This window comes from Anomalospiza imberbis, chromosome Z (assembly GCF_031753505.1).
Source record: "Anomalospiza imberbis isolate Cuckoo-Finch-1a 21T00152 chromosome Z, ASM3175350v1, whole genome shotgun sequence".
NCBI classification, from domain to species: Eukaryota; Metazoa; Chordata; class Aves; order Passeriformes; family Viduidae; genus Anomalospiza; species Anomalospiza imberbis.
The window spans coordinates 10,225,330-10,295,980 of record NC_089721.1 but is presented as its reverse complement, the minus strand read 5'-3'; the positions used below and the strand labels follow the sequence as shown (position 1 = coordinate 10,295,980).

Genomic DNA, 70,651 nt, shown 5'->3' with positions numbered 1-70,651 from the left:
ATCAAAATAAGATATTTTGAATTGCCAACAGTAATGACATGCAGATAATAATAACCTAGGTTATGATAAGCAGAGAAGAGGTCTGATTTTAATCTTATGCTGGGCTTGAAGAACTGAAACACATCCAAGTATGGGAAAAGGTTTAATACACCACCATATTCCCTATATTAAAACTTCACAGTGCTTTCCATTTTGTATTTCTTGGGCAGGACTTAAATGTTCATCTAGTGCACTCAGCAAAACAGATATTTAACTGTAGGCATGTTAAACTGTGCTTGCAGAATATAAGCAGTGTAAAACATAAGGTGTACAGTCCAAAGAGCCAGCCAATGTGTGCAGATCTCTTTACATGAGGGAGAATTCTGCAGCTGTGTGCTGCAGACCATGCACAAAAGATTCCCCTTTAACACTACACAATTTCAGATAATGCAGGATTTAATGCAAAACCACAACTTTTTAGGGCTCAAACTCTCCCCCACAGAAAGTGTGTTTAGGCTGCATGTGTGTCTTGTCAGAGAGTTTAATGCAACTTGTCTGGAGCTGCCTGCTGGGGAACTGGTTGTGACAATAAAAACAAGCCCAGTGAGTCCGAGTACAGCTGATGGCAGTCATTTACCTGCCAGTCCATCTCCAAGAAGCAATCTTTTCTGGGGAAATAATGCAATTTTTGGCTTACTGAAATGAAATGGAGCACTAGCAGATGCATGATAGAGATAATCAATCACACAGTGGCTTACGCAATATGAATTTTCCACTTCCAGACTCCAGGAATTTCTAGGCTGAGGAAGAACAAAGGTGGCACTGACATGTTTTAATTCATGTCAAAACTCTCTCTTTCCCTTGAGTTATATGGAAACAATTCAATTCCTATTTCCAGCTTTCTTGGTTGTTTTAGATGGAATAGCTCTACCCAGCTAAAAAGAATTTAGGCTGGGGAATTTCAGCCTCTAGCTGAAGTGTTTCAAAGGTCCCATTCCCTGTTGTGGAAAAGAGATGATAGCATTTGTTGTTACTAATTTCTTGGCTGCACTGGGTGCAAGGCCATCTTTCACAGTGCTGTTAACTCATGTAAAATATAATGTGCATTTCTCAAGAACAAGAACTCTCCGTGACTAAGGAGAGTCATGACAGACCATTTTTCCATTTCAGCTTGTTCTTTGAAAATCTTTAAATATCACTAGCCAAGCAGTGTTTTACCTTGAATTTTGGCAACTTTTGTTTGTTTCTTTGCTTGGAGATGGGACATGGAGGCCTAAGTGCCCACAGAGACAGATATTTTGCACTCAGAACAGAAGCCAAGAATGATGGAAGTATATTAATTGTCCTCTGCATTGTCTTAGACAATAAAACAGAAATTCATAAAATTAATCAGGAAGTCAAAAAGGACTGGGTATCCAATTATGACTTGTTCACAGCTTGAAATTAAGGGAATTTCATAGACCATCTGTTGCCTAGATCATTCTCCTATATACTAAATCATGGGAAATTCAGCAGATAGCCTCAGAAATAGTTCCAGTTTTCTATCTGTGTTAGGATATCAATATGGCAGATGCATTTCACAAGCCCTAAATCATATTCATGTTCTGGCAGCAAAGCCAAAGATTCACTGACAAAATTTATGCACAAATGGCTGCAAAGAATGCCTTTGGCAAGTAGATTGCAACTAATCTCTATGTCATATTTGAGTGTAATTTTACTTTAGGAACATGTTTTTCCTTTAAATGTACTCTTCATGAAGTTCTCTGCTTTTAAAGATTTGAAGAAAATCCTAAATATTCCTCATCCTTGGCAGCTGACCATAAATAATTTTTTTTCTCCTAGTGAAAGAGTAAAGGTAATAAATTAATTACTTTATGACTTGCATAAACAGCTATTTTTAAATCACTGGAACTGTTGCATACAAGGCTGGCAGGACTTGCCTTATTTCACACCTAAGAACCTGATGAGCTTTTTTTTTGAGGTAATGCCAAATAGCACTTCATTATGACCACTGCTTGTATCTATTTTATTTAAAAATAGCTGTTTCTCTAATAAAGTTGTTCAAGATTTCAGTACATTGTCTGAAAAAGCCAAATTCCATCTGCACAGAGAGACTCTCACATGCAGTCCACTTTGCTGGATTCGTGTCTTCACTCAATTACAATCCACCATACTAAGTCTTTGGATTTTTTTAGGTTGATATGACTTATTTGCCATTGGCAGGTCTGTATTTAGTTCACCTTCAATTTTAACATGAATATGAAGTACTATCTAAAAAAAGCCAGAGATTTTAATCTCAGTGCAAAAATCAACATTATTCTTTTAGAGGGTACAACATGCTTGCACAATTCCAGTCCTCTCGTACTTGCCTCCCTTTCAAGGACTGAAAAGGGGCTGAAAGCAGAGCAACTTCTTCTCTCATACCAGGAATATTATAAAAAGTGCATTGGGTGATTGTCAGTCACGTCCTGCCTAACAACTGGAGGAGACAAAACAACCATAATAATACAAACAGGTTCTCCAGGAAGAGACAGTTCAAGAGGCAGAACCTATTTTTCTCATTAAGTATAGACCTTGTCCAGAATTAATCTAAAAAGCATAGCCTTGACCAAACCCCATAAATATGAAGCCCTTCTGCCCATTGGCAAGTCTTAACTTTCCATAACTCTTGGAATATGAAGGATATTTGTTTAGCTGTCAAGTTGGCCTTTATTTCCATGGTAACTCCACCATCACTGGCTCTAGCTGGACAGGGCATGTGTCTGTCTCATTGGAGGAGCTGCAGTATTTTGGTGGTGTCATGAAATGAATTTTCTATATCTGTAAGTTCCTAAGCCTCCTGAAATCAATGAATTCTGGGGGTGTGCTTGGTATTGTCCAAAACACAGGAAGAAAGCTTCAGATGACATCACTAATGACACTGAGGGTAGGAATACAGCACATCTGTGTGCTCATTTGACAGCTCTCATCCTGCCAGAGGCTCATTTTCTGCCACTAAACCAATAAATCTGCATTGGACGTGTAATTTGACAATGATAAAGATTAGAGAAACGAAAGGGTAGGAAGGCAATAGTAGAATGATTAAAGAAAAGTAACAGTTGGATTGGTGTAACTATCCCTCTCCAGATTTAAAGAACTGCAGGTTTGCATCTCAGGTTATTAGGAAAGTATTGTAGGGAAAAGAAACAGAGGGAACAAACGAGGAGGTAGAGAAATAAACATTGAGCCTTGGCCTTATCTGATGTACTGGAAAATCTATGATAACTAAGTTATGAAATTCAGTCAGAATTGAATGAGTCTCCATTAGTATAAACACAATAATATGGAAAAGAAAACCACTTAAACAAAACCATTATTAAACTGATTACTATAGTAAGTTGAGCTGTACATAATAAACTCATTATTTATGCTGCTGTATTAGTCAGCTATAGGTTTCCATAGTTACACATTCACCACTACAAATGATCAAAAGCCCCTAACACCTTGTGTTATGGTAAGTTCAAATTTGTGTCTTGTGCCTTGGCACTTTTTTAGGGTCTCCCAACTTTTGTAGCCTGTAAATACACAGGTCTGGGATCATGAAGAGGAATATGCTGCACAGATATTTTTTTTTAGTATCTTCTTTGGGTGGTCCAACACAGTTTTATATATGTTTAATTGAGGACAGTTCACTGCTGAAGGTCAAATCAAGTCCCTTGCGTCCTACCACTTGTACATAGTCATGTTTGTCATCACTCAGAGGTCAGTTGAAATGTGGGATCAGGATGTGAATCTAATTGAAATATTAATCTGAATTTCATTAGTTGGTATGAATTTATTTTCAAAACCTTCATTATTTAACAGGACAAGTTGGCGTTTTTTTAATATTTGTTATAGATTTTTGAATGCTTTGAGAGCTATTCCTTTAAATCTTCCAAAAATAACACCTTCAGGGATAACCTATGTGAGAATTTCATGCCAGATAAGAGCTGTTTTGAAAACTTACCAAGTATATAAACAGAAATATATAATGAAGACCCTGTAACCAACATGCATAAGACTGATGTCCTCCATGAATGAGCTACTTAAAGCTTATTTTTGTGCACTTAGCCCCCACAGCCTGGACCGCAGAATCCAGACTGCAGTTCCTGCTGCCGAGGTGACTTTGGAGTTCGACTCTACCAAGGGCCCCCAGGACCTCCTGGGCCCCCTGGGATGCCAGGTAAAGATGAAGTTTTATTCACGTTTATCATCAGTCTAATTGCAGGCCATAAATTGCAGTTTATTCTATGAAATATCAGAGAGTGATCCAAACATCAGCACTTGGGGACAGATTCAGGAACAAGTTTTTCTGTAATTTCAGAGTAGATATTTTCAGTTATATTCTAGGGTATTTTCAATTGAAAACCTATTTGTTAATAAAAATTCAGCTTTCACAAATTCATACTGAAAGTAATCTTATTACATCGCTAGGAAAAACTGGTCTCTCTTGAAACAGCATGAAGTTCCCAATAAACTTGGAAGAACTTGTTCCCTGGAGCTGATTATTGTGATCACCTTTGTATATCCAGCTGTGTTACTGTGTACTGTATTCAAGGGCTTTTCTTCATCTAGCATACTGCTAGCCAACATTTTACAGAAACAATATGCTTCTGTTCTCTCACAGAAATTCCTTCATTTTCTTCTTTCATCTTGTCTTTTATAATAAAAAATCCTCATTTTTTAACATAAAAAATGTCCACAGAAGAACAGCATATACAAGAAAAGTATACTTTGATCTGAAAATTGACATGGAAATAAAAGAGCCTAGAGAAGGGACAATGTTGCTTGCATGCTGATGTCAGTTTGTTACATCAGTTACCTGCAGGGATTTGGAAATCACCATTCCTAAAAGCAGAGGTACACCATAAATAAGCATGTCACTGAAAAAGAGACTTGTCTTCTTCAAAAACTTACATCTTCTGTAATCACAATAAAAATGCATTTCAGTGATCCATTACTTACTAATAAATTGTTGGATTCTTAGAAGCAGGATACAATTTTATATTAGAACCACATTTTCAAGGCTGCAATGGACATACTGGGGCATGGCCTAGTCCCAGCTTTGCCCTTCCCTCCTGTCTCAGTCCCACTTTCTGTCACTGCAGGATACCATAAACATACATCTGGCAGCAGCCTCCTGCACCCTGGGATTTCTGTCTCCTTCATTTGCTGGATTTCATGTTATTGTGCTTGTGTAAGAGGAGCAGCAGCAGTTGCTTTTCCCCTTGATTGAATCAGATGTTGCTTGCAGACTTCTGTTCTGAACTGCTAGAGCAGTTCTGGCTTCACATAAAGGATCATTCTTGTTATTTTTAAGAGCTGCAGATTCCTCTATCCAAACAAAAATGTGCATAATTTCTTCATTTGGTTTCCTTGTTTGAAGGGGTTTTTTTTCTTAATAGGAAAACTCTGAAGGATCACATCATCATCAGATTTGATCTCAAACAACACCATTCTTCTTGTAAATTTGTAACCAGAGAGAATAATCAAAGAACAAGCAGATTGGCAAAGAGCCTAATTTCAATTCAGGTTGAATTAAAACAATGATGACATTAATTAATCCCCTGAGCTGAAAGATCAGGCTTTTGCTGCAGGAGGCATAATAATTGCTCAGTGATTCTAGCCACCTTTAAAATACTGTCAGCTGCATAGACATTTGCGTAGTAATTTAGTCAGTCAACACCAGGAAGTAAGTAATACAGGAGATGCATGAGTATGTTTTGCAAAGAGTCTTTTTACTTATTTACTCATAGTAAGTCATCTCAAAAAATCTTAATTATAAAAATTTTGTCTCTCTTTAAAATAGGACTATGCAATCAAATTATCCATAGCCAGCACCCTGTGAATACAGTCCTATTTTTAGCACAGATTTTAACTACTTTAATGCTAAAGCCTTTCATCATTTGTGTGGATGTGTTTTAAAGATAGCAAAATCTTATTCAAAATAATCTTATCCCATCATGATTGACTTAATTTACTAGGAAATTGGTGTTTATACTGAAGAAAAAGCAAAACTGCTTCTGCAGGCTACCTAGTATGTGTCAATAGAAAGTGGCTTTTGCTTTCCTTGAGCCTTCTGTCTGCTGAGGTCTTCCTGCACATCTCCCCAACAAAGCAATGACTTGAGACACCACCAGTTTATACAGCAACATGAGAGTTAACTCCCAAAATCTATGTCCTTCTGGAAATCTGCTCACCAAAACCTCTACCATCAACCTGACCATACAGCAGTTTCTTATCCCTTACATCTCAGCCTGGGGTTTATGGCACTGAAGAGCACCTGTGTTGCAAGCTGGTGGAAGAGGATCCTGTCACACTTAGCTGTTAAAATATGATAAATTATTTAAATAAAACAGAAAGCTTTGTTTCCCTTCAGGAAATCATGGAAACAATGGAAATAATGGAGCAACTGGCCAGGAAGGAGCCAAAGGTGAGAAAGGAGACAAAGGAGATATTGGACCAAGAGGAGAGCGTGGCCATCATGGACCCAAAGGCGAGAAGGGTTACCCTGGGATTCCCCCAGAGCTACAGGTAGGTACAATATCTCTGGCTGATATTGGCTGCAGCAAATCTCAGATTATGGTTTTCTTCACTGAAAAAACAGCACCTTATTACTGTAAGATCCTTAAGCAGCAAACCCCCTTGTAAATTAATACTGTAACAGGCATATACAGCCCTTGTCCTTACTGAAAAAAGTGCTCTGCCAGATCTTTCTGGAGACGTAAAGCTTTAGTCAGAATCCAGCTGAAAAATAGGCAGGAAGAAACATATATGCTTTCCTTTGAGGGCTAAAAGCCAGAATCTGGGTTATTAAAGGAGAATAGCAGGGACTATCATTTTCCTACCAAGCTGTATCACATAAACAATTGCACTTCCCACAGCATATGGAAAGAGTAAAGGAGTCATGTTTCTCAGGGCTTTATGAGATTCTCAGAAGCACATGTATTCAGCTCCTCAAAATATAGGCTCAAAATTTTTGAGTGCAGTAAGAGTCCTCTAGTTTCAAAAAATACCCCTTAGTAGTTATCTGTATATTTATAAGTCTAGATACTTTAAATATGTTTGGGACCATGTAGGTTCTGCCTATGAATGAGTAACTCAAATGCCAGGTGAGCATTTAAATATGGGTTCAAGCCTGAGCTGTTGAACTGAACTCTTATATTGGCACAATCTCACAGCTTTTGCATTAAAGCTTCTTCAAATCCCAGGAATCTGGCAGATGGCAGAGAGTTTGTGATGTATATATAAATATATATATATGTATATATATAATATATATATCTATACACACACATACACACAGATACATATATATGCATATACACACAATATATGTATGTATAAGTATACATAATATATACTGAGAATATACTCAGAATATATAAAATATATACTCAGAATATATATAATATATACCCAGCTGAATATCTTATAAACAAACCTTTAATTACATTCAACATTTGTCCTTCTACAATTTTAAAATGAACTACCACTGTTTTTTTTTCTTACAAAAAGACAATAGTAGTATTGTAATTAAACTGAGTGATGAAAGAGGATGGACAACGAAAGCTTATATTGTAATACCTATTTCCAATACTTAAAATTCCATCACTTCTTTTATCAGATGTGTTTAAAAATGTTTACAGTATTTCTTATCACCATACTTAAGAATTTTAATGTCAGTGGTGGTATAGGAGAAAACACTTGTGAACACAATACTGTTTTATGTACAGGATTATTTTGAAAAACTTTGTGTATCCATGTTGACCTGCTACTTCACAGTGAGACCTAGGGAGAAAAAACATATTTTTCTGCTGTTCTGTTCAGCCCACAAAAAGTAGCTCAGGGTCAAAGAGACTGTGAAATGGAATCTAGACAAAAAGCAATAAATTCCATCAATCTGCCACTGCAGCTGCTTTCCTTTAACACATGATGAACTTTGATGTGATCCTGGCTGAGAAGCAAGATATTAACAATTTGCCATAATAGAAAATGCATCCATGCAGGGGTAAAGGAAAATCAGCCCAAGCTTTCAGCTCACATCTGGAGCTCCTTAAATTTCTGAACAGATGGCTAACGATTTCCGTGGTTGGATCCAGACTTCCATTTGATTGTCTGTTTTGGTTTTGTTCTGGTTTGGATCTGAAATCAAAAGGAGTTTGGGCTGGGTTTTTTTATTTTTTAAATACCAGCATAGCTGGAATCTCACAAAAAATGTAATTTTTGTGATTGGCAGTAACAGATGCAATTGAACACTTGTCATTTAAGAAGTTGAGATAGGAATAAAAAGCCAAGTCTCTATGTAACCTTTTGGCAACACAGTGCAGCAATTCTGATGCTACCCCATTTACTCACATAATGTGGGGTGGGGCGGGATGATAGACTTACAGAAAAGGTCACTTCCTTCCCTAACCAAGCCAGCTGGCAGGGTCATTCCTTGGTATCTTGCTGAGGGTAATTTAAATTGTCTGATGTGGGGGTTTTTGCACTGCTTCCTATGAAACATTTCTATGGCAAGAAGTGAAACATGAAGTTGAAGTACAGTTTTAATTTTCTTATTTTCCCCTCTTGGTCTCCACCACCCTCTGTTTTCAAGACCCAGGGCAACTGACAAGATAGAAAAAGCATTGAATATTGAGTCCCAGCTGCTGTACTCCCAGAGAACCTCTAATAAAAGTGCTTCATGTATCTCTAAGCAAGAAACACTAATCTTTATGAATTTTACTGAGCATTGTTTGTTTTCACACATACAGTTAAAAGCAATATCCAGTTTAAACATATTGGGGAATACCTAAAACTATATAAAACCCTTTTGTCAGAAACACCATCCATTTCAATACTATATTGCTGTTGCATCATTCTAGCAAGACTTAAAAGTAAATAAAATCTGAAATTAAGGTTCTGAACTGCAAACACTTGACCATATGCTTACTTTACAGTCATGAATAGTCCAATTGAATATAAGAACCCTAGACTTCTTCCAGTTTCATTCAATGGGAGTTTTGTTAACTGGAGTTTATTGGCCTTGGAGCAAGCCCTAGAAGAACATCTCTGTCAGGAACATAAGCAGACTGCAAATACAGAAAAAAAAATCTGTACCTGATTGCTGTACACAAGTGTTTATCGTGAATGACTGTCTGAACAAGAACTGGATTTTTGCAGGTTGCGTTTATGGCTTCAATGGCTACTCACTTCAGCAACCAGAACAGTGGGATCATCTTCAGTAGCGTTGAAACCAATGTTGGGAATTTTTTTGATGTCATGACCGGGAGATTTGGTGCTCCAGTGAATGGTGAGCATTTGCAAAACAAAATAATATAATTATTGGAGCTGTAGGAAGATGTGTGGTCAAAAAGGAGGAGGCACTATTTAACTGCCTTTGCACTTGTTCTGCATTGCTCTTGCTACCTACTTTCCAGAAAAATGAATTGAAAACTGAGCAAGCCAAGAGAGGTCTTGCCAGCCAGTGAGACTAAATCTGACACAAAGGCAGGAGGAAGAGGCATGGCCAGGGCTGGGTAGGGAACAGGACTTGCTTTGCTGTGGCTCTTTAGCCCTTCAGCCACTGTGATGACAGAACCACAGTCTTGAAGTTGTAGCAAGCAGCAGCAGCTTCACAGTTGCCTCCTCCACCTCCTGCCTCCTGTCAATCTCTTCATCCTCATCCTCCCCCATGCCAATTCAGCTGTGAGCTGACTTGCAACAGATGCGTGGCTGGAAATGAGTTCTTCATGGGTTATTTCTCAGCTGCATCAATCCCCTCTCTTATGCAGCTGTGATGCAGGAAAAACAACACCTGCCATACGCAGAATTAAAATTAATCAGATTTTTGAACACTATAAGCAGAAGAAAAATATCTGCTGACAACTGGAAGGCAGTTTTGTCCACAGCTGTTATGTTTTCTAAGCAAGAAGCACAAATCTGCAGCATGATTACTTCTTTCTTTCTGTGAAGCAAACAAGTTGTATTTTATAACCTTTTCAGGCGTGTATTTCTTTACTTTCAATATGATGAAACATGAAGATGTGGAGGAAGTGTACGTGTACTTGATGCATAATGGTAATACAGTGTTCAGCTTATATAGGTAAGTAAAGGGCCAGGCCATTTTAATGCAAAAGACATTTATATGGATGTGATAGCTTGATCACCTTTCAAGAAACATAAAATTGTTCATTTATTGGAGGAAATTCTCTAGATTAAAATAATCAACAAGAAAACCTATTTTATTTTGCCATTCTCAGCTTGCATGTTTGGACCATACACACCACAGATGCTGTAGCTAAAATTTACCTTTGATCACCATTTTCTCAAACTCGGGGGAAAGGAGTTAGCATTACAAGTCAGGGTTGGAGTTCAGTGGTATCATGCTGTCATTCTGCTAAAATATATCTTCATCCTCATTTTCCTTGTCAAAGAAAGGAAATAATGAAGTGTTCAGTTACTAGTTACAGTCTTGTTAACATGAGGACAGTAAAGTTGGGAAGTGTTTAAGATGCAGTAGTAAGAATGAGTAAGAAGCAAAGGTCTTCCATTTACCAGCCTTTTTATCATTAGTACAACACCACAGGCTGCTTCATCCCCAGTAGATCTTTTCTGCAAAAGAAAAAGTGCTTAATTTCTATTCCCTCTGAAGCACTGATGTCAGAAAAGGCAAGAGGTAGAAGAAAGGGGACTAACACTCAGGAAAAGCCAGGAGGTTAGCCCACATCAAATGTACGTACCCATGTTCCAATGAAAGGCTTAGTATGGAGAGAGCTGCCTCACTGCCTCTCCACAGTATGGAGAGTGTCTGCTCACTGCCTGTGCTGGGACCACAGGGGCTCAGCTCTTAAAATCAGTTGGAATTAATTCAAGGGGAAAAAAGCATCACGGGAAATCTGTAGTGTTGTGATCAATGAGCAGCATTTCATTTTAAACAAGAAATTTTTTCCTGTGTCCTGGAAAAAAATAAGTTACAATTCCAGAACTTCAGAAAGGAATGAAATAATGCATTTAGGTAAGGTGCAAAATTTGACTAGAAGATCAAACGTAAAAAGTTGCCAAAATTTCCTTATAAAGCTGAATAAATGTTGGCAAGTCTTTAAGAAAGTTTTGCTCAGGATAACAACATACTTCTTGGATTTTTTTTGTAAAGTTGTTTGTTTGGTCATTGTTGAGAAACAAAAAGCTGACTTTTTAAAATATTCATCCTTAGCTATGAATCTAAAGGGAAAGCAGATACTTCAGGAAACAGTGCCGTCCTAAAACTTGCCAAAGGAGATGAAGTTTGGCTGCGAATGGGAAATGGAGCCCTCCATGGGGACCATCAACGCTTCTCCACCTTTGCTGGGTTCCTACTTTTTGAAACCAAGTGAAAAAAAAAAGGAAACAACCCAATAGATGTTTCTGTGAAAAACCATCTTTTTTAGAACTGGTATATTTCACTGGACTGTGAAATAACTTTACAACATTGGAGGATCAAGAAGCCTTGTTTTGATGCAATGTACTGCTATCTGTGTATCAGAGATGAGCTGAATACATTGGGTAGCTGACACAGATTCACAGAGTATGTATTGTCATATGGGTTGTACCTATTTAATCATTAAATGTTGCTATTGCTCTCTTCCCCAAAAGTGAATGAAAAACAAAGGAAAATGAGTTAAAGAATTTAAAGAGCGGTTTACATAAAGTCAATTTCATCTCTAAATATACTTTAGTTAAATATATGTCAGGAATTGAAGAACTGATTCAAAATTTTTGGATCATTAATTCAATTCTTCTTACATGTGCATTTAAATTTGCATCATGGAAACAGGCCTGAATGTATTGTAAGCAGGCTCAGGTGAGACCAGATCTAAGGGAAGAAGTTTGTACTGGATTGGAATCAGCTCAAATCAAAGAAAAAAAAATGTGAAAATATAGATGTCAAGGATTCAGGTTTATTGCATTCCCATCTCAAACCTCTGAAGATGTATCTGGTGTCATTTTTCACAGATTTTTAGCACATATTTATGCTTAGTCTCTCTCTTAGAAGAAGAATGTCAGTAGTTCTTGCCTTAGTAGCAGCTTGAAGCTAAGGTAATTTAGTTTGCAGTGTGAAGGGGATCAGGCAGGGGAACTGTAATGTTTCCCCTAGCCTTAGAATTTTTAAAACCTGATGTAAGCCAATGCAGAGTGTCAAAGCAAAGGTATATACGCTAGAGAAATCAGGATACGCCAACAGCACAGAGATAAACAAACTTTGTGGTGTTTGGAGCTCCTCTAGAAGGATGTACCTTATAATATTTCATATTTACTTAACAGTGAAGTTGTTGAAACAGTTTTCATAGCAGCCTTCCAAGTATCAATATTTCAAGAAAAGCCATTGCAAAGCAGCAGCTAAGCCAGTTCAGTATTTAAACTGGTAAAAGCAAATGCTAGCTGGCTTAGTAGTTCTGGTCCCAATACACTGGGCCACTCTTCAGCATTCATGTCACTGGCTTTTTAAAATTTGGGTACCTGAAATTCTGTCTTGCTATTTTCATTTGAATAAGCACCAAAATCAATACTGAAGTTTGAATGTATCTTGTTCTGGCTCTCCACACAAAAGGTAATGAAATATAAATTCCTTTTTACAGACATTACATTTTAATCAGATATTACCTGCCATTAATGTATATCAAGATGAGGAAAATATTTATTTGAAATTTTTTTATACTGGATACAGGTATCAGTAGCACAACAATAGAGCAAATGAGTTGAAATCTACCCTATGAATCTGTGTGTCCTTGTACACGTTCCTAGCGTATCTAACCACATCTTATGAAGAAAAATGCATGTTGATACTTGATGATTATGACTTGTGATTTTTTAGTTTTATGCATCAACCACTGAAAATATTAGCTTTAATGAACTTTTTTCTTATGTGTTTTAATAATTTCTTTATCAGCTTGGGTCAGGTCTGTGCCACATGGATTTTCAAACCCGGAGACCATGTTATTTTGTTACGCTTACTTTGTAAAACATACATTTATCCAATAAAGATTAATTGTTACAAAGCTATACTGGTTTGCTGATATCTGTATTTACCAAGGAAATTACCCTTTGGAGACAATAGAGAGATGTTCTTTTTAATATGCTTTTCCTAAGCATTTATTTTGCTACTGAATGGGAGAAAACCAGCATTAAGGATTAAAATATATTTATTTACACATGTGTGTAAATATACACACACGCTTATATATGTAAAACTTAAATCTGTAAGGTTTCCTTTGGGGACTTACTCTTCCTTTGTGACATGACCATTTAAAGCCATTTTGGTCAGAAGGAATGACTTTGAAACTGTATGACATACATTAATTTTAAGCTCCTTTTTATCTTCTTATCTACTGTAATAGCCATAATATAAAAGAAAGTCATGTTTTGCCTAAGCCATTTTTTATTGTTTTCATGAGTTTTGTGCAACTTGGCCCGCTAAGAGGGGAAGGTGACTAAGAATTACCACGAAAGCTTCTTTGACAAACAAAGAGCAGTTCCAATTTTAAAGCTAAACAGTTTTTTACATCAAGGTTAAAATTCCTAGGTTTTGACTGAAATCTCAGCAGTCTTTTCTCTGCAATTAACTGCATGCAATCCCTGCTGATTGTGTCATAATACTTTACAAATAAATAGTTAACTTACATATTAATTTCCTTCAAAAGAAGAAGGAAGATTCTTCAAAATACAGCAACTGATGTATATATGAGTGCATATATATGTATATATGAGTGAGTGAATGAGTGTGTGTGTGTGTGTGTGTGTGTGTGTGTGTGTGTGTGTTCTTCTCCTTCTTCTCTAAAATTAACAAGCTTTATATTCAGTAAGTCATGTGGAATATATGATCTTTTTTCTCAGAAATGTTAATGAAGATTAGTCATCTTTCCATTGCTGCTGATAATTGAAAGACTCTTGCTTAGCAGATGCTCAAGACAAAATGTCTTTTACCAGAGACTTTTATCTTCTGTTATAAAATACATGGTATCTTGTAATTTGTGTTACAACTGAAAAATCTTCTGGAAACTGCAAAGCTGTAATTTGGAGTATACTTAATGGCTTCTTGTCTTTGCTAAAATGAATCTGTATCTCTCCTCTGTCCCTGAGCTCCCAGATTTAACCAAAACTTGGCAAGACCCACAAGTCTCTGCCTGCCATGAGGGCTGTGGTTTGGTAGGTGATATTCGACCTCTGTGGTAGGTGCTGGCATCCTAGCAGCAGAAAATGCTTCTCAACACAGAGCCAAATTGAGCTCTGCTCTGTGTGAAACACCCCCAAATACTGGTCCTCCCTTCCCCCAGAGTTCCAGGGATTGCTGTCCTTGCCTGTGATATCCTTGCAAGGCAGCAACTCTCATCTCCAGCTCTGTCATGAGCATTAATTGTTGTATTTTGCAAAATAGGGCTGTGTTCCACTCAAGAGGTGCTGGGTGCACCTCCTTGGCAGGGGTAAAACACAACTTCTGTGCAAAAAAAGCATGAACTAGAATGAAACCAAGTGGAGGAAAAATGTTACAGGTCTGAGTCTGAGTTTCACAAGTGGTATTTAAAGAAAGGAGAAAGAAATTTAATTAGAAGTCTGTGAGAAATCAAATAAGTTTATGGTTTTACTTTCAGAAGTTAGTCTGTGGACTGATTAAAAAAGCAGTTTAGACTGACAATAGTTTGCAGTCTCAGACTCACTGAAAAGCCTGCAAGCCAAAGGGAAATTTTTGAATAAAGTAGTATTTTTTCTAAAAAGAGAATAAGGAACAAACTTTACACTCAGATCTTTCATCTTCCCCTCTCTTTCATTGAGCTTCCTATGTTACAACCTGCTGTTTTCTGAAGCAGTTTTTAATAAAAGTGCCTTTGAATTAAAACTTTTTTCTCCTTCTTAGTTCAGATTATTAAAATGATTCTTTTGTGCTCAGAACAAAAAAAAATCACATAAGGACAAAACATGCAGGGAGCCATTGAGTGATGTATGAAAAGACCTACAGTTCTTAATTTTGGTGAATCAGTAGCAAAGTTCCTCTATTTTGCAGTTAGTTCTGCTTCAACAACCAAAGAAAATACAACCTGGGTGATCAGTTCAGATTTAAAAATCTGACGCAACAAAAGGCTGTCATGCTCAGATACCAGTGAAGAAAACTCTAGAAACTATCCTCATAAATTAAAAGAACTTGATAGAAGGTGCACTTCCTAGTATGACCAGGTTCACTCTTACACCAAAGGGCGAGCGCTCCTTTAGTTCTTGGGCCAAACCACACAGTTTTAGAAGGAATTAGAGCACCTGCAGCCCCCCATTAATTTCCAGTCATCTGCCAGTGGACTGATAAACTCAGTGCACAGATGTTGACATGAAGACTTAAGGATGACAGTGGGAGAGGCTCTCTTCTGTGCACCTGCATGTGGAACAGAGCAAGCTATCCTCCATGAACATATTCTCAGAATAATAAAACCTACGTGGGGCAAGGTTTTATTAAACAAAGAGACTCTTTGTATCAATTGGTGAAAAACTGCACAAATGGAGGGGTATTTTCCTGCTTTTTTGGTAACACTCCATCAGACATTTAAAAAAAAATCCACAAAACTCAAGTTTTTTAAAAGAATCCCATTGCTGTAACACCAAGAGTGGAAACACTCATGTGTCATTTCTTGTGAATATGTCTCATGGTGTAATCATCCCATCATCTAGTCACATGCTACTTCTTTGGCCTTGTCCAACAGGAAGTATAAGATGATTGCTGAATAAGAACTTGCCCATATACTGGAATGTGATAGAAAGAAACGAATATATAGAACAAAATGTACAGTTAACAAAGTGACTTTACTGTAGAAAATAGTGCACACTAATACGTAAGAATGATTGGCAGAATTAAATTAGCTGCAGCTACCTTCATTTTAGGATAGTTTCTAGGAGGTTGGGTTTTTTTTATTTTTCAATCCTGGAAGTTTTTTTACCGAAAAACTCTCCAGGCTCTTACAGCATAGTAAAGATGATGAAAGTCAAGGAAGTCTGCAAAGACTAGAATTTCAGGCCAGGAAACTGGAATTCAGAGATTGTGCCATTCTGCCATGTGCAAGTCCTGGTCTGCAGCTGGAAGTGCTGGATGGAATTTAATTTGTCTCATGTTCATTTTTTTTACTAGAAAATAGTAGAAGCATGGTAGTTTTAAGGAAAATTTTTCAGGTACTGCATCACTTCAGATCAACATTTACTTTCCTCCAAGACTACCTGCTCTTCAGAATGCTTGTTCTGTCAAATCATTAAAGACTCACAAAATAAATAACATGTATTAGGTGTGCCATAAGACACACAGTAAATGGCTTATGGGCAAGACAATGGAAATAGTCAATAAAAATAAACATTTCTCAATCCATCACCCTTGCAATGCAGGAGAAATTGTCTTAGGTGAATTTGGCAGACAGTGTTATCTGGCAGGAATAGTTCACTGAAGGTAAGTTTAGGGCAGGGTAGCTAAACAGTAGTTCATGTGGCGTTCAGCGTAGACCTCAAGCTCAGTATTCAGGCAAATAAACTCCAGCCTAGAGTTTCCAGCCTCTACAATAGTGGTTAATAATAAGCTCACAGGCGCTTATTATTAATTTTCTCCTGATTACCAAAAATAAGGATTAGCTATATAAAGCCATTCTCTTAATCTAAATCATGAAAGCACAGTAATACTACTATATGCTGTGTCTCAAAGGAAAGAAAAATATTTTGCTTCAGGTACAAGGGTTGAGGTCTAAAGTACAGAAACCACCGTCACAGGCATCAGTAATTTGTAATCCCAGTAACCTGAAATTCCTACTTTCCAGAGTATCAGAGGGCAAATTTCTGACAACGTGAAAGTTAAAGGCAATGCCTGTTCAGTACAGCTGGGACAGATCACCACCTCAATGACTGACTGGACTAAAAAAACTTGCAAACTGTAGTTTTTCAAGAAAATGTCTATTTTAGTGAACAGGGCAACTTATACAATTACTTTCTGTGGATGAGACAGAGCTTTTATTTCTAAATCTATAATTCTTGATCTTAGACAGACAGCCAGATTTCCAAGTAGCATGAATTCACAGCTGCTTTAGAAGGCTATAATGATCTCAGAATAGATTTTTTTTGCTGCTGGGTGGTGGGATGTGCACTTGGGAGAGCAGCAGTGCACAAATCCACACTCACACAGAAACACAGAAAAGTAAAGTGATGCTCCAAACTGATGAATCTTTTGAAATGGCAGAGATTAAGGTGCTGCATTTGGCAAGAACATTGTGCAAGGGACAGTGTGTCTGTCACAACAGCACAAGATACGAGGTTAGAAATGTGGAGTATCACCCACACCATCTTTGTGGATATCAAGAAGTGTTATCAATGGAGCACAGCTTCTATTCAGGCAAGGCACAAATGCAAGCTGTGGGTTAAAGCAACCATGTTTGAAAGCTTTGACAAGCTTGGGAGACAGAACTACCATCCAATTCCATGAGAATCTTTAACATTTTCCATTTCAGTTTAATGCAGGTATCTTTCAATTTAGTAGAGAAATTTCACCTGTTACTTACATTATTACATTACCAATATTTGAAATATTTTAACAAATGTAATTTTTGCTTTTTCATTTAACAAAATCAATACAAACTGTACAGATACCAGTATCTCTTTAGCCACGCATTAAGATGGACTAAACTGTAAACAATATACATATGAAAGAGGAGAATCCAGACTTTGTGTATAGCTGTAACTTCACATTGCTGCCTTAGTATTTTTCCAAAGGACTGAAATGTATGGGTAATTGTAACCAACAAATCTGAGACCAAATGTAAAAGTCTGGCATGCAGCGTGTATTGCACAAGTGCCTGCGCCTCTGCAAGACATATTGATATAACTCACAGTAAAGACAATTTTAGTCTTTTAACACTGACAGTGAAATATGCATTTCACAGGATGACACAGATAGCAACTCACTGATGTAATACAATAAAACACACACAAGCACTCTGACACAGTGTGGATTAAATCCCAAAACAACTCCTTTCCTATACCCATTACCTCTGCAATGATGAATTTATATGCCCTTCTGTTTCCTGCTGCTTATTGATGAGAAATATTAAATAGCATCACTGTTTTTACTGCAAGCCCATGGTAGAGAAGGTCTCCTTGTTTATAACATATATTTTCCGCTGGCCAGCTTGCTGCCTCAGGAGAGTTTGCTGGACTCAAATCATTAGCCTTCATCTCATGGTTAATTAGAATATCTGTTTCTCTCTCATGCCTGTTTATTTTTTGCTTTGGTAAAATCCAATTTTTCAAATTGGAATTAATGCTCATAAAATGCCACCCTCACCTCCCTGAAACTGAAATAACTTGATAGGATGCTGACTTAAATGTTTCTGCCACAGATTCTGTAATTCTGGGCCACACTGTAATTCTGGACAACTAAACAGCTGTTGCAAAGGACTGTTCACTTAAACCATAGCAAAATCCAGACTTTATCCACTGTGTGATTATGGTGTTATTTAGATGGGGTAAACTAAAGAGCATCAGGTGAAATCAAAGGTTACACAACAGAAATTGTCCATTCGTATTCAACACAAACTCCAAGACCTGAGGGTGTGAAGGGACAAATGAAACTGAAAATTAGTCAGAGAAACACAGTGTCACAGTAACATCATAATGTCCATGAAAACAAACTCTTACATGGAATAGTGTCTCTAAGGGAGATGGATAACAAACAAAACTAGAGAGCTTCAGTTGAATGAAAATGCAAATAGTTTTCTCCTGGCCATTTCTTCTGGGTGGCACCATAGTAGTGGACATAATCAGTGCCTGCATTACAGGACCTGGTGTCTGCACAGAAAATGAAGGGTATTCTGGTGACAGACCTGTTATTGTAGAAAGAGAAAAAATTCTGCATTCATATTAGCAGACTTTACACGTTTTCATAGTCTAACCAATTTAAAGAAATGTATAAAATGATCATGGGATTTATATTGAGGACTTCTTTGCTATGTCTGCTTCCCAGTAACCTGAAATACTGGGAACAGGGCATAAGTTTGAAAAGCTGTGTCAATACAATGCCAAAGATTACATTACCCTTTCTGGATTTACATCTGTTCCCGTAAGCAGCTGATGCCGCAAGAACAACAGGGCCAGGCAGCCCTCTTTAAAGAAACATCTGGTGAAAAGAAATTACAAGTTTTAATTACGTGTCTTTCTAATATCCCATCGTGTGACCTAGGGGTCTTGGGTATGTGGGTTTTGGCCCATCCAGGTGCCCCGGGCATGGCTGAAGCCCCAGGCCAGGAACTACTGACCCTTTTCCTAACAACAGGAATAGGAACCTGTGGCCCGGAAAGGAGATCGGCTGGAGACGATGACATCCAACCTCAGACTTCAAAGGCTGGTCTTGATGATGTTGGGGGTCTCTTCCATCCTGAATGGTTCTGTGATTGTATGACTTTCCTGCCCTTAGGCTGTAGGGGTGTTAAAAGCCCATGGTTCCTTTTGTTCGGGGTCCCTAAACGGAGGCAGCGCATCACTCTTTGTTGTTTGGTTATTGCATCACAGTTAAATTATTTTAAGGATTTGGTCGTGCGAGCCTCTGGTATGGGAGAGCTAGTGTGAGTGTGAGGGGCTGTGCAGCTGCCAAGGGGCCTCGGTCCCAGCTCAGGTGGTGCGGGTCGGACGGCCAGGGTGGCTGGCTCCTGGGTGGTCGGACAGGGAAGTATCCCCAGGGGCAGCTGCGTGCCGATCCCGGCTGCAAGAGAACGCCCACTCCTCCTCACCGCGAGCCGTTCCGGAGAGTAGTGGAGCAGCCCGCGGCGCTCAGGGCTCTGGGTGAAGAAACACCGGAGAGGCAGGGCCGGTGCCCCCGGGCGAGGGGCGGCAGGAGCCCGCCCCGGCCCCCGGGGCCGCGCGAGAGCGGGCGGGACGGCCCCCGGGCCGCCTCCGCGATCGATGTATGGGCACTCGACAGCGGCAGAGGAGGCAGCGGCGATGGCGCTGAGCGGGGTGCGGGTGCTGGAGCTCGCCGGGCTGGCGCCCGCGCCGCTCTGCGGGATGATCCTCGCCGACTTCGGGGCGCAGGTGGTGCGAGTCGACCGCCTGTCCCAGTCCGCCGCGGCCTTGGCGCACGGAGACGTGCAGGCCCGCGGGAAGCGCTCCTTGGCGCTAGACCTGAAGCAGCCGCAGGGCGCCGCGGTGCTGAGGCGGCTGTGCGGCGGGGCGGACGTGCTCATCGAGCCCTTCCGCCACGGTGAGGGCCCGCGGCCGGCGGGGAACCGTGCCGGGGCGGCGCTGCGGCCGCGGCGCCCGGGCCGGGCCTTGAGGGGCGAGCAGGAGGTTGGAGGTGCGGGGCCGCGGGTTGCCGTTCTGAGAGGCTCCCGCCTGGCTGTGGCCTCTGCGATACTGAGTGGGAAGCGTGCAGGGAAGAGCTCTGGGGGTGCTTCTGTGAGGCGGATTTGTGCTCTGCAGCCGCCATGTGAAACCCCAGGGAAAGACCGCCGGGAGCGCTCGCATAGGGCTGTGCCCCGGCCGGGCTCTGGAGGAGCAGGAGGGTGTCCGAGCCGAGGGGTCACACCGAGCTTGGAGCCGTGGACGAGCAGGAGGGTGTCCGAGCCGAGGGGTCACACAGGGCTTGGAGCCGTGGACGAGCAGGAAGGTGTCCGAGTCCAGGGGTCACACCGAGCTTGGGGCACCATCCTGCGTGATGTCCAGGCCTGCTGCTAAAGTCCAACGCTTGTCGCGGTTGCTGTGCCGTTCAGAGTTTGAGCTTACAATTCCTCTGAAGGCAACAGATCCGGCATTATGGTTACACATTTATAAAGCACATATCCCAGGGAGAGGAATATAAGAGTTACATGTGTTAAATAGAGTAGTATGATTCTGTTGTACGGGGTTACTCTGATTTGGGATCAAATCCAGGTTATGAACTACAGTCCTTACCTTCAAACGTCATGGTTAATTTTAGGAAGTTGCTTTCTGCAAACTAGTCACTTCTTGCCAGTCTTAAGTCTACTTTATAAAAGCCTTCCTTGTGATTTTGCAAGTACTTTCCATTTTTAACGTAATGTTAAAAGACAAATTCTTTAAATACTCAATTACAGAATTTTTCAGTTTTCCAAAACTGTCTTTTAAAGAGAACTTTTGGCTCATTTTTTAATTACAGTATGCATATTTACTAATTTATAGGCATGCTTAACATCTGATTTTCAGTAGCAAAATTGATGCCTCTGTAAGATCAATGGACTTTTCAGATTGACCGCATTTCCTCTGTTTATAAGCCATACACAGGCACTCACCTGATGGTAATGTCAGTGTCCCTGGGTGCTCCTTGAGGGTGCTGTTCTGTTAGAAAAGGTCAGGTTGGACAGGGCTCTGTTTACACGAATCTAGTTGAAGATGTTTCTGCTTCCAGTAGGGGGTTGGAGTAAGTGACCTTTACAGGTTCTTTCCAACCCAAACCATTCTATAATCATGCTTCATTGAGGAGCTAGCTGAAATGTTTTGGAGATTTTACGGACAGTTCAAAGATAGGAGACTTTAACAGTTAGACATCGTACATCATAGACAGACAGTGTGTCACAAGTAATTATTTTCCTTTGGAAAATGGGTTTTACTCCCTAGAAGCTGATAAAAAAAATTAAAAAGTTAAATTCAGCTTTTTCCTTGTAGCTGATCTCCTGGTTTTTCCTTATGAAATTTTGTTTTCTTTGGTTTTATGGGCATTTGATGGGGTTTTTTTTCAGTTGGAAGTACAGGCAATTTTGTAACTAGATACTAGGTTGTAAGGGCCTATAACTAGGCAGATTTGCCTGAACTAGGCAAATCTGTGACCCATCATGAGACTGCTGGAAAACGGTGAGAAGGTGAAGAAGGCCCAAGCTGCAGAACAGTTTCTTGCAAGGCATGAAGGCATGTGACCTTACAACAATGACTTTGTGAAACCAGAGGGTTTATTTGTCATCCTCTTTCCACTTGTGCATTTGAAAATCATGCATTTTGCCAAATTTCACTGCTTTATTCTTGGGAGTGATCACTTGCTGCTGCCCAGTAATTAGTACAGTAGAAATGGATCTGAATTAAATTGATGGTGTACTAAAAATATGGACTAGTTTTGTGAGACAAGCTGGAGTAATAGGTTCTGGCATGGAACAGGCATTGAAATTATGTTATCCCTTCGATTCAAAATATGTGGCCCAGCAGTGCCAGTATAGATCATTGGTAAAAGTCTGACCAAACTGCACTGAACCAGTAAGAAATTATAATGTATTGCAATTCAAATTTATTCTCCTAAAACCACTGTTTTAGGACTGCAAGATTAAAATTTTACCCTTGATTTCTGTAAATCCATGCTGATTCAACTTACATACCATTGATTCTAAAAGTTCCTTATTCCCTGCTTTAAAAAAGAACACATTTACTTGTGTGTGGTTTTTACAGATCATCTGTGGAATAGTGGCATGGTCCAGTCACGTCAGTGAGTTAAAACACACAGGAACATGAGTTACTGAGAAATGGTGAAGAAGGTATATTCCAGTTAAATAGAGATGAAATTTCAAATTATTTTAATATGGAAAATGTAAGAGTTTTCTCTTTCTCTTTTTTCCTTGTTTTACCAGCCTTTGGTAGCTTTCTGTCTTGTCCAGTGGTGCATGGTTTTCTCTCTGTCTTTTGGAGAAGTAAAACAGGAATAAAAGCTGAAAAAAAGATCCCTAAAGCCTAATTTCCTCTTGATTTGTATTAAAAATTTATGCAGTATGTTGGTAATTGATAATGTTCGTGTTGTGACATGGACACTGAAGTAAAATGTGCTACTTCATAAAGTGCAGTTGAGTTCTGCTGTTGTATTCTCTAACTTTGAGCCATTATGTTTTGAGTATTACTAAATGTGAATTTGAATTCCTTGCTTATGTCTTTTTAAGGTGTCATGGAAAGACTTGGGCTTGGCCCAGAGGTCCTTCTACAGGAGAATCCCAGACTCATCTATGCTAGACTTACTGGTTTTGGCCAGACAGGAAAATATGCCAAGTCTGCGGGTCATGACATCAATTACTTGGCTTTATCAGGTAAGCTGTAAAATTTCCTGTTAAATAAAGTTTCTTTCCCCGCTTTGATCAAAATTCAAGAACTTGTTGAAAGCAGATAGCTCAAAATTTATTTGAGGTGTACTCTGATAAAACAGCTGATCTGAAGAGTCTCTGTCAGTGAAATGGGGCTTTCCTTTCACTGTGCTTTTCTCTGATGCCTTCAGTCGGCTCTGGCACTTGCTTAGCTCCTCTGTAAACTTCCTGACAAGTCAAAAACTGGTCAGAAGAAATGAGGACATTTTCTACCAGGTTATTAAGATGAAACAGCTCATTGAGGGGTCCAACCAACCAGTCAGCACACGAAAGGAGGAAACGTATACTGGACCGGCTGTTTGTTTTGCCAGCAGCAGCCAGCTGTTACAGGCTGGATCAACATGTCTTCCCAGGCTGTACATTATTTTCCTGCCTTTGTGCTATTCTATCTGAATGAAGTATCAAATATTTTTTCTGAAGAGAGGACTGAATATTTTCTTCAGGGCCCCTCTCCTAGAAGTTCTGTATACTTATAATCCTGAAAGGGCTGCAGATTATTTTATGTGCTTGTGAGCAGAATTTTTTGAGGAAAGAAAAATTAGGCAGCATATGGCAATTGAGATCTTGTGCTTTTTTGCTTGTAAATATGTCTCCACTGTTACCAGCTGAAAGGAAGTAGGCTTCAAATAAAGTGGAAATGCTACATTTCATTAAGGTATTGTGGACATTATGCTGGTGTATGCTGGTTTTAAGTGGTACGATTTTACAAGTATGCAGTAGCAAACAGAAAAAAAAATTATGTATCTCAGGTGCTGCCCTTTCATGCGTGGCCCTACCTCCTGCTCTTCACACTACTTCTGTCACTGATGTGTCTCTGAACCTGTGAAGGAGGAGAGAAGGTGGCCCAAAAGTTCTTGGCTTCCCACTGGATAAAGTAGTTCTTGTAGGAAAGGGATGGAGCAGAGGCAATGCAAACCTGGTGATCTGGTATCTCCTACTATGAGGGGTCATAATGTTGTGGAGTTAAATTTCTTTAGAGATGGATTCAGTCTTCCCTCATGGAAAATTTTAGAGAGTAGAAAAGATTAAAGGAAAGATGCCTCATTTGAAACACTTTGACTTTATGTTAAGATGATTTCAAAGTATGAGGGTATTTTTATTTGTTAGTAGTAGAGGGAAGGAGTCAGTACAGAAACAGCATGGTCCATCCCTATCTTTGTTTGTAGTACCTTCTGGTTTACAAATAAAATTATTTTTATCTCTGGAGCTGATTTAATCAGTAGTGTTTTGGTTAGTGATATCTTCCTAAAATAATTTTGCTTGAAATTTCACAGATCCAAGTTTTTCTGCCTATTAAAAGGAAGTAGAACAAGGTGTTTGAGAGGTGTCATTCCTCAAAAATGAGATCTCATATTCTGAGTATTTTTCTAATGAGCTTTGGCTTCCTTTAAATAAAAAATAGATTGTGTTAGGAGCTCTTAAGAAGTCAGTATATGAATTTTCTGGTGCCTGTGACAACTTTTTAGACTATTAAAAGGAAAGTTTTAGGCAGCAGCAGGGGTTTTACTCCTGCACTGCAGGATTTGGAACCCTTTTATACTGTGCACTCTGTTGCATGCCTGTAGAAAGTGCATTAGACTATTAGTTAATTAAACAGTGCATCAGAACTGTGCAATTCTCAAGAAATTCTGACCATGTATTCCACAAGTCTCGGGCCTCCGGCCACAGACACAGGAGAGGGATGATCACACTGCAGTTTCTTGCTTGCCCAAAGGGAATCACTATGAGGTAACTACAACGAGTAAGGTCACAGTAAAGAGGTTGTTCAGAATGGTAGAGAAATGCTAACAAATTCTAAGCTCGGACTGAAGTAAACTGGCTTAGCCTTTGCTCTAATTCCTTTTGTTTCTGCATAATTGGTGGCATAAACATAGGTTCCTTGTGTTTACATTGCCTGCATTCAGAGATAACCTTCCTGTGTTAGTTACTTGTTCTTATATGCAACCTTTTTTTTTCCAAAGGTGGTTGGAGAGGCAGGATAGGACTGAAGCACAGTTGTCAGTGTCAGATCCTTTGTTATGATTATTAGTTCATTTTTATGAGCACATAAGACTATACATCTGCATTTTTACTTTAAAATATTCAAAGAAGAACACTTTATCAGAGTGGCTTTGAGACACATTCATAATGCCTCTTATGGGTGAGATTCAGTGCATGTACAAAGTACTAATATAGAATTACTGCACCCAGGGTTGGGTTTTTTAAATAAAATGTTGTCCCTGTGTAGTCAAAATATCAACATTTATCTGTGAGAATTTTTAAAATCTCTTTAATTAATTACATCTTCCCTAATGTGATTTCATACATTTTTACTTTTGTGAATTAAAGAGCCAGCCAAGCAGAAATAAAAAACATTAAAAGTTTGCTTTATGCCTTATTTATTTGCATAGTTTGAAAATAATTAAACTTTTATTGTAGAAATGAATGTTTGTAATTAATTTTATGCTTATCCTTGCTTTGTTTTCTCTTTTGTCAGGTGTGCTGTCAAAACTGGGTAGAAAGAACGAAAATCCTTATGCACCTGTAAACCTTCTGGCTGATTTTGCTGGTGGAGGTGTCATGTGTGCACTGGGCATTGTTATAGCCCTCTTTGAACGTGCCAGATCTGGCAGAGGGCAGGTCATTGATGCAAGTATGGTAAGCTTGTTCTCAAGGAACTTGTGGTTTCTCAGGCTTTCTTAGGTGTTCTCCTACTCTAAATCAGGGAAAGGGAGGAGATTGTAAAGTTTAAATTGGAGAATTTGGGAAAGGGAAAGTGAGTGATCTCATAAAATGGCTATTCCTTCTCATGCAAGCAATTTTCATTAATCACTGCTGGCATAACATCCTTATGTCATGGAATACATACTGCAGCCTCTCCCCTCTCCCTGCTTTTGCCTGTCTGCCTTCTTCACAAAGTATTAGCTCTAGGTATCTGATGAATAAGTGTGATGTATGAAGATAGGTTGTATAATAAACAATTGGCTTACTGCGTAACAGCAAAAATGACAATACTCTTGCAATAAAAATTGCATTAGCTTTATTCAAGGATACATTTTCTTATGATTTTGTGACAGGTCATATCTCATTTAGAAACCCTGTTCCCTGGGATAGTTACACTGCCTATGGATCATTGCCAAGAAGTCAATTTCAAACACAAATAAATGAAAGGCTAAATTAGCTTAATAAATATTTTTTCCACTGGAAGGCCATCTATACACAGAGGAAAATGAAAAAATTAACAAGTGGAGTTCTATAGATGTTGGTTGGGGTTTTTTTTTCTGTGTTTTCTCCTATAATCTGAATGACAGATGAGCTATTGTGTTTAGTAAATTTACAGATGATACACATATGTGAAGGACTACAAGTATGCTGGACTTGGATTGAATTGAAAATGACCTTTTCAGATTGGAGCAATGACCTGAAAGAACTGGCTGCCATTCATGGACATTGCTGCTCTGTAGTCCTTTGTAGGCAGAAACAATTTGTTGCACAAATGCAGTAAGAGTAAGAGAACAATTGGCTAAAGTACAATCCTGGGAGTTTGTAGTAGTCACAAGTAGAACATGAGTCAACGATATCATGCTGTTACAAAACACATACATACTGTATTAGGATGTATAAACAGGAAATAGAGCCAGCAAAGTTTCTGAAGCAATTATACTAATCTATTCAATGTTTATGAAATCTCAGGAAAATAATGTTTCAGACACTGACCATCATCTTTCAAAGTTGCTAATTTGAGGAAGCCCAAGTAGCACAAAAAAACTTATGACCTAAAAGAAGACTCTAAAAAGATGACCTAAAAAAAAGAATTGAAGGAGATTGTGTATTTGTAAAATAAAAACTGTGGAGAATTGTAACAAGTCTTCAAATACTGAAAAAGATACTTCTTGTAGTTTGTAGTATTATCAAATCTTCCTTATCACAATTCAGCTAATTAAAAGAATTAGTTAGAAGAGGAATCATTTAAGTCTGCTAATGTTCTAATGAAATTTGTAGCTCATTTGGAGTAGAATGTGTTGTGGGGCTTTTTTAAGCCCTTAAAATTGTCTTTTCCAATTTTTTCTTGTCTCATCATAATTGTGGAATTTACAGTTTCCTGCTGATGTGCTTGGTGACCTGTGAAATGGACGGAATATTGTCCAGTATCAAAGGATGTACTTTACCTAGTACTTGGTCACATTCCTTATTTCTTGAATAGACTCTCAGTGACACAATTTATGAAAATCATCCATGCATCATCAGCAGTAAAGACTGCAGTAAGTTGACTGGTTGGTGAGCCTGTTTTTACACCTAAGTTGTTTTTTTTTTTTGTAGAATAAATTGTTTTAAAAATCACAACACTGCAGCATTTCAGCTGTTTTGTTTTAACACTGTTTTTGTTTAAGAGACTCTTTACTTAAGCTGTTGTACAATTTAGGTATTCTGAATATGTTAAAGACTCAGACACATGGTAGAATTTTCTACAGTAGAAACTGCACTGTGCAAAAAGTAGACAATGGATCCTGCATTTCATCTGCCTGTCTCAGAAGAATTAAGTGCCTGGCCTGAATTGATTCCTGCTGGTTGCTGTCCCTTCTCATTGACCCTATAGGGATCATGGCTATCTTACAGGAAGCCAGATTGTTGCCACGTGGAATGGACACTGGGATGTGACACAGTAGGCACAATTGTACCTCTTCACTCTTGCACCACACTGGAACAGAGGCATGTGAGTCAGGGCCACAGTTTGGGTTCACTAGAGTTTCAGCCACAGAACCTTCTGCTGATGGTAGGCATCTGACTGAGCATAACTCACTCTTTGTGAAGAGACAGCCACAGGAAAGCATGCTGGTAGTAATAGCTTGCATAATAGTCTCATGGCGGGAGCACTTAGCAGTGCAACAGAAGACTGAGGTTCCAGGTTTTCCTCAGCCTGGAGGTACTCAAAACCAAAACACCCACATCCTAGAAGCCTGCATCAGTCACGAGGATAGTTTAGGTTGGTGTGGATTCATTCCCACATTTGTTTGAGGTTTTTTTAGTCTGTGGAAAGAACAGAAAGCTTGCGGAGCAGACAGGTCACCCATTAGGGTGATGCCTCTGGATTCTTGTGCCAGCTTCAGAGACTGCAGATGTTCTTAAATGAGGGATACATGAAACACATAACTCTTATAATCATTCTGCAATTACACTTAAGTGGAGTCTCTCCGTGTTATCCTTTTCATGTTGTAAAAGAAGGTGACCACATTAGTGAGTGTGTGGTGTTATTTTTACATGCCTCTGGTGGTCTGGTGCAGATGTTAAGACATTTTTTTTTATTTCTCTCTGAACTGTGGGCCTCAGGCAGAACCTAGCTGTCCAGTTGCTCAGACAGGGATATTTCTTAAGTCCCTATACCAGTCAAAAACAGATGTACTGTTTTACTTTAAGTGTTTACTGGGTAAGTAGCACATAGGTGTTGTACAGCTGCTGACTAAGAGTTTTGTCAGGACCAAAATGTAGTTTTCAGTTAGGTCTTATTCTAATATTTTCCCCATCTTTTACTATCCTTACTTTCAGTGCTTTTTGTGTAATATTACTTTTTGTTAATATGAGCAGTGCAATATCAGGTCATTAGTAAAACAAACTTTATTTTAACATCCTTGCAATAATTTTACAGATCTGTAGATGAAGGTATGCAGTATTTTCTCATATGAAAGTACTATAATTGACTTTAGCATGTGACAGTGAGGATAGAAGTATTCCTGTCCTTGAAGAAGTACTAGAGCAGAGCCCAAGTAACACACATTAAATGAAGAAGCCCTCTTGACTGCATGCTTCAGCAATTTGCATGTTTTAAATTTTTGCATAGAAAAGTATAAACTAATGGATCTTTCCACATGAAAATTTAGTAGCCTTTTTTTTTGGTACAGTGTCTATTCTTTTCTCTATAGACAATATTAGGTTAGTTTCATGCAGCTGAAAATGCATGAATCAAGTGATTCTCAGAATAATACAGCTCAGGTTTTAATCTGTTCTACTGGAATGTTTCTAGTCATACACTATTAACTGGCGTATCTTTACTTACAGTACTTTCAATACAGTTGAAAGAAAATTAATTGTACTGATAAGCAAAACTGTAGGATTTGATTTTTCTTTTTCTTGAAAGACTGGCCCAACTTTAGTAATTATTGAAAAGCTGAACAAACTGAATTTTCATCTAGGTGTACTGCACAAATACAAAATTTGGAGGAGCGATTTGGAATGGGATTACTCATGTATTCTAACACTGTATTCATCAGACTCTTGTCTATGTAGAGATTCTTTTGCTATGTGTGTGTAGCTGCCAGTGATGACAGCTTTTGTTTTAACCTAGTGTTGGAAATTTTATTTTATTTCCTTCAAATTTTCTTCTAAAAATAGCAGTCTTCCTATAATCAGTATGTTTAAAGGAGATAAAAATTTGGTATTTATGGGACTGGCACATATACCTTGTTTTCCAGAGGTTTAGAAGGTGTTGATGGCTATCTGATGCTTAATGTTGCATAGAGCTAAGAAGATTGTCCCATCACTTGTAATTACTCACTCACAGTAAACTTGCTAAATGAGGAAGCTTTGTTCATTGAAAGTGTGTTGTCCGTCTGAAGCTGCCTGACTATATTTATGCTCTTTCTTATTCTCTATTTCTAGATTATTTCACAGTGTAAACAGTAATTGAAAATTTTAAGAAATGGAACTGCTTACCAGAGATTTTGTCATTTAAAATCTTAGCAAAAGGCAGAATTGGGAATAGCTTTTGTTGTTTTGTTTTATATAAAATTTAGATAACATGCCAACTAATTTACTGGAGCTTTTATTTTTTTTTTTTTTCTCTCAATCTTCAAGGTAGAAGGAGTGGCATACCTAAGTTCTTTCCTGTGGAAGTCACAAAATTTGGGACTTTGGAGCCAGCCTCGAGGTGAAAACCTGCTAGATAGCGGTGCGCCTTTTTATGAAATCTACAGGACCTCTGATGGAAAATTCATGGCTGTTGGTGCCATTGAGCCTAAATTTTATAACCAGTTAATAAAAGGTGAGTAGGTTGGAGCAATTGTTTCATAACAGCAAAGCATGATTGAGTGAATTCTTTCACAGTTGGTTTTGATTCATGATGCAGAGTTCACAGAATCACTAGGTTGGAAGAGACCTTCAAGATCATCGAGTCCAGCCCATGCCCTACACCTCAACTATCCATGGTACCAAGTGCCACATCCAGTCTTTTTATAAACACATCCAGGGATGGTGACTCCGCCACCTCCCCAGGCAGACCATTCCAGTACTTTATCATTCTTTCAGAAAAAACTTCCTCCTAAAAAATGGGAAATGGGATTTCTTTGTAAAAGTCAAACACTTCCTGAACCTTGTTGGGAAGTTGTGCAACAGTTTAATTGACTTTCTTTCCCAGCCATTAATTTATTTCCTTTTCACCTTGATCTTGAAAAAGAAAGGGGAGTTGATCATTCCATCATCGATTATTTGTAGTTCTTTGAAATGTTTTTCTCATCCCATCCCCAAGAGATTTTCTTGCTTGCATAGTAGCTGAAGAACAAAAGTAAATATAAAACTGTATCAAAGTAAAATTCAAGCTCTTGCCCTGGGAGTTAGGTAATTTGCAATTCCAATAAATATTTTCAGGGAGAATGCTTGTATTAAGTACAAAGCAAATGAGGAAAAAAATAAGGCTGCATATTCAAATACCCATATGTTTGGCTTCAGTTATCAAACACTGGCCTGCAGTATTCATGACCTGCAGTATTTTGTTCTTTGGAGACTAAGTTGAATCACTTAAGCTACAGGACTGGGATAGAATCTGTACTTGTTCAAAAAGCACCAAAATTCTGCAATGGGGTGTGGTTCTGTTTGTGAGTCATTCTCTGTGAACTTTTTCTGGACAGTCCTAACTTCTTTTTATTGATCATTGTTACGGAGCAAGACTTGGGCTTTTCTCTCTCAGCCAGGTTATCTAGAGATAAGCCTATGATGGATGAAACCAGTAGCCACATGGTATAATGTGGTCACTGATGGTCTCTGTCTTCTTTAGATGACTCTTTACTGAGGAAAATGCTAAAATTCTGCTTTTCTTTTAGTTGTTTCTCAGAAATTTAGAGCTTAAAGTTAGAGCAACTGAGAATTCTTCTGCTTATTTTCGGGCACCCACGCTGGACAACTTTATTTTCGTGTTTGGAAGTACTCGTTATGTTTACAGTGTAGAGAAGTTGCTTGATTTTAACAGCTGAGGTTTCAAAAACAGTTATTCCAGCAATAAAGAGCTAGTGTGTATCCACTTGTAAGTAGACAACGACTGCAATCATTGTTGCACGTTTCAGTCTGTTTCTGCCATATTTTAAAAATACAATGTATATGCTGCAGTCTTCGAGGAAATTTTGCTTTTTGGCTGTAATTGTATCACTATCTTTGCTTGTTTACACTCGGTGAGTTTCCTTTGTTTATTTTGTGAAAATGTGTTGTTTAAAGTAAATGACCAAATTCAAGATTTTCTCATAATATTGAATTTTACGTAACTGCTCTTTTGTTATTTTGTTTGAGGTGCATATGATGATCTGTTCAGATTTTCACGTTGGAAATATTTATTCCTTTCAGCACTTAGGGTTTCAATCTTTCTGAAGCAATAGTGCACTAAATTAGAACAGCAGAAACGTCTTGTAACTTAGGGGTTATTTCCTTCCTGGGATACTTATTGCAGAAATTAAATTCAGAACTTAAGCCTTTGAATATTACGGGGAAGACAAAGGTGCCTGTGAGAATTGTATTGCTCTTTCACAAATCTGAGGATCTTTGACTTAAGCTGAGTCGTCTGTTTCAGGCATTAACCCCAGCTTTGAAGTGGATTTAAAATGCTATGTTCCAGTAGCAATTTCCATACTTTCATTTTTATGAAATATGGAGCTTTTCTCCATATTTCTGGTCAGTTCTGCTGGTGAGCAATTTGGTGCTGTTCCAGATGAAATATATTAAAAAACCACTGGATGTCTCTCTGTCCATATTCAGAGGGTAGATTAGTTTTGCCACTCCCATAGAATGAGAGTACAAGGATATGGGTGTAGCAGATGTCAGTTGGAGATTTAAAGACTGCAGAATTGAGAAAGGAGTGTGATGCCTCTGAACGATTTGTCTCTACTCACAGAATTCTGCTTAGCCAAAGCAGAACTGATTTCCTTTTGGTTTTGGTTCACTTCAGTGTTTTCCTGCAGAGTTCCTGCAGGAAACCAGTGCTGGACCCAAGTGCAGTTAATGACATGGTGAGGAAAGTTCTTAAGGAGGTTGCAGAGGGAAACTAAATTATAGAAAATAAAGCATATTAGTTTGAGAATATTGTTGGCTTTGTAGATTGTGCTCAGCAGGGACAATTGCCAGAAATTGCCAGAAATTTATTAATTAAATAATTTTCAAAAAGGCTTAATGGGAAACTGAAGCTATATAAAATAGATGGAGTAGAGAAGTATTTTAGGCTCACTATTGACTATTTGCTATTAACAGACAAGCTGTAGTCCTTGTGCTGGTATTAATTTTATTACTACAAAAATCAGACAATGAATAGCTAAAATGTCTTGGCATCTTATGAAAAATATAATGGAAGAAACATTTGCTACTAACGTTAAGCCTTGCTCTTTTGACAGAAAGAGACAGAATGTCTTTCTGACCTGTGAATTGCTTCTGCAGGTTTGTTCTGTTTTTTAGCAATAGCTGCTTAGCCTTGCTGCAGCCATGCTACAAGGGGCGTGAAGAACACAGTAAATACTGTGGAGCAGGTGAGAGTAAAGGTTTAATTCTGAGTTATATGGTGTAAAGTCAGTTACAGAGGGTGAACTTAGTGTCCACTTATATTGATACAGAAAGCACTGACAGTCACTGAAGTACTGAACTTTAGTTCCTACTCCACAGGACCCCTTCCATACTACTTCAGTACTCCTGAATTGTATTCTTTCTGTTTAAAAAAAGAGGGAAAAATTCAAAAGCAATTAAAAACATAGTTTACATCATTATGAAGGATTTCCATGGGACTCTCCATTTTATGATTGTTAAGCATTGTGTACTGTATTAAAAATCTGCTGATATACTGAATGCAGTACCACATTTTATCGAGACATGCAACATGGGCAGACATTTTCCTCGTTATGTTTTAGACTCAGTTATACATAATGTTATGTTTTATTTTAATGTATTTATTTTGATAAGCCTTAAACATTGTACAGATACTGTAGAGCGCCAGGCTTCTGCTGCATCAAAACATTTGCAACTGTGTTAATTGAGTATGTCAGCTTGGAGTACAGCCATGGATACATTTGCAATGAGGCGTGTAGTACTGTGGGCCTGATCAACTGTCACTTCCTAAAAAAAACTTAAGTTTTAGAAATATTGATCAGAGAAAAAACTTTACATTGTTACTTTAATGAAATTTCAGTATTCTCTTCTGAAATATGGGATATTCTGAAATTCAGTTCCCTTTCACAATGAGAACAAATTTTATTTAGTCAGAAAAAGAACAATGGCCTTCACCTTGCGGCTGTTGTTTAGCCCAAAATTAAGGTTTCCCATGCTAGATGATTTTATTCAGTCATGTTATGACAACATAATTTCCAAATTACTCTGCTACGACCATACATTTTTTAAAAGAAAATTAGCAAGTTAAACCAAGAACATCCTAAACAAAACTCTGCTTTTAAAATAGTATGACTGAAATAATATAAAAAACTGTTTTAATTTCTGACATACCAAAGCAGTTTCAGTGATTAATCTAATGAATTTTGCTGGTTTCTTTCTCTTGAAATTGGTGCCTGATCTTACTACAGTTTGACTAAGAAGTTCTGTAGAAATACGGATTTCAGCTTGCTCCATCAATAAACGATGTGGGGATATATGTCAATAAAGCTATAACATTTGAAGGAGATTTAAAGTTACATCATTATAGGGAGACATTATTTCAGTTTTCAAAAATCATTTCAAAGCTGTACTGAAGTAGGTTGACTGGGCTCTTCCATACAAAAACTCCTAGATGAAAATTTAAACAAAAAGACTTGGAACTAAGTCGTGATTGCTTTATAAGATATTCTGTGTAAAAGATACTTTGCTTTTCATTACACTGGGTGAAATCTGTGCTCCTGTGGTATCCCAGACGATTATGTGCCATGTAATAGTTTCCTTGTTGAGTCAGTCACTCCTGCTCTGATACTGCTCATCTGCATCACAAATGGTGAGCACACGCTGGAAAATGAGAACTTGTAGAGTTTAAATGCTCTCAGTTCATCCTGTTTAAAGCTGAAGTCTTCAGTGGTAAGCAGAAAATGAGCATGTAATATTAAATTCCAGGTTCTGCATGTTGTTCCAGTTTGCCAGAGAATGTGCAGTGAGGCTCAGCCAACTTCCCATCTGCCATAATCATCAAAAATAATTGTGTAATGGGAAAATGGTAGAGCTCTGCTCATGTTGGACCTGCTGCTAGAAGCCAAACCATAGTTAATAAGAAAATGAGTCTGTGAAACAGAGTTTCCACTTGACAAGATTCCATGCTTTGAGACAGAAGCTCAAGTAGTGAGTATTTACTTACCTTTTGTGGAAGGTAAATTTGCCTTACCTCTTACTATGAACTACTTATAGTTCATAAATAAACTATACTGCACTGTTTGTCACTAGTGGAAGACTCTGAAAATCAATAATAAAATTAATTTTGAAAATACTGCTAGCTTTTATCTGATCATGATGTTCAACCAGTGTGAGTTACCTTCAGCTGATCTCATTTTAAGATGACATGAATGGTTATGGACACAAGAGTGTAAGTTCAGTGATTTAAGGTGCACATGGCTTGATAAAACCATAAGGACTGATCATTTGTAGTATAATTTATTGTGGTATCCTCAGGCATTTCTAATAAGATGTGAGAATACTTATTTTGTCTTTGACTGTGATGAATTTCTTCTGAGAGTGAACAACTGCAAGGCTGTGTTTCTGAGTCTGGAGACTGGCAATTTCTGTATGTTTTCCTCTGAAGTGCCAAAATACCATTTCAAAGCATGTATTCGTTTTCAAAACTATGTTTAATAATCTTGTGATCAACAGTGAAATTCTTAAGTGCTGTGTTAAAGTGGGGGGGGTGGGGACCGTGGGCCCCAAGAAGTGCACATTGTACAGATTATGAATGAAGAGAAAGAACTTACGGAGCAGAAGAAAAGGAATTATCTCCCTTTCTTCTCCCCTGTATGTTTAAGCCGCAATATGTCTACCTCACTCAGTGGTAAGGAAGCCATAGAAAGACAAGATATTTTAGGTATTTTCTGCCTATCTACAGCTAAAGACAAGAGGAGGTCTGCGTAAATTCTGTCTGCAAACAGCCCTCTATTACCCAAGCCTGTAACAGTTGTTAGTCTGATTATCAATCTAATACCAGATAACCAAAGATATAAAAAAGAATGCTCAAAATTCAGTTTTGCAGAGCTCTACATTTCCTTTGCCTTTTACAGGGAACTTCTGTTTTCTAAGAAGGTCTTTTTTTTGTTACTTATGCATTATGATGATAGTTGTTTTCTAATCTTTCTAAATTCTCAAATTAGCATCTTTTGTATCCCTGCTTTTTCTGAATTTTTCCTGCTGTGTTCATGCTCCTGAATTTCAAAATGTGACTGTTAGAACAGCCTTCAGTAGATCACTTCTGATTTCTATTTGGTATCATATATTCTGATAATACTTCTCCATTTTGAAACTGTAGTTCAATTGCCTTTTCTCTTTCTTGTTTTTTACCTCCTTTTTGAGATAATCTCTGCACTAAGTGATAAAAATTCATGCATCTCCTTGAAGTAGCAGAATGAAAGAGCAAAGACTGCAGAGAGCAGAATCCATGAGAACAGAAACAGATATTGGAAACTGTTCTGGCAGCACAAAAGAGATGTAAGCTCCCCAGTGAGAAGGGATGTGATGCTTAGTTCAGGGATAGACCTAAGACTTGCCTAGTTCAGGAAATTGTTATTACAAGGCCTTGTGTGCCCATGCTTTGCTCTGGTGTCTCAGAAGGGATGTGCTTAGCGTATACCTGGGTGGTCCTTGCAACTGAGATGAAAAGCAAGGTTATTGAGCAGTTAGTGAGTCAAAGGGCTGAGGGAATTGGAACCTGGGAAGCGTGCTGGAGCAGAGGGAGCAGGAGATACTGCTGGAGCCTCTGGACAGTGGAGTGAAGAAGCAGGTCACTCTGCTTGCAGGCACCTGCAGCTGAGCTGCCACATGTGGATCAAGCTGGGCACATCTATCCACACCATCTTCTCATATGGGACTAGAAATAGCCCCATCATGTTGAAATTCAAACACTGCAGCTTGCTGAATGTCCCGCTCTGGCAGATGTGCTGGCTCTTGAGAGATAAGTGTATTGCTGTAGTCCACTATCGGTGATGATGAGAGACACAGGGAGACTCTGAGAGATGGTCAGAGGAATCCAAATTTATTGTGGATTACATATGCTTATATACTATTCTAGGAGGGCTAGTAATGTTTTTCTACAGTGATTGGGTTAATCATCACATAAACAAACTTACACATTTTACAACATCTCTTGCTTGCAGAACTTGATATGATTTTTTTTTTCTGGTAAGTCAGTCTGATTTAATCTTCAGCTAGTCTTGATTTAATCCTCAAAGTTCTGTTTGCTTTTGCCAAGGCATCCTGACTATCAAATCTCTTATGCTAACCAGGTCCAAAGTCTGTCATCAGTCTTGTGTCCCAATAGTCCAGGATCCATTCAGCAGATTTCTGTGTTGCTACTGCCAGGTAGAGAATATGATACCTATTATACAAGCTTTTCTCAGGACATTATTACCTCGAGACAGCTGCTGCTTCTGTGCAGTGTTCATACAAATGAGTGTTTATTATAGGTACGTACTTAAAAGGCTGTAGCTGATGCACTTTAGTCTAATTGCAAGTATCATAGAACACTTTATTCCTCTGCTCTCTGCCCTGCACAGATACCCAAATAAAGTTCAAAGTGACTTTAGTATTGCCTGCAAAATATTATCTTTTTGAGGAATGTACTTAGTTGTGGGAAGCACTTAGTAAATTATCTAAGCTGTACTATAGTTAAATTTTGCTTTTCTCCTTTCAGGTCTTGGGCTAAATTTAGATGAACTCCCTTCTCAGATGAGTTTCTCCCACTGGCCTGAAATGAAGAAAAAATTTGCATCCATATTTGCACAGAAGACACAGGCTGAGTGGTGCAGCATATTCGATAGCACTGATGCCTGTGTGACCCCTGTTTTATCCTTCGAGGGTGCTGCCTCACATCAGCATAACAAAGAAAGAAATTCTTTTATCAAAAATGATGAGGAAGAGATAAGTCCTAGGCCTGCTCCTGTTCTATCAAGGACTCCTGCTGTTCCCTCATGTAAAAGAGATCCTTTTATAGGAGAGCACACAGAAGAGATACTTCTAGAATATGGGTTTACTAAGCAAGAGATTGATAAACTTCATTCTGATAAAGCAATAGAATTGAAGGACCTAAAAGCTAATTTGTAATCTCTGACTGTGCATATCAGATAAATTTCAGGCTGATACTGTAAGCTTTTGTGCTTTAAAATTGAACTATGTGACAGATAAATTTTGGCATAATACTGATTTAAAATAATTTATATTTTTTAAATTATTGACATTTTAAATTTAATTTGGAAACAGACTTACACTGATCTGTTTTCTAGAATTATACTACAGTTGTTATCTGAAGATCTACATAGTTTACTTGTTAAGCACCTGTAAACTCTCAGAATGATGTTTAAATATTTTATCCTTTGGTTTGATTATTTTAATTCTTGGTTACACCATTGATTTGTAATACATGTTGTAATTACTTGAAAGCAATTATTTTAATAAAATGTAGTTATATTCTTCTTAAATGAGTGATTGTGCTGTTTATTCATTAATTAGAAGGGATTTTTTCATCTATTTTTCATATTATTAATTTGCTTTATCATGCTGAAACTATGGTCTAACTAATGCTATTCTCTTATGTGCTGCTGCAGAACTATTATCTCAAAGTTTATCTGTTTAACAGCCTGACTACATTTTCTCAATGCAGTCTCCTTATTATATATTACATTTGGAATATCATCTTGGCTAGAAACTAAATTCAGAATCAATTTTTTAAATTTTTAAAATATCTGCCAAATAATAATCCTTTCCTCTCCGTATGGAAAAATGGTTGTCAACTTTGCTGCACAGGTTTTAAACAATGGTTATTCCATGATACTTTTCACTTCCTTCAAACTTAAACTTTAATTTGAAACCACCTCTTTCAAGACAAAATAAGTATTTTTAAAGAATTAGTTATATGGTATTAATACAGTATTGTCCAATGAGGAGTTATGACATGAAGGGTTCGATGTTCTGATTATTCTGTCTGTTTTGCTGAAGATTGGTTTGTTGGTTACAAAGGCTTCCAAAGCTGAGCTATACTTTAGCTCATTTTAATGTGTTGTGGCAAAAATGTCAACATTATCACCATAAAAAAACTTTTTTACATTTTACTACATAAACCCCAGCCTGGAAGCAAGAATTATCTAGTAGGTCCTGGCAAGTTGTCTAAATCATCAGCAAAAACACCTGAGGTTTCCAGCTGATAATCAGTCTAGTGTAAGCTACTGAACATTATACAAGGTTGCCGTAGGACTTGACAAGTTTTTTAGTCCCAGATATATCTGATTGTGTTGGAGAAAAATCAGCGTTGTCAAATGTGATGTCCATCATGGATAAGTTTTGAAACCAAATTTACTGATGTCAATTTAAAACTTTGTGTTTCTTCAGGATAGGTTGGATCAGCTGCCTCCCTCAGATGGCTAACCTGAAAGGTACAGTTTGAGTAAGGTCGCTACAGGTTTCTTTTAAGGCCATCCCCTAGCAAGTAAGACTGTTTAAAAAACCCACCTCTAAGTAATTCTGATACTCTCTGTTTTCAGAAATCAAGAAATAATCAGTTCTTTTGAGGGCAGTACACAGCACATACAAAAAAGTACTCATCAGTTGCTTGCATTATATCTGCCTCTAATGCTCAAGGGCAATGGATAGGTTCACTTACTCATCCTTATGAAGTGCGTTGAAATCCTTTTTTTCCTGATAGATACAGGTTTTTTCCCCCCAGGTTAGTCAGCAGGGAATGGTCTGATGCTCATGTTTGCTGAATGGAAAGATGAGGACTGGGTTCCTGGTGTCACTGCAGTCTTACAGCAAGAGGAACAGCAGGCTAATCCTGTGCCCAGACCATGTGATGTATGTTCCCGTTATATGTGTGCTTCATGCGTAAACAGTAATTCCTTAGTTGTGGATAGTTGGGAGCAGTGCAGACGCCCAAAAGCTCAGATCAGCTAATGTGAACACACAGTTCCCCGCCCCCTTCCTGGCATAACTTGTGATCACAGAGCCATGAAAGTATGTGAGTCCCTCCCCCAGCACAGACCGATCCCACCCAGCATATGATCTGGGCCCCATGTCAGCCGGAGCAGGCAGCACCAGCTTGCCACGGCGCTGCTCGCAGCCGGAGCTATGACCTTAATGAAAGAGAGCTTCCACGGGGCTCTCCTGCCCACCTCTGGAGTGCGCAAGGCCGACATGGATGGCACCAGAGAGAAGGAGGAAGCTCTGAGGCAGTCAGTGATGAGGACTGGAGCAGCGGTGCCAAGGAGGCGAGCGGTGGGAAGGCTGGTCATGCACAGCATGGCCATGTTCGGCCGGGAGTTCTGCTATGCCGTGGAGGCTGCCTTTGTCACGCCGGTGCTGCTCAGTGTAGGGCTGCCCAAGAACCTCTACAGCCTCGTGTGGCTCATCAGCCCTATCCTGGGCTTCTTGCTGCAGCCCGTGGTAGGTTCAGCCAGTGATCACTGCACCTCTAGCTGGGGCAGGAGGCGACCTTACATTCTGGGTCTGGGCATCATAATGCTGTTAGGCATGGCTTTGTACCTCAATGGGGACGTGATGATCTCAGGTGAGTGAGGGGCATGCGCTGTGCTGACAGACAAAACTCAACCTAGCCTTTTGAATCAGAAAAAGGAGAGGGGTTCCTCTTTTCCTTCTTAAAATGCACTGTTAAAATTTGGTATCATGTCACTTAGGCACACTGAAGGAGGTGGGGAGCACTGTAGTCTTTGTGTACATTCAATCCTAACACTGCATGTTATGTACCTAGTGCATAGTGTTCTGTAGTCTGTGCATGTGATTGCATTGTATATTTCTTTTGTTGCCTGATAAGCTCCTACAGGTAAAGATTTGCTTAGGCCATATACGTTTTTATGAGCTAAGATCTACCTTGTTAGCTTAAATGATATTATTGTTTTTGTGATGTAACACATACCCAAACTGAATCCCCGTTCATCCCTGTTTTAGGTGGATTAGTATTCAAAATACTCGCCTTCAATTATTGCAGCACTGGCTTGACTCCTGTGTTGTGCTAGTGAAAACCAAAAATCCTTAACTGCTTGGAAACCCTGTTACAGCTGAAACATACAAAATAAAATAGGAGTGACATCCATATTGTTGCATATTAACTTGGGATGTAGCTTCCTAAAGTCTTGATACAAAGTTGTTGCTGACTAGACAGTTGGGGGAGGTGTATATTTAATGGATTGATTTATTCTCTCTTCCTTGATATTATTGATGTTGAATATAATTTATTTCATTAGCCCAGAGGGAGATGTTGCCGTCAACTCTTGATTACCTAAAACAATATAAGGGTTGGACAAAGAGAATAAACTGAAAGTATTACAAAATGCATGTGTTAGGCCACCACAGCATGCCTTGGAGGGGTAAAGGAATAGATTAAGAATAGTGGTGCTCTTGGTCGTTGAGCTTGAAGAATGCTGAGCATGTGCTAACTCAAGGCAGTAAGTCATCCTAGCCCAGCTCAGCACTACACAGACTCAGCTCTCCTGCTTCTCTGAGAGATTCTGGTGTCACTGGACTCTCTTGTGTAACCGGTCATTGTTTAGATTTTGAGGTATCAAGGAAGACTAAATGTGGTTTTGCAGAACATGGTACTGTTGCTGTCAGAATGAGGGTGTTTTTCTTTTTTCAGCTTTCATTGATGAGAGAGACAAGCAGCGGACGTGGGCAATAGTCATTACCATGCTGGGAGTAGTACTTTTTGATTTTGCAGCTGATTTTATTGATGGTCCCATCAAAGCATATTTATTTGATGTCTGCTCTCATCAGGATAAAGAGAAAGGTCTGCATTACCACGCCCTCTTTACAGGTACACTGATCCCTTCTTTTCCTCCCTACCTCTCAAAGGAGGGGAAGGTAATTGCATGGATTTTATCCTCACTGTGTTTCTAATCTTGAATGAACTGATCATCTGATCCTGCACTTCAGTCACGAGACTTTTGTTGCTGGATTTTCATTACTCCAGAGAACAGCAACTTGTGATTGCTGCTGCAAAAATTCTGAAGAAGGCTGCAGGCACAAATAATTACAGCAACACCGGCATGATTTAAGAGTAGTTAGTTATTTTAAAATGTGAATTGTTTGGTTTGTTTTGCGTTTTTTCAAGTCTTTGCTGAGGCAAAAAATAATGGATGTAGCTTGTTTCATTGCTATTGCACATTAAAATAACATTTTTGACTTGTCATGTTACGCAGAACAAGAGCTGCACAAACCAATGGAATTGATTTTCATTCTTCAGCATTGCTCCAGTATGTGCTGTATAGAAACAGGAGTTTTGTGTAAAATTCAGAAATTCACAACTCCCACAAAATAAGTCCAAGTGGCTCAGTTCAAGTTCCTGCAAATGAAGTTAACAGCTTTGTACATTTTTGGAATGTTGCCAAGTTACGGAAGGACACAAAACTGTTGGAACAAGGTTGAAGATAAGGTTGTGTGGAGACCTCATAGGAACCTTCCAGTATCTGAAGGGGGACCACAGGGAAGCTGGAGAGGGACTCTTCTTTAGGAAGATGAGGAGAAAGTTAGGATGTTAGGAAGAAATTTTTCCTTGTGATGGTGGTGAGACACTGGAATAGATTGTCCAGGGAGGTTATGGATGACCAACCCTGTCAGTGTTCCAGGTCAGGTTGGATAAGGCCTTGAGCAGCCTGGTCTAGCTGAAGGTGTCCCTGCCAGTGGCAGGGTGGGTGGGTCTGGATGATCTCTAGAGTCTGTTCCAACCCCTCAACATTGATTCTATGGAATCATCTGTACAGTGTGAGCCCTGTGTTGAGAAAATACACAGGGAAGACATGTAAGCCTGTGTACCTGTGAAGTGACCTGGGAGGAGCCTCCTGCCATGTCTGAGAGTAATCCCTGTGAAAGCACTATACAAAAAGCAGACTACATGAGAAGTCAGGCAATCTTTGTTACAGCAGATTTTTTGTGGCTACTGAGCCCCCAGCAGGAGCAGAGACATGTAAACTCAGTAGCAGTTACTCTGTTCAAGGAGGGAGGTGTAGTAGCTACTGACAACAGGCCAATTTTGGACACATGAAATACCTATATCCAGAAACATAGTTAATATGAGAAACTTAAAGCCACATGAAATCTGTATGATCCATTAGAAACAGATAAAATGTTAAAGAATCTCTTGTTTGGAAAGATAGAGGAGTGAGTCTCTATGTATATTCAGCACAACTCCGATCGCAATTTTTTTTTGGATGATACTAAAAAGTCTCCAAGTTTGAAGCTACAGATTTAGCTGATTCAGTGTATTGAGCTGCAAAAGGGGATGTGGGAAAAATAACATGAAATAAGACTGGGGCAGAGTGTGTGAATTGGTCCAGCATCCTGTGCTCTCCACAGCAAGTTCATCTTAACCCTTCCTAACTGAAAGTTCCCTGGTCTGGTTGAATCCTTCTCTGACTGGAGTTCTACAGCCTCACAAGGCAGTCTTCTCCAGCAATTCACTGGTCTTAGTGTTTGTTTTCCCTAAACTGTAATATTAATATCCATTGCCCTCCATTTACATTTATCATACCCCATTTTATCCCTATTAGACACAGACAGCAATCTTCCCATTTCTTGTCCAGGCTCTGTTTTAGATAGTTTCTTTTTCCTACTTTAGTTCCTTCTTTCCCTTTATACTTAACATTTCTAAGATTTTACTCTCCAGTTTGCCTTCAGTTTTGGGTTTGAACATGAAACTTGATAGCTTTGAAGTTATGAAACCCATGGCCTCCTATTCAAGTGGAAGTGTGCACACATCCAACAACTCAGCAGTCAGGCTGCATTCCAATATCATAATGCTTATTTTTCCAAATGGCATGCAAAGACATCCTCTAATGTCAAACATTCTGTCTGCAAACATACATTGAAAATAACATTGTATAGATTTTCTTGAAAAATTATTAATAGTGTAATTGTTTTTTTATGAGAACAAGCAAGGATACAGTCTCCTGTGAAATGCCATAGGGCACAATGAAAGAGGGCCACACACAAGCAGACCCAGGAAGGCAAAGAAGGTACAGAAAGCCCAGAATGAAATCAAAATCCCATGTGTTTTGGGGAAGCAAGTGCAGGTGCTGTTAGTTTTTCTTAGATGCAAGGCTTTGCTGTAGACTGTTATCAGTTCTACTAAGCAGAAGGGTAGAATTGCTTCCAAATTCTTGGAAAGTGCCTATCCTGTGGAACTCCCAACCATCCATCCCCCAGAGCCACCTGGTTAACAAGGTGTCAGGACTCTGCAAAGGTGCCACCCCTACCAGAGCTCTGTACTGAATGTAGAGGGCACATTCCTGTGCATCTCTGTGTGCACTTATAACAAAGAGAAGAAATTGTAAAAAAACCAAACTGACTGAAGTCTGGGTTTATTAATGCCAAGGAACAAAGTAGCATTCTCATTTCACCCTTTAGTCTGCATCTTCTGAGAAAATTCGTAAATATATATGCTTATAAATTTTCCTTTCTGTTTTCTTTTCCAAGTGGTGTTGTACTTGTATTTGTATAAGTACAAAACAATGCCATTGGGTTTATTTCCTTTTTTTTTTTTTTTTTAATTTCACATGGAGGCAGTATTTCTGTTTGGACTAAGCTAAATATAATAAGATTTACAAATTCTAAACTATAAAAAACTCTCAGTATAATTTTTAAAATGTTTGTTCTGTGAAAACAAAAAAAGAAAAACACAGTTTTTGTAGGCTTTAATTTAGCATCACTTGTATTATTTTCCATTTCAGAGAAAATACAGTTTTAAAGAGTCAAAAAAAGAGATGGAGCCTATTTTGCTGTGTGTTCAGGCAATTTCTGGAGAGCTCCACCTGACAGATCTAAGGAGATTTTTCAAGAGATGTTTTAGTAACTGCTCATGTATGTGATTAGCTCAGTATTTCTATTTCTTGTGATAAATATCTGAAGAGTGATTATTCCACCATTTCTAGAGGGCATCACATATTGAAGGTATTATGTACTCTTTGTTTATTTTGTCAATGCCGGTAGACATTTTTTTTTTCCTTTCTTTTCCCCCACCATTGTAGGTTTGGGAGGAGCCCTGGGTTACCTTACAGGTGCTATGGATTGGGGTCAAACTATACTAGGATATACCTTGGCATCAGAATTCCAGGTGATTTTCTTCTTCGCAGCCTTGGTTTTCATAATCTGCCTTACCATACATCTGTGCAGTATTCCTGAAGTCCCACTCAGATATGAAAACGAAGAGGCAAAGTTCTTGTTGGAAGTGACTGAACCCCTTAAATACAGCTCCATAGAGGATGAAATTAAGAATGGTCACTTAAAATCAACATGTACTGAAATAAAGGCTGCAGCCAAGCCAGGGAAATGCGCAGCTGCGTCACGCACAGAGGTGAGTGCAGAGGTGATTTTATAGTTCATATCTTTGCATCCTTCAAGACCCCTTAATTAGCTATTGCTGATTGTTTGTAATGGAGTCCTTTCACAGGCACAGAAAAGAACCCTCCACCAGCATACAAACACAGGAGAAAGCCTGCTTGCCTTTTTTTTGCTTTTTTTTCCCCTTAGAAAATATTGCCAGCAAGAGGCATGAGACCAGCTAGTTCCGATGCTTTGAATCATTTGCAGGGATGAGGGAGAACCTGGCTGGGTTTGCTGCTCAATGTCAGTGTCTTGATGTCCTCATGTGAATTTTGTGTATAGGATCTACTCTGTCCTTTCGTCTTGATATAATTAGCATAAATTTGTGGACAAAGACTACAGACCATTAATCTTTGATGTAGGTCTCTAATTCTTACCGAAGTCCACACAATTTTGTACATAGTACATGTGAAATGTGTGACATGTGGGTTTTCTGCCACTCAACATTTCATTGAGCACTGAAGTGTTTGAAATTGCTGCCTCTACAGCAGTGCTACCTTGCTACCAGAGTTTGAGTTTTATTTTGAGTCATATTGTAGCTGTGCCTTTGGCAAAATTTTGAGGTGAGAGAAAACAGTGAGTACTTTTAAATCCTCACTGTTATTTTGTTTCTGATGCATTTTTATGAGAGATTTCTTCAACCTAAGGCACCTAGTAAGAGTTGAATCTACCAGAAAAATATCTGGACAGACCGCTTCTAGCATGGTGTTGAGAACAGTTGATCTTTTTTACTGTTTCGTTGATGACTTTCAGTGCTAGAAATCCTTATGGCTATCTCATGGTATCCTAGGTAAGCAAAGTATAACACAATAGTGGGGACACAATTGCTTCTCATTTTAATTCCACTTTTGATTTCTTGGCATTATGCAGCATATCAATCCCTGATACACTGATACAAAGATTTGATAAATCAGGTAAAATGTACTAAGCTTGTTATGTAAGACTAAGCTGTACTAAGCAAACAGTTATAAGTAGGAAAGCAATACTCTTATTTAATTTGTAAGTAAAAGGGATTTATTATCTTTTACTATTTGTAATTTGTTTTATAATAACACTTGGTATTTCTGACTGGAAGAAAACTACTATTACACCAGATGCAAGACATATGAAATGAGCATTGCCTGATGAGAATGCCAGGCAAACACGGAGGGGGGCAGAGAGCAAGGCAACAGTTGTGGGGAGAATCTAACAAAAGCACTGTGATGCTGTCTGAGCTTCCCCACAGCAGGCCAGCTTGAGCAGCCAGCATCCTTCACCAGCACTGCTCACTCTGAGCATCCTCCGAATTGTTAGAGATGCTGAGCCTCATCAATTGCTTGGACCATGCAGGCTTTAAAAAAAGAGAAGGCAAATGAAGATGAGAGAGTGATGCAGTGAAAGTGGGGGGAGCAGACTGTGGTTTGGGGTAGCCTCTGCCTTGGGAAGAAATAATTCCATGGAGTCAGTAGCATGAGAAATGTGGAGTTCCATGTCTAACACCGGAGGTGAAGCTGTGGTGGCGAGCCTGTGCCATTGCCCTCCTCTCTGCCTAGGCTGGGCAGCCTGTTAGAGTCCCCCAGTGCTTTGATCAGTCTCATGTTTCTTTGATGTGCACTTCTTTGTGTGCATGAATTCTAGACACTCACTGCTTTAATGTTCTGTCTCCTGTGGCACATGTTTGCTGAGTTCATTCATTACCATAATCACTTCCTTAAAGAAATAGTTTGGCTTCCTGTTTTCCTGTCTCTTTTTTTTAAATTGCAGGCTTCATGGCTATATTTCTTCTAAATTAAGGCCTATGTTCTCACATGCTAATAGCTAACATGATTATTAATGAGATTTGGTCTGCTACAGTATGAACAGACACCCAAAGCAATTAGCCTTGTATTCTTTTGAATGGTGCCAAAATATTCAGGGTCCACTGCCATAAAACCCAAGTTATATTGCTTCCTCTGTATTCTTATCATCTTATTCCCTGAGTTGTGATATTTTTAGAGATTATTGGTATTCTGAGCTTTTGAAGGATAAGGTGCTTAAACAGAGGCAAACTTCAGCGCGTTATTTAAATTAGCATGCAGTTTGTGTACTGGTATGTTTTGAATGTGTGCATTAAACATGTTTGGTTTCTATTTCCACTCTCTTGAATATCTAAATAGAAAAAAACCCATTTCTATCTAGCTGTAAAATTATTGTTTGTAATCACTTCAGTGTCCTTTGTAATTCCATGACCTTATCTTAAAACTTTGATTGGAAAGGCTATTTTAAAAAGCAGGGTGGAAGAATTACAAATTAAATAAAGCCAAGTCAAACGATAGTAATTATCCTTGAAATAACACTGGAGTCAATCTGGAATTCTTTTGTTTCCTTTTTATAATTGCAGAAGAATATAAAGCTTACCCTGTGTAAAAAAAGACAGTGATGCCAGGAGAAATTCCAAGGGATTTGGACAATATACAGTCCAAGGTGGAAGTCAGCAACTTGAATTTTGGCATTCCTATGAGGATTAAAAACCTCACACTGAAGCAAAGTATTTTCCAACTTTGTATGTGGTGATTATTCATAGAGTAGCTTGCAGCATAGCCTAGTTCAAAAGAAAGTAGAATTGTGAAAAGTGCAAGACTGAAGGAAGAAAGGGAAAAATGACATCTTACAGCAAATTGAAGACAAGATCCAGTTCAGGAATTTTGAGTAATTAGCATAACTTTTGCAGTTCTTGCACATTTCATAACATACATTTTCCTTCACCATCTTTCCCAACACTGTTGTCTCCAAATATCATGAGAGAAAATCAGTGGTTTTCCATCATGCACAGTTAAAATGGTATCTTTTTTTTTCCTCTTTAAAAGCAGTGAACCATGCAGGAGCTTTAATACAGGAAGAATTATGTGTCAAAATATGTGATATACAGTACACCTACAGTAGTTAAAAAAAAAAAAAAAAAGTAATACAAATGATCTGATGAATGTGACTGGAAAAGAAACTGAGAATTTTGGGGCACAAGGCTGAGACAAGGAGGGAGATAACATGGGGCATTAAAGGTAGTGAGAAGATTAGATTTTCCTCATCAGTGAGATTTGTTAACCAGCACCAATTAAGTTTTGATTACGAAATGAGTTTTTTCTCCCTTGGTATGAGGTGTTCAGATGCTGGAGCTCACATTCTCTGTGTGCTACCATGGGGAACCACAGCTTCTCCCTGCTCCAAGGACAGTGCACAGTGGAAAGCTCATTATATTCCCAAAGAGGTAGAAGTTTCCCTAGAAAAATAAGTTTCCGTGGGAATTTAGCACATAGAATGGAAAGGGAATAAGGTCTCAGAAATCCGCAACACATTTTAATTTTCAGGAAGTATTTTGAGCATAACTTTTTTTCTGTGGCAGCTTTAAATTTTCAGTGTAAAGCTGATGGTCTCTATAAATAAATAAATTTTCTTTCTTGTTGTTTCTGTTGTTGGTTCATTGGGGTTTTTTTTTAACTCTCTGAGTCTGCTTTGGCAGAAAATTTCCCTGTAATTCTGCATGTAAATAATTGTCATACTGATAACAGCAAAAAATGTTACATTTCTGTTGGTATACTCCATGTCTTCTATTGTTCCTGTGAATTTTATAAATTTAAGAAAACTCAGTACCCAAGCAACTTTTCCTAGCAAAAAATAAAACACTTTGGAAGTTCAGCAATGAAAAGATACCACTAAGGGCTTCTTCATTTGCTGTCAGCTATTTCATTAGCCTTCAGGACAATAATATTGTATTATTCTTGAATATTTGCTTTTAGGAAAAAAAGCAGATGACCCTTAAATCCCTCTTGAAGACACTTTTAAGCATGCCATCCCACTATCGCTGTCTCTGTGTGAGCCATCTCTTTGGATGGATGGCTTTCCTGTCCAACATGCTTTTCTTCACGGATTTCATGGGACAGGTAAAGCATAAAATACTCTCATTACTCCTTCCTTGTATCATCTCCTCCTCCATCAAAAATAAATGAAATGGTGTTACTATCCTGAGAAAATTACACTGGTGTCAGAGCCATTTATATCTGGATGGCTCAACAATAGTTTTGTAAACCAGCTAATTAAGGTCAGGCCCTTGTTCCAAGCCTGTCTGGGGAAATCATTGGGGAAAACCTTTAGTATATGTAAGGCTATTTGTGTCTAAATGTTCAAAGTGAAGCTCTCAGAGCTGGTCCAAACACATCCATTCTCTGCTTTGGCTTCGGAGCTGCTCCCAGATGGGCAGGCTTTCTAGCTGGGGCAGTACTTGGATGCAGCTGGCCTTGTCCTGGTGCATGTGCAGCATCCACACAAAGCCCCTCACCTGCACTGCAGCCTCCCTGGTCTCAGGCCATGCAGCTCTTTGCACACATGGAGCTACTTGGTAGCAGGAAGTTTTATCTTCCTGCATTTGTCTGTCCTGAGTCCCTTTTCTCAGCAGCTGTTTGCCTTCACAACACCCAGTGGTGCCTTTTCCATGCCATTCCCCGGGACTCTATGTCCTTGACAGTGATCCTTGCCTATATGGATGTCTCTGCCTCCTTCCTTCCATAGTACTAATATGGTCCTGGCACAAATCTATCACTGCCATTCCCTGCTCTACTGTGGTTCCCACACAGTATTCCCATTTCCTTGCCTTTTTTGTCTTTGTAGGCAAGACAAGTGGCAGGGGCTTTTTCCCTGCAGTGTAGATGAACAACTGAAAGAAGAACGTTTTGCTTGTCTAGAAAAGTAAATGAATAAGACAATAACTGTGTGGAAAAATTAGTGTGTTGACAAAAACCTGAAAGAGAAAATGGAAAAAAAAAAGGTAGATAAATTAGGGCAAGAAAGCAGAAGTGGAGGGAGAAAGTTAGTTGGAATTGAGACACTCAAACACAGAAGGGCAAATGAGTTGATGTAAAGTAGACAGTTCAGGAAAAGAGGGTAAAAAATTAGGCGGAGCCTGGGATGTGATAGTCCAGAAGACATGAGTGTGAAACCTGGAGAATTACAAATTGGTGGTTAGGACACTGCTCAACACATTTCTTGGGTGCTCCCTACCAGGGATGGGGCCCAAAAGAAGGAGGCATTCCCTGCATGGAGCTATCCCTGCCTTCTGTGATTTTTGTGGTCTCTTTCAGGTTGTGTACCATGGGAATCCCTACGCACCTCACAACTCCACTCTTTACCTTACCTACAAAGCAGGGGTGGAGATGGGATGCTGGGGACTGTGCATCAATGCAATTTTTTCATCAGTCTATTCTTGTAAGTATCCATGAACAAACTCCAACACTGTGTTTGTTGTTTGCCATTGCTCAAAAACCATAAAGAGATGCCAAATTACCTGGTTTTTTTCTACATTAAAGCTTTAAGGAATGTTACATTCTCATCATTGTCAGAGACTCATACCAGCACCAACAGTTCCTGACCACATGATGAGGGGTGACTTTAGCAGTAGGACATTGTTCTGCACATGAACTGACCCCGAACACTGAAAACCATTCTGAAATTAAATGCCACACCAAATTCCTACACACTTTTTCACCTAGCAATGCTGTAGCTGTAGGCTCTCAAAGGTGATCTCTCTCCATTTGCATTCCCTGTGCAGAAGGTCTTGCCAGAAGTTTGAATCTTGCTCTCCAAAATTATGTGTAAACATGCTAGCACAGCTCCTCAAGAAGATTTTACCATAACTCTTCCCAAGGATTAAAAAACTCATGATCCAAAAACTCAAATAAGTAGCATTTTGGGGGTTGATTTGAGCATCTAAAAGATGCTTGCGGGAAATGTTTTCATCTTTGGAGCTTAACTGCAGGCATTTTTGTGTGGTCTTTCTGTGGATGAGTATCTATTCAGCACAAGTATCTCTGGGTGCAGCTGCAGTGCGAGCTGTAGGTTGAGCTCGGGGTGGTGTGAGCAAGTCTTCTTTGGCAAGTTTATACCTACAATAATTTGAGGTAATTCCCAAAATCGTTAAGATTATCTCCTTCATTGCATTTTACAAAATACATTTTTTTTTCCTTAAAAGGAATTGCCTGATAAAATCTGACCTATTTTTTTAATCTTATCAGCATTTTCACTTTCTTTTCACAGACTTGCAGAAAGTCCTTCTGCCATACATAGGATTAAAGGGACTTTATTTCATTGGATACCTACTTTTTGGATTGGGTACTGGATTAATTGGCTTGTTTCCCAATGTCTATTCCACTCTGGCTCTTTGTTCACTCTTTGGAGTCATGTCCAGCACACTGTACACAGTGCCATTCCACCTCATTGCAGAGTACCACAGGGAAGAAGAGGTGAGTGCAATGTCTCAAGAAGCATTAAGTTTATATCTGTCTGTGTTTATTCAACCTGTTTTGGGGGTAAACTGGATAGAAATGGTGAGCAGCTTTTAATTTAACTCTGACAAACAGAGTTAACATCCCGGCCCCAAACTCTCCAAACAGGCCTTCAGTGAAACAAATAATTATTTGTCATCACATCTGAAACAAAGCAAATCACAGTACATGTTCAGGCAGTAAGCAGGTAACTGGGTTCCACTTGTGTTGTCTTCACGTCCTACCTTCCTTATATCCTTCCTTCCAGTCATGTTAGCAGAGCACTTGACTTCTGAGTGCCTGAGGTTAATAGCAAGCCTGTAAAGGCTGTCAGAATTTTTAGTTAACTGCAAAGTGTTACAAAAGGTCTTACTAATAAACAAATGCCATTCAAGTAGAAACAGCTTTATATATAGTTCAGTATTAAATCATGTACCACATTCTCATTATCTTTCTAAATGTCTGTGGTTGGGTTTTTGTCCTCCACAGCCTTAAATCCTGTTTCCAAGGAAAATCTGGAAAAACTTGCACACCTTGTATCATGTTACTGGGCACAGCAGGATCTTCATGTATTGTAAAGTGTTGAGTTCTTTAATGGAAAAGTTCTCTCAAGTCTCCTAAATTAAACAGCTGGAGACAAGAAAGATTAAGCAGAGTTGGAAGAAATTAGGAAAAGTTCTCAGTATATCTTGGGACATCTGAAGAAACTAATAAAGGCAATGTTGAACCATTGGAAAACCAAATAAAAAACATAATTGAAAGCAGCACAGGGCTAGATCAAGTGCTAGACAACATGTCCTACTGCAGCTTTCACCAGCACCCTCTGAATGATGAACACAACAAAACTCTTTTAATTATTCTACTGAATGCTAGGATGATGTCTCAAAGTGATTAAATATTTCATATATACGATTCCTAATATTTTGGTTAATTTCTTTGCTCCTTCCAACAGAGAATGATCATGGTGTACTATCAACACAAAAGAAAAGACTGAGAATGAGCCCAGGTTAGGGTGAAATTTCAATTCTTACCTCAGGTCAGCCAACTCAGAGAGGAGGAGTAAATGCAAAATTTTTATCTGTTTCAAGACAGAAGTGAAATAAAATAAGCTAAAGTGTACATGAACACACTTAATAGGCCAATATATTAAGGTGTTACTTATAAGACAACCAGTTTTTTCTTGTTTGGTGTATGGTATTTGCTATGACTGATGTAAAATGACATATAATTCTATGTTATATTTTATATTAATGGGTTGAGGTTTAGCTCAAATCTTTTATAATGTACAAGATGGGAAAAAAAAAAAACAAACATCAAGCATTCATTTACAGATTCATGTATTTGTGGTCAGAACTACTGCCACATAGGAACATTGGGAACAGCCCAGCAAAATAAATACAATTCATTTTTCAAAGTGTCTAAAACTGGGACTTTATCATTTCAGAACAAGAAGCAGATATTTTCCCCCCACAATGCACTCTACCAAAATCATGTGCTGTGTTTTATAATGCTGCCATTTCAGCTCCTGTTCTGTGCTGCTGTTCCCTAGGATCCAAACTCAATTTTTTTTTCTACTGGATTAGGAAGAGACTGTTTGTCTCCAGCACTTGTGAGCCTTGTGTAGCTCAAAGGCAAGGTAATAGGGTTTGCAAAAAAAAAAAAAAAACAAACAAAAAAAAAAAAAAAAAAAAAAAGCATCATAATGGCTAAGAGAATTTGTATACCAGAACACCGTGGTGCTGCTGGCCTGCAGTGTAGGAGCTTCTTGCTTATCATTGGAATACAACCTCCTCCATTTAACAGCCTATGCAGGAAGAAAATAAATATGTCAATTATCACATAACTTCCCAATAAAACAGAGTCATTCTTTCTGGAGGAAGGGACCCCCAGAGATCATGTAGATCCTTCTCAAGGAGGGCAATCTGGAGCAGGATGCCCCAGGTCTGGTTTGAATGAGACCTCATAACCCCTCTAGTTAACCTGTTCCAGTGATCCACCAGCCTCACAGGGTGCTAATATGCAAGACGCTTGTACGTAATAAATGAAGGCTTTTGCTCTGCTATGTATATCATAGTAGATACACACATTAGTGATTAAAAGCGGTCCTCAGCAGAGTCGAAGAATCCTAGTCTGGATGTTTGTTTTCAGGTTGCTTTCATCCCTGGCAATAAAATACCTTTGTATTTTAGTACTGATTTTCTTTATGTACTTTGAGCCATAACTTCGGGTTCCTGCCTGTATGTGTGTGGGGGGTACCAGCACTGCTGTAAAGCCTCTGGATGTGGTTCCTCACAACATCCTTCCTTCTAAAGTGAAAAGATGGCTTTGATGACTGGACTGTTAGATGGATAAGAAAGTGGTTGGATGGTCACATCCAGAGTCATGGTCAATGACTCAGAATCCAAATGGATATCAGTGACAAGTGGTGCCCTCAAGGATCTGCACTGGGACCAGTGTGATTCAGTATCTTCTTTAATGACATAGATTAAAGGATTGAGTGCACCCTCAACAAGTTTGCAGATTACACCAAGCTGAGATGTGAGCACACACCTGAAGGACAGGATGCCGTCCAGAGGGACCCAGACAAGCTCATGTGGAACATCATGTGGCCCATGGGAACACCATGAGGTTTAACAAGGCCAAGTGCCAGGTCCTGCACCTGGGTCAGGGCAATCCCAGGCACAAACACAGGCTGGGCATGACCAGACCCAGAGCAGCCCTGCCCAGAAGGGCTTGGGGGTGCTGTGGGTGAGAGGCTGCACATGGCCCGGCCATGGCACTCACAGCCCAGAGAGCCAAACGTGTCCTGGCTGCATCCAGGGCCCCGTGGGCAGCAGGGCAGGGAGGGGATTCTGCCCCTCTGCTCTGCTCTGCTCTGCTGAGACCCACCTGGAGCACTGCATCCAGCCCTGGGCTCCCAGCATGGGAGGGACAGGGACCTGCTGGAGTGAGCCCAGAGGAGGGACACAAAGGTGATCACAGGGATGAAGCACCTCTCCTCTGATGAATGGCTGAGAGAATTGAGATTTTTCAGCCTGGAGAAGGCTTCAGATTGACATAATTGTGGCATAAATTGAAGGGAGCTTGCAAGAAAGATGGAGAGGGGCTTTTCACAGGGGCACATACTGATAGGACAAGCAGGAACAGCTTCAAACTTAGAGGAAGTAAATTTAGGTCAGATATCAGGAAAAAATTATTTAATGTGTGGGGGGTGAGACACTGGATCAGGTTGTCCAGAGAAGTTTTGGATGCCCCATCCCTAGAGGTGTTAAGGCCAGGTTGGATGTACCTTTGAGCACCCTGGAAAGTGTCCCTGCTCACAACAAGAGCATAGGAACAAGATGATTTTTCAGGTTCCTTCCAATACAAGCCATTCTGTGATTCTATGATGATTCTTTGATAATATGATAGTATGGCTCCTTCAGCCATGAGTCAGAGCCAAGTTATTCATGACAGGATGACCTGCACTGTTAAATGTCAGTTTGACAGAGCTTAAATTGACCTGAACTTGAAAATAATGTATAGGTTTTCCAGTCAATTTTCAATTACTTCCTTAAGAGAAGGGATAGAGGGAAAAACTGCAGATGAGAAAAAATTTGGTGGAAGCTTGAAAAACTCACTGTTACTTGTAAAATCTCTATGGTAACCTCTGTGGTACTGGGAGCAGCAAGCTATTGACGTGTCCCGCTGCCCCTGGAGCTGTAACAACGTCTCGGCCAAGAGCTGCACGTTGCTGATACTGCCCTGTTTCTGGGGTTTGTTCTGTGCTTCTTTGCAGAGCCTGAAGCTGCAGGAAGGGGAACAAGCAGGGGAGCAGGGGCGAGGGAAGGGCATCGACTGTGCTGCCCTGACCTGCATGGTTCAGCTGGCCCAGATCATTCTCGGCGTGGGCCTGGGGCTCCTGGTTAGCATTGCTGGCAGCGCTGTCACCGTGATTTCGGCATCCACAGTGGCGCTGGTCGGCTGCTGCTTCGTGGCTTTCTGCATTCGGTACGTGGACTAGGACTGCAAGAAGCAGTCGGAAGGGATCTCCCCAGGGGAGCGTTTTCTTTCTGGGTCAGTAGCACTGGTGCTGTTGCTGTGCTGACGCTACTGGCACGTGATCCTCTCTTACCTCCTTGGATCGGTTGCAATTCCAGAGTTTTATGAAATGGAGACTTGATAAAACTGGTTGCCTTATGCCTCAGACAAACACACACACAGACACACACACACACACACACACACACTCTCCCCCCACAGTGTGTTCACATGCTGTGACATGTGATGGTCTGTGTGGCCACGGTATTTTGATGCTCTACACTGGGAGTCATTATGAAACTCCTCATTACCAAATTGTGAAAGTTAGTGGATGAAGAATGTGATAAATTGAAGTAAGATAAAAGGACAGAGTTAGGAAGAATGTTTTTATTTATCTTGTTCTTCAAATGTTCAAGTGTCCTAAGCTGGGGGCTGTTCCCTCCAGTAGTCAAAAGCTGCAGGAGATTCAAACAGGTGTCAGAGGCCATGCAGCGTGCAGTTCCATTATGATTAAAATGGGATCAGTTAATTACTGGCTACTGTCAAAAGCAGATTTGAGTGTGAAAAATTACTGGAATATTAAAAAGATTGAAGCCTATTATTTAAAAGCATTACTATAAAGTAATTATTTTGTACTGGATCCTGCTGGTTCTGTATGAATGAAGTGAAAGTACTAGCTGAGCTTGTCAGGAAAATCTGTCTAAAGCTGCTTTGCAAATCCATGTGTAAGTGCCTACCTAAAAATCTATCTATGGGAAACAGATGCCATTTCTTCCTTCTTTAAAAAATGGCTTCTCAGTTCTGATGCTGTAATTGAAAAAATAAACTTGGCCAATGTAAGAATTTGACAGCTGGTTGACCACATAAATCTTGACATTGGATATGACAACATTTACCTTAAAGTAGCATCTGTCTTTTCTCTGTTTTCCTTCATGCTTCATTCTCTACAGAATATTCTAGATAAATTCAGTTCTGCAAAGCACTATCAGGAATTATTGTACCTACATACATAATCCCAGTTATTTGTATTTAATTGCATAAGAATCTTCATTCTTATTTTTATAATACTGCCAGAGTTTTGAAAACCTGTTTGTGAAAGCAATATGTTGTATTTATGCTGTGCTTCTTCTGTCCTGAAAACTGGCATATCCATCCACTATATTATATTTTAAGCCACCTGAAGCCACCTGCTAATGTTGTTAATGAATATTGAGAGACTATGGACAAGTATGGTGTTTATGATTGTTTTCATTCTTAATGTTGCACATGTATCATCAACACTGTTCAGAGAAATGCAGTGTTGAGCTTATCAGCTCTTAGAAGCTCTGCAAGACATGAACTGGCAACACCAAAAATAAATGGTTACATTTGAGCATCAAGTGCCTCTGCAGAGATGCATCAGCTTCATCCTTCTTCTGTGTTTTAAAGAGTAGAGTGAGTCACATACTCTCAGGAAAACAAATTTTCCCTTAGGTAAATTCTTATTAATTTTAACAAGCCTGTGGGATATCTTTTCTTGATGATGACTGTAGGCGCCAAAAGGGGCTCTGTGCATGACAAACCTCACCACAGCATCTGCATCCTGCCTTTTGAAGAAGCCATGTTTTATGGTTTCTTTTGCTTTGTGGCTCTTCATTTCACACCCATTTCACACCAGAGAAAACCTGTGAAGACAGAGCCCCTGCACTGTGTTTGAAACAGTTTGCAGGTGCTGAGACAGCTGGAGCACGAGGGCCTCAACAGGCACAAACAGGAGGAAGCCAGAAAATGAAGGATTGTTGTCTTCCCAATTAGCTTTATGCCATCATTAACTCACTAACTTCCATTAACTCCGTATTTCCTGGGAGGATGAATTTTCAAGGGAAGAGCAAGGCATCTATGGAGCCATAACAACAGATAAAGGAGGAAGTGATCTGGTTTCATAGGACTGCACCATGTAAACTTGTGCACCAGGAGCTGATGTCATAAAGCTCTGATTCCACTGTGAGGCTGTGAAAGAAATTTTGCAATGTTTACCTATGTCTTTGTCAATATTTTCTTTGAGGTTTAACACCATTAGAACATTAACATTCAAACGGTCAGTGTTATTCCTGCTCTGTTACACAAAGAGCATGCTGGCCCACAAAGGGACCATAGATCTGTGGCAATGTAAGAAGGGTCCTGAACCTGCAGAGAGAAGTGAGAAGAGCCTATCATGTATATCAGTGCTATTATTTACAGATTTATTCAGAGAAAATTGTTTCAGAAACTCGTACTATCATTTCTCACAACCTCATGATCTTTCCCTTTAAAACCCACTGTCAGCTACAGAAGACAGGAACATTAAAGTCATCTTTTCTCTGAAAATCTCCATCAAAACATCCTGTATTGTTCCCAGGACTGCAAAACAGTATGAGTCTTTGTTAGAAAGAGCAAATTGACAAAAAAGTATATACAATTTGTAAAACAGTGTCTAAACAAAAAGAAAAAAAAAAGATGGTGCTCATACTGAAGTTGAAAATATATCTCAAATGTTACTGAAAGAAATATAAAATGTTACTAACTCATAAAAGGGGATAAAATAAGTATTTCTTTTAGCAATAGAAATGTTACTAATGTATGTTACTAATATAATATATTACCAATATGTGAAAGGGGATAAAATATTTATTTCAGAAAAAGAAATGCTAAAATGTTAAAAATGTTGAAGGTATTGAAGGATTGTACTGTAATGCTATTAATTTAAGAAGTTCCACCTCTTCTGTGCTTTTACACTAGTTCTGGACTTGAGCCATCAATATGAGTATTGACTGGACTTAACATCCACTTTATAGCAGTGATGTGAGTATAAAGTTACAAGTACCCTCTGCCTGATCTTTCTCATCTGGTTTTATTTCCATATACATAAAATCAAATAAAGAAAGCTCCTCTCTGTATCATGTTTATGCAAATGATACACTTAGACAAACCACATAGAATCACAGAATGGGTCAGGTTGGAAGGGAACACAGTGGGTCATCTGGTCCAACCTCCCTGCTTCAGCAGGGCCATCCCAGAGCACACGTCACAGGATTGTGTCCAGAGGGTTCTTGAATGTCTCCAGTGAAGGAGACTCCACACCCTCTCAGTCACCTCTTCTCAGGGCTGAACAAGCCCAGCTCCCTCAGCCTTTCCTCATGAAAGGGATGCTCCAGTCCCTTAATTGTTCTTGTATCCCTCTTCTGAACCCTCTCAAAGATGAGATGTCCTGCGATAACCAACCCTCCTCCCTCCCACTCTCACAAAAATAGTCATGGCTGAACAAAACAAGGCAGGAGACCAAGTCTGTCACCTTATCTTCATGGCACTTCCCTTTTTCTTTCTCTTACAAACATCTGCCACTTACTCCTCTTTAACAAGCAGGTATGTGACACAAGCAAATCCTTAAAGGAACTTCTGATCTCTTGTTTAGAGGACTTGAAGTCTTCGTAATGTCACAAGTATTCTGATTTTTTTTCTCCCGTGTTCATTCTGTGTTTCAGAGTGCTCTCATTAAGTTTCTTTGAGTTGCTTGAAAACAAGCAACTCAGGTGGCTTGTGGCAGATAAACCTTTTTTTCCAGAAAGGCTACACAAGTCAGGATGAATCATAAATGTCTTTGCCTTGGGAGAACTCACAGCTTTCATATTGGTGCCTGTGAATCACTACCAGTCCCTGCAGCATGTCAAAAGATGATGCAAGTGAATGTGGCAATGGTGACATTTGATATTTTTGAACTGTAGAAGGATTGGGTGGAAGTATCTGCTGTAAAATGTCTGTAAGTTATTTTTGGCATGACAAAGCTATAAAAAATGAGCTATAAAAAAAAATTTTCCCCTCTAAGTTTCCAGCATTCATTTCCAATCTCTAGCTGCTCCATCTTGTTTATTTAAGAGGCAAATGTTCAGGGTCACTTGTTCAAGACTGAACTGTGAAAAGTGATTTGTAATTTTTATGGGCCCTGACGTGATGCATCCACGAATGCTGAGGGAGCTGGCAGACATCATAGCCAGGGGGCTCATGATCATCTTTGAAAGGTCATGGAGATCAGGAGAGGTGCCTGAGGGCTGGAAGAAAGCAAATGTCACCCATTCTTCAAAACAGGCAAGAAGGAGAACACATGGAACTGGATCCAGCCAGTCTCACCTCAATCCTTGGAAGGGGCAGAGGCCTCCTCAGGGTGTTCACTGATGACACAAAGCTGAGGAGTGGCCGATACCCCAGAGGGCTCTGCAGCCCTTCAGAGGGCCCTGGACAGGCTGGAGAGGTGGGCAGAGAAGAATTGTCTGAAGTTCAACAAAGGCAAATGCAGAGTCCTGCACCTGGGGAGGAACAACCCCTGGCACCGGTACAGGCTGGGCCCAACCTGCTGGAAAGCAGAAGGACAAGGACCTGGGGGTCCGGGTGGACAACAAGCTGTCCACGAGCCAGCAGTGCCCCTGTGGCCAGGAGGGCCAACGGTGTCCTGGATGCATTAGGAAGAGCATTGGCAGCAGGCCAAGGGAGGAGATCCTGCCCCTCTGCTCAGCCCAGCTGAGGTCTTGTCTAGAGTGCTGTGCCCAGTTCTGGGCTCCTCAACAAAAAAAACATGGAGCTCCTGGAGTGGGTCCAGCAGGGACCTACAAAGGTGATCGAGGGACTGGAACTTCTCTCTTATGAGGAAAGGCTGAGCAAGCTGGGCAGGTTCAGCCTCTAAAAGAGGTGAGTGAGAGGGGACCTCATCAATGTTTGTCAGTGTCTGCAGGGAGGGGTCAGAGGATGGACCAGGCTCTGCTCAGTGGTGCTGAGCAATAGGACAAGACACAATGGGCAGGAGCTGATGCAAAGGAAGTTCCACCTGAACATGAAGAATTTCTTTGAGAGCGATCAATCACTGGAATAGATTTTCCAGAGAGGCTGTGGCTTCTCCCTCACTGGAGTTATTCAAGAACCTTCTGGATACAATCCTGTGCCTTGTGTTCTAGGATAACCGTGCTTGAGCAGGAAGGCTGGAACAGATGAACACTGTGGTCCCTTTTGACCTGACCCATTCTGTGATTCTGTTGCCTTCTATGATGTCCAGTTTCATGCATTGCTCCTATAGATACACAAGATGTATTAAGCAGCTGCGTTTCCTAATTTTTTTAACTTGGAAATTAACATTTTACCTCTCAGGTATTAGTATTTTACTTTTGTATTAAGGATAGTGACTTCATTTCAGAGCCATCGAACTGGAGGCTGCTCCTGTGGGTAAGCACTTGCAGCAGCAGGAAAACAAAACTCAGTGCTTTCCAGCCTGGATTGCGGAGCAGACTGAGATGAGCAGACCCTGTTTCCAGGGGCAGAGCTGCGCGGTGCGAGGTTTCGGGAGCACGGGGCGCTTTTGGCGCGGGTCATTCCCCGGGCTCTGCCTGCTCCAGGGGAGCCGGGCGGGGCTGTCCCTGCCGCGCCGGGTGCTCGGCTGCCTCCTGGTGTTCAGCGCCCTCCGGAGCCGCCCAGCCCTGCCCTCCCTCTTACCCCTTGTCACGATCCGCTCGTGCGGGGTGTCGTGATGGTTCCTTAACCGATCCCAAAAGTGTAAAAAGGCAAACGGCAGGGGACCATCAATTTAATCACAATAAATGCAACTTTATTGTGGTACCAACAGCAAATGCGATAGAGGGGACAGAAAAGGGAAATAAAGAATAGAGAGAAAAGAGGGGAAGGGGGTTATAGCTACCACCGTAGAGACGTGGTCCTCAATGGTCCAACCACATGGATTCGCCGTGGTCCGTGGGGGTGCACCGAAGTCTTCCCAAGAAGTTACAGTTTATAGAGTCTTTTGCCAAAGCGAGTATCTGGCATCTGGCCAGAAAGTGGGGAAGATTGATGGGGCCATTGTGAAGAGCCCTTTGGTCTGTGAAGCAGGTGCTGGCACGCAGGGACAAGCCACCGCTTGTCACAACCTGCTGGAATGCAGCGTTCTGTAGGAGCACAGCAAGCACGCCTGCTGACAGTCACTGGGCAAGCGTCCCTGTCCACCTGGGCCAGGCCAGAACTCCAGTCAGGGGTCTGCAGGGTCCTTGCGATGGTTGTGAGGCAAATGAAGGAAACTTCGGACGGTGTCTCACACCCTTCTGCTGGCTGCTCACCACGGGGCTGCTGCCCTACCGTTCTCTTCTTTGTGTGCTTACACAACCAAGGAAAGCTGCTCGTCGCCAGCTGTAGCCTGGTTGCCTAATGCATTGCAGACCCTGCCCTATGGACATGTGGCGGTGGGAGCCCCCCATGGACACGTTTAGCATCAAACGCGTGGCAGAATCTGGCCTTGGAAACCTTCAGTGCTGAAGCCAAGAGTCGATCCCGCAGTGCAGCATTGCCATTCCCCACTTGTTTGACATTCGAGTTTTTGTTGCATTGGCTCACCCCAGATAACATGCATCAGGAGGCGGGGGGACATTGGTGGCAGCACAGAGGAAGGCAGCATCAGAGTCTTGGACACCTCTGTTTTCAAGGCCCCTCTGCTCATTAGATGCTGAGAAGGAAGTGTGACAAGCAGCAGATTTGTGGAGTCTAAGGAGTGACAAGAGAGAAAAACATTTCTGACAGAGATGCCTTTTGCTGAAGTCTGGGAGCTTTACACTGGAGTTGCATAGCTGGCAGATCACTATACAAGTGCAAATGCATCTCAGATGATTTGGGGTTTTTTCAACATTCAGATCTGATTTAAAAAAAAATATGTTATCTTGCAATGCAATTTGCAAATTATTCAGTTTCCACAGATTTTGAGGGCTGAGGCACTTTTTTCTTTAATAACTGCCTCAGTTCCAATGAAACACCCAATCCTAATAAGCAGACCTTTAAGAAATATATCCCAAATATTGTTAGATTGTTAGATTATCATAACATTGCAAAACATGGCAATAAAATAGCTTTTGGAACTATAATTCTCTCTGAGAAAAAGATGGCTTATCAAAGGGTGATGTTCTTTTCTGGAGAGTGATTTTGCATTTTGGAATATTTTCCTTGGAATTGCTTTATATCATGTGTGCTCTAAATTCAAGATATCAGTTTACATCTCTGAAAATGGGATCTGAAATTTAAACAAGATTCTTCTTTTCCCTATTATAATCCACTGTACAAACTAAGCAGTTACTTACTACTGCTGTAGGATCTCTTTCACCTTCAGTTCAGGACCTCATGGTTTGAACTCTATACCTCTATATCCATCACTGGATTGGTCTATGCACAAGGGACTGGATTTCAGCAGGAAGTGAATTTTGATGGGCAAGAGGAAGACTGTATTTCCTCTAAGCACCCTCCACCATTTCAGCAGAAATTAGCAATTAAAACATTTTTTAAAAAAATAATTTAATAGGTGATTTGAAATACATAGTCATAGATTATTTGAAGGTATAAAATTTGTAGAGGTTTTTCAGAATAAACATCAAGCAAGACAGACACTAATGCTAATTCTACTGTATTGGAACAAAGACATATCCAGAGCAATCTATTTGCTATCAGAAAATCACACAGAAGCACAGAATGGTTGGGGTTGCCTCTGGAGTTGACCCAATCCAAACCCCCTGCTCAGCATAGGGTTGCTAAAGAAGTACAATCAGTGTTAAGTTAGATTCTGAGCATCTCCAAAGTTGGAAACTCTTCAGTCTCCATACAACCTGTTCCAGTGCTTGACCACACCATTTGAAAGGATTTTTTTTTTTCTTCTTACATTTCAGTGATGGAATTTCAGTTTGTGCCTATTGCCTCTCATCCATTCCCTGGATAATACTGAGAAGAGTCTGATTTAATCTTCTTTAATCCCCACCCACATTAGATATTTACACACACTGATAAAGCCTTCTGAGGTCCAGGCTGAATACCTCCAGCTCCATCAGCCTCCCCTCACATGGCAAATACTCCAAGTCCTCCATCATACTGCAGCCTCTCTGGTAAATAATCCAGAACTGGGTAACCTGCCCAGGACTGGGCACAACATCCCAGATGTGTCTCATCAGGCTGAGCAGAGGGGAAGGAGCCCCTCCCCTCACCTGCTGGCAGTGTCCTGCCCAGTGGAGCCCAGGATGCTGCTGGGCTGTGCTGCACGGGCCCTTTGCTGGCTCATGTCCACCTTGTCCCCAGCTCCTTCTCTGCTTTCCAGTCGACTGGACTCCAGCCTGTGCTGGTGCAGAGAATGCAGGACTTTGTTATTCCCTTTGTCCAGATGCCTGAGGTTCCTATCACACCATTTCTTCAGCCCATTAAGGACCTTTGAATGGTGGCACAACCCTCTGGAGTGGGAGTCACTCACCTGATGTCAACGTGCTGATCAGACCTCACAAATACAGACGCAAGTAATTTTCCACAAGATTCCAGTTTTATCCAGTGTGAGGTTCAGATGAGTGAAAGTGGAAAGGTTCATTGAACAATGATTTTAGAAATCAGTGTTGAACATGTAATTTGTCCATTGTACAACTGATCATACTCATTCAGCTGCTCTGAAGGAAAAACACAAGCCCTTGGAGAAACAGTATTTCATTGTCCCAAAAAATGGCTGAGTAAGGGAGAGAGCTGGTATCCCAGTAAGACACCTTTATTTTGTTATTTCCCACACTGAATAGTAATCAGTCCTTTCTAACCAGGAAGTCAATGTTTGCAAAAGATTTTTAACTAAAGAAACTGCTTCTGTCTGCAGCTGATCTTTTGGCCCAATTTTCTCAGCCATCCTATGAGTCTCTATTTTACGGTTAAGATTTTGGGAAGGACTCTGAGTCTATGCACAGACATAGGCAGAGAAACCTGTTGATGAGTATTATCAGCTACACTTTAGCACAGGAATGAGTTAACTGGCTACTAATAGCACTGACTGCTACTGGGATTGTACCCAGATGAGATTCTTTTAACTGCTTTCATAATGATAAAAAGATATTTTCAGTAACACCCTTTAAATGGAAAAATAGGGATTCTCTTTTGAGAAATAACCCTCACTAAAAAAAGAAGTTCCAAGCTCTCAGTCTAATGTCCTTCAGCTGCACCACACCATATCTGCTCCTGGTCCAGCTCAGGGATACAAATTAGATCAGAATTTCTGTGCACACACTCAATTGAATAATCAATTTTAGAGCAGACAGTTGTGAATTGGAATGAAGGGGACTGGACTTTTTTTACTGCTAAAGTGAGTGTCTGAATAACTCACTGAGAAAGTGAAACAGCATTTCCACCGAAGAGGCATTTCAAAGGAGAAACCTGGAAATGCAATTGGAGGTTGTTATTACATTAAGACCTTGGTTAGTTATTTAAGGGGATGAGATACTTAAACGTCCCTAAAGAATGAAAGTCTTTGCCTAATGAGAATATCCGGTGTTTAAAAGTTCTCTCAGTTTGTCACTAGATGTCAGCCTGCACCTTCATGTCCCTACCCTTCTATAACCAAGTGCACCTCTCCACCAGCACCCTACCAGGAATCTGTAACATAAGGAGAACAAGCATGAAAATCTTGTCAAGAATTCGAAAAGTATTGTTTTGTATCCTTCAGCAATGTTTATTTTAGTACATGAAAAGATGATTGTTACAAACAAAGACATGAACATTTGTAGGAAACTGTTTTTGAAGGGTGTTGTAGTCATTACTTATGAAACCCCAGGATACTCAGCAGGATTTCTTGTTATTGAGCTGGAATGATCCTCTGCTGAGGCCACACACCCTGTGAACACAGAGCAACTGCACCTTCTGCCAAGACTAGGCTGGTGCCCCTGCCCATGCAACACACAGCACAGATTTCAGGCTGTTAGCTGGAACTCACGGCACAGGTGAAGCAAAATTTCTCTCTGCTCGTTGTTAGAGCAGTGCTCTTTGGCTGTGCTGGACATGCACTGACCTGCACAGCCTGGGCTGCTGGTCTGGCCTAAATCAACATTTAGCCAAGTGTGGATGCCTTGTGCCTCTTTGAAACAGCAGATCCATGACTTACACTTGGTGGATCAGTGGCTTGTGAGAGAGCTGCCCGCTAATTTCATTGTCCAGTCCCTACATACTCTCAAGGTATCTTCATATTTGGGTCACTTGCCAAATGGGAGGTTTTTATGTCTCTAGTGATCAGACACCTGGGGTTTCCTCTGACAATGGTACATTGGCACTCTGGGCTAACTATGCATTGTTCTGAACACCACCTGTTTTACTGTGTTGCTTTCCTGGCACAAAATTATGTCTACATTGACATCCACAGAAGCACATGGGTTTTGCCATGCTGAGCACCACAGAGGCTGTCTTTCAGGCAGCTTACTATCTACTGAAATTCATAATTACACTTTAGACACTTGGAAAGCTGTTTATTTAATGCACAAGAACAGTTGAACATCAGATAGGGAAAAAATTTCCAGCAAGTTAAGCAAGAGATTGCGCTGTTCAAAAGCAAACACTAAGAAAAGCATCTGGCTGTGAGATTCCTCCCATGTCCTTAATTTAGATATTTCCTCCTGGCCTACAGAAATATGATTATCTCTCTCTCTGAACTCTGGCTCATGGTATCCTTTTCTCATACAATTGTGCAACTTTCTTCACGTGCAACACAGATATTAGGGCTTTCTCTCATATCAGAAATGCAGATTTTTGCAAATCCTTTGGCACATTAAGCTGCTTTACCAGCAGGTCTAGAAAGACCTCAGGTTCCTGGACAGCATACTGCAATTTTAATTGAAACAGGACCTGGGAGCAAGTTAACCACTGTCTTTGGGAAGGGGAGACCTAGAACCCAGATATGGATCCAATTTCTATTCTGTATTTGATGAAAAAAAATATCTCCACAATTCCTCTTTGGAGATTACATCCTAACCACTGTGCTGCCAAGCAGAGTTTGAGGGCTTTCGTTGCCCTTATGATCCAGCAACAGTGAGCAACTCAGGCAACAGGGAACTGTTTCAAGCCAGAGAATATAAGCACATTCACAAAGTAACCCAGAGATTCAGCCATTCCCCTGGGATGTGGAAAAGGTGAACTGAATCTCTCAGGCTGTGAGGGATAGCTGTGACCACTAATTTAGCATTTCACAAGGGAGGGGGAAGCAGCATAATCTGCACATACATTGAAGCTGGAACAGAAGCAGCACATCCAGGCACAGATTCAAAGGGATGGGGGGTATGAGTTGAATCCACAGCTGCTTCTGACTTACTGTGGCCTGGCACAGGGTCTTCTGTGTTAGGATGCAGAGATGCCTCCCTCACAGGATACTCAGTGTGGCCAGTCCCAACAGAGATATCCCCATTAAGCACAGAAATAAGTGCTACAGAATTAAGCAGATTTAGGCATGCTCAGGAACAGGTTTCTAGGCACAAAAATTTTACTAGAAAAAACTTAAGTACCTACATACTTCACTGGTCAACCAAGTCAGGATTTAGGAGGTTAGAGAGGCAGTTGTACAGTACTTAGATGCTCAAGTCCTTCTGTGGATATGTCTGATTTCTTCGGAGTCTTTGCATCTGTGTAAGTATGCCTATCAGCTGCCAGGTCAGTTCTGCTGTTCTTCTTCAGACAACTTGTAAATCAGTATCTTCCCCATTAGCAAATGCCCAAGGCTGGAGAAGTCTTTTCTGCCTTGGGAAAAAAGATAACAACTTCTCCTTGCAAGTAGCAGAACCAGCTGCTTTCAGACCAAACATGAATTTTACAACAGGAGTTACCAACACATACAGTACACCTAACAGAGTCTGAAAAGTGTAATTGCCACTATGGCATAGCAGCTTTCTCTGGACAGAAATAGCAAGTTTTCTCCATGTCAGTACTTAGAGGTGACAAACAACCCTCTGCCTTTTTAGAATCAGGCAGATGTTGGAGTTAGACTGCAAGGAAAGGGGTTGGAAATAGAAAACCATTCTGAAAATTGTATTTAAATAATCATTTTATATGCAGTACTAGGGATTAATGAACTTGTGTTCTGAAATCGAAACCAGAAATGTTGCACTATTCTATAATTTAAAACAAATACTTTGATACTTTGATTTCAATTTTTTCCTCAGAATAAAAAAAAATATTTTAAGAAGAAGATATATAACCTTATCATAAAAACTTTCACAGCTTAAAAATACACTTTTTTCATCCCCCTAGAAGTTCAATTCAGATAAGCCTCAAATTATTTCCCAGGCATTTCTGTGGAACAGAGGCTGGTAAAGGCCAATCCCTGACATTCTTTCTCTAGGCTACATAAGCACTGCAGGCCCTAGGGCTGCTCAGACTAGAGGAACTGAACTTCACTGAAACACTGGCAAGAGTCAGTGCAAACCCTCAGCCTTTGTGCTTGGTTTTAAATGAACCCAGAAGTATCCCAGAACAAGCAATTTGAAGTGGCTAGGATTGTTTCTTTTCTCCCCTTTTGTTTTTTTTTTTAATTTTATTTACAGTTGTGCTGATTTCCTGAAGTGAAATATGAACAGTCTGAAGTGCAGCAAAAATTAAGCCTGCAACCTCAGTGCCGTAGGAGAGATGCTGTCTTGCTTCACATGATCTGGGGCTGTGAGGTTTCCTTCCCCCTCAGTGGCCTGGAGAGAGGCTGGGGAACAGTATTAGGGGGGTCACATCCTCCCTCCAAACACAGGCAAAGGAATACCCCATGAAGCTGCAAATTCCGTCCTTGACTTTCTCCTTGGCTGTCTGGGTTGCTTTACACTCTGTCAGCAGCTGAGGGGATGGAGGGGTTAGCTAGAAAAGCAGATCCTGCACTGATCTGGAGAGTAGCACAGTGTCTCTTGTCCCTACTCTTTTCTAAGTCCCTAAAAGAGGGGAAAGGTGCCAAGCCTGAACAAGCAGGAGCTTTGTACCCACTTGTCCTGGCTGTTCCCCTCAGGGCAGGTTTGGAGCAGAAGAGAGGCTGTCTGATCCCTGTGCCCTCAGTAGAGCCCAGGAAGCAGTGACCAGTCAGGCTTGCCCCATTTACAGGGTCCTGCAGCAGGGAGAAAGCTGCTCAGCTCCCTCTCCCTGCCACAGACAAACACACAAGGTGGGAGGGCTGCTTGCAACTGCAGCCTGAGGGGACGTGGTTGAGGCCTTCCAGCCCCAGTCCACCCCAACCAGATCCTCACCTCCCTGTGCTGCTTTGCATATCCTGCATCCTCCCTGGCTGGAGTCCCATCACCCTCATTAGTCCTTGTTCCCCAGAACAGGTACAGGCACTAAAAAGCATCTCATAGAGACACCCCACCACTACCTCCTCCTAGTCCTGTTCTGCAGCTCAGGGTGCATCTTCCAGACAACAACGTCCATCAAGTGTCTCCGAGGGCAGACAAAACTGCAAAAGAGCATCTCTCTCACAGAAGTTCTCCTTTACTCATCCCTCCTCCCCTTGTCCTGACCAGGCATTCAATATCCCCAGGCCACATCTGGCACTGCGCCACCCCTGAGGGCCCCCTGCCATCTCAGCAGTGCTGCTCCATGGAGCTGGCAGGCAGCAGGTCATAGCGACTGCTGTACATCACCACCCCGGGCGGGTAATAGGCCACCTCTGCCTGGACGGCTGCAGCACGGGGAGCAGCAGGGACAGGGTGCACAGGCATCACGGCATGCAGGGCCTGCTCCTCCTTCTCAGGCTTGGTGGTGTCAGTGAAAGGGCGCATGGCGGTGAGGGAAGGTGAGGTGATCCTCCAGAGGAGGCTCTTCAGTGCCTTGCGGAACTCCCTGCGCATGAGGCAGTAGAGGATAGGATTGAGGCAGCTGTTGGAGTGTGCCAGGCACACACTGATGGGGAAGAGGTACACTTGGGAGAGAAAGTACTCGTTACTGAAGTGCACCACGTTGAGTTTGATGAGTATCCCCCAGGTTGTAAGTGCTTGGTTAGGCAGCCAGCACAAGAAGAAAGACAGCACCACGATGGACACTGACCTAGTCACTTTGGAGCGGCGCTTGATGCTGGGGCCGCTGCAGGTGCTGCCCACGTGCTTGTCACTGATGAAGCGCACCAGGAGCAAGTAGCAGAGACTAATGACAACCAGCGGCACCACAAAGCCCAGCAGCACCTTCTGGATGTGGTACAGACCCAGCCAGAACTGGGCATTGTTGCGTCGTCCCTCTGGGAACTTGACAAGACAGAGAACATCATCAAAGACAGTGGCAGTGGTGGAAAAAATGGCATGGGGCAGGGAAGCCAGGACAGCTGACAGCCAGATGAGTGCACAAAGCCACTTGGCAGAGCAGCAGCCACCCAGTGGGTCTCCTCGACGCTGATTCTTCAAGGCTGAAGCCACAGAGCGGTATCGAGCCACACTCATGGCAGTGAGAAAGAACACACTGGCATACATATTCATTGCTGTCACATAAGAGACGATCTTACACATTGCCTTGCCAAAGAGCCAGTTGAAGTCCAGCGCGTTCTCCACTGCCCAGAACGGCAAGGTCAGCACAAACTGGAAGTCAGTCACTGCCAGGCTGGTGACAAAGAGGTTGATGGAGGATTTCCTCCAGCCTTGCTTGCTTTTCATCAGGTAGAGCACCAGCAGGTTGCCCACCAGTCCCAGGGCACACACCACGGAGTACACCAGGGAGATGACAATCCGCACCACGTCAGAACTATCCCCCTGCATCCCGTCGGCTCGCTCCAGGTTGATGGTCTTCAAGAACTGTAGGAAGGACACGTTGCTCCCGTTGTCCATCTGAGCGCTCTCCAGGAAACCCAGCGGCGCGTCCCAGGACTCCCTGTCCGCTCCTTCCTTTACGCCAGAGGCTGGCGAGCAGACACCGTGCTCGCAGGGCTCGCCCATCCCATGCTAGGGTGGGAGACGGTTCTGCGGGAGCTTTTTCCCCAGAGGCTGACCAGCGGCGGAGGGCAGGCGGACTGCTGGGGCGGCAGCAGGGTCCGGGCACGGCGCGGTGCCGGCTGTGCGGTGACACGGCTGGCGCCGCTCGGCTCCGCGCCGCGCTTTTATCCGCGCCGGCGGGGCGGGGCATGCGCGGTGGGCGCGGAGCTCTCCCGGGTGCTGAGCGCTGCCGCCGCGACCCCGCGCCCGGCTGCCCCCACGGATCGCCCCCGTCCCGTCCCGTCCCGTCCCGTCCCGCCCTGTCCCTTCCCTTCCCGTCCCGTCCCGTCCCGTCCCGTCCCGCCCTGTCCCTTCCCTTCCCGTCCCGTCCCGTCCCGTCCCGTCCCGTCCCGTCCCGTCCCGTCCCGTCCCGTCCCTTCCCTTCCCGTCCCGTCCCTTCCCGTCCCGTCCCGTCCCGTCCCGTCCCTTCCCGTCCCGTCCCGTCCCGCACACCTGCTCAGTGAATCAACCGGACGTTCCCTCGGGCTCAGTGCGGCAAGCGCCCGGCAAGAGGCGATGCCCCCTCCCCCACGCCGGTGTCATGCTCCCTTCCCCTATATGATTCCCCATCTCCTGAGGTGATCCCCACTCCCCCGATGTGATCTCCCCAATCTCGATACGATTCCCCTCCCCGATGTGCTCCTCGCCGATCAGCTCTCACAGAACCTTTCCCCTCCTGCGTGGGGACAAGTTTTGGGGATGTCGCACCTTCGCCGAGCCGCAGGGTGACCCGGAAACCACACACGCTTTCGCACTTGAGAAACCTCGG

General features: G+C 40.7%; 4 protein-coding genes and 1 long non-coding RNA gene across 8 annotated transcripts in view; 3 read left to right on the top strand and 2 right to left on the bottom strand.

Moving 5' to 3' along the window:
* The window catches only part of C1QTNF3 (C1q and TNF related 3), a 12,838-nt gene extending 1,338 nt beyond the window's left edge, over positions 1–11,500 (top strand). For both annotated transcript variants that reach the window (XM_068175869.1, XM_068175870.1), the window contains exons 2-6: positions 4,069–4,180; positions 6,377–6,531; positions 9,163–9,292; positions 9,985–10,084; positions 11,195–11,500. In XM_068175869.1, coding sequence (XP_068031970.1) covers positions 4,069–4,180; positions 6,377–6,531; positions 9,163–9,292; positions 9,985–10,084; positions 11,195–11,354 — 657 coding nt within the window. In that variant the 3' untranslated portion in view covers positions 11,355–11,500. The remainder of the gene's footprint in view (positions 1–4,068; positions 4,181–6,376; positions 6,532–9,162; positions 9,293–9,984; positions 10,085–11,194) is intronic.
* Positions 11,501–19,826: 8,326 nt separating this feature from the next.
* On the top strand, positions 19,827–37,735 carry AMACR (alpha-methylacyl-CoA racemase). The gene is made up of 5 exons (XM_068177536.1): positions 19,827–20,221; positions 22,890–23,033; positions 25,564–25,724; positions 29,916–30,102; positions 37,171–37,735. Exons 1-5 carry the CDS (start codon positions 19,924–19,926, stop codon positions 37,578–37,580), a joined length of 1,200 nt encoding a protein of 399 aa, XP_068033637.1. The 5' UTR covers positions 19,827–19,923; the 3' UTR covers positions 37,581–37,735.
* A 1,795-nt stretch (positions 37,736–39,530) lies between these two features.
* On the top strand, positions 39,531–55,657 carry SLC45A2 (solute carrier family 45 member 2). The gene is made up of 7 exons (XM_068176036.1): positions 39,531–40,035; positions 41,122–41,298; positions 44,507–44,832; positions 48,614–48,757; positions 49,952–50,075; positions 50,904–51,109; positions 54,909–55,657. Exons 1-7 carry the CDS (start codon positions 39,597–39,599, stop codon positions 55,131–55,133), a joined length of 1,641 nt encoding a protein of 546 aa, XP_068032137.1. The 5' UTR covers positions 39,531–39,596; the 3' UTR covers positions 55,134–55,657.
* A 3,356-nt stretch (positions 55,658–59,013) lies between these two features.
* Positions 59,014–59,369, bottom strand: LOC137464680 (uncharacterized). The gene is made up of 2 exons (XR_010994353.1): positions 59,294–59,369; positions 59,014–59,214 (listed from the first exon to the last, which is right to left on the bottom strand). It is a non-coding gene; the product is annotated as an uncharacterized lncRNA (long non-coding RNA).
* A 6,043-nt stretch (positions 59,370–65,412) lies between these two features.
* Positions 65,413–69,910, bottom strand: RXFP3 (relaxin family peptide receptor 3). 3 transcript variants are annotated; one of them, XM_068175669.1, is made up of 2 exons: positions 68,176–69,910; positions 65,413–66,694 (listed from the first exon to the last, which is right to left on the bottom strand). In XM_068175669.1, the coding sequence occupies exon 1, from the start codon at positions 69,844–69,846 to the stop codon at positions 68,509–68,511; it is 1,338 nt and encodes a 445-aa protein (XP_068031770.1). In that variant the 5' UTR covers positions 69,847–69,910; the 3' UTR covers positions 65,413–66,694; positions 68,176–68,508. The 3 variants fall into 3 exon arrangements, with proteins under 3 accessions (XP_068031770.1, XP_068031771.1, XP_068031772.1); XM_068175670.1 differs by having other exon boundaries at positions 65,413–66,690; XM_068175671.1 differs by having other exon boundaries at positions 68,301–69,910.
* Positions 69,911–70,651: the final 741 nt, after the last annotated feature.

Coding starts and splice junctions, on each gene's coding strand:
- RXFP3 (XM_068175669.1), bottom strand. CDS start 69,846: ATGGGCGAGCCCTGCGAGCACGGTGTCTGCTCGCCAGCCTCTGGCGTA.
- SLC45A2 (XM_068176036.1), top strand. CDS start 39,597: ATGACCTTAATGAAAGAGAGCTTCCACGGGGCTCTCCTGCCCACCTCT. Junction 40,036..41,121: donor TGGGGACGTGATGATCTCAG/GTGAGTGAGGGG, acceptor TTCTTTTTTCAG/CTTTCATTGATGAGAGAGAC. Junction 50,076..50,903: donor TTTTTCATCAGTCTATTCTT/GTAAGTATCCAT, acceptor TTCTTTTCACAG/ACTTGCAGAAAGTCCTTCTG.
- AMACR (XM_068177536.1), top strand. CDS start 19,924: ATGTATGGGCACTCGACAGCGGCAGAGGAGGCAGCGGCGATGGCGCTG. Junction 20,222..22,889: donor CATCGAGCCCTTCCGCCACG/GTGAGGGCCCGC, acceptor TGTCTTTTTAAG/GTGTCATGGAAAGACTTGGG. Junction 23,034..25,563: donor CAATTACTTGGCTTTATCAG/GTAAGCTGTAAA, acceptor CTCTTTTGTCAG/GTGTGCTGTCAAAACTGGGT.